This window comes from Silene latifolia, chromosome X, assembly GCF_048544455.1.
Source record: "Silene latifolia isolate original U9 population chromosome X, ASM4854445v1, whole genome shotgun sequence".
NCBI lineage: Eukaryota > Viridiplantae > Streptophyta > Magnoliopsida > Caryophyllales > Caryophyllaceae > Silene > Silene latifolia.
In genome coordinates this window covers 29147121-29219209 of record NC_133537.1, presented here as the reverse complement: position 1 = coordinate 29219209, position 72089 = coordinate 29147121, and the positions used below count along the sequence as shown (strand labels likewise).

At 43.2% G+C, this 72089-nt stretch overlaps 1 protein-coding gene and 2 non-coding genes across 3 annotated transcripts; all 3 read left to right on the top strand.

Moving 5' to 3' along the window:
- The first annotated feature begins 32159 nt into the window (after window positions 1-32159).
- Window positions 32160-32266, top strand: LOC141625861 (small nucleolar RNA R71). The gene has a single exon (XR_012535609.1). It is a non-coding gene; the product is annotated as a small nucleolar RNA R71 (small nucleolar RNA).
- Window positions 32267-50799: 18533 nt separating this feature from the next.
- LOC141617109 (uncharacterized) lies at window positions 50800-69267 on the top strand. Its single transcript, XM_074434283.1, has 2 exons — window positions 50800-51026; window positions 68412-69267. The coding sequence occupies exons 1-2, from the start codon at window positions 50800-50802 to the stop codon at window positions 69265-69267; spliced, it is 1083 nt and encodes a 360-aa protein (XP_074290384.1).
- Window positions 57782-57890, top strand: LOC141625631 (small nucleolar RNA R71). The gene has a single exon (XR_012535400.1). It is a non-coding gene; the product is annotated as a small nucleolar RNA R71 (small nucleolar RNA).
- Window positions 69268-72089: the final 2822 nt, after the last annotated feature.

The window sequence follows — 72089 nt, the reverse complement described above, 5'->3', positions numbered from 1 at the left end:
AGTGGTTGGAAACATTGTGAAAAAATGTATGTGAAAGAGTAAAATCCGTATGTGAAAGAGTAATTCCGTTTTTGAGCTAGCATCTTCAATGGTTACACAAAAGGACTTGCTTGCAAATAAAAAAAATTTCAAGCTACTTGCTTAACCATTGGAGCACTCCCATTGAACTAGCTGAAATTGAGCAACTAACTCCATGGAGCCAGTAGCTCAAATGGTCCTACAAAAAAAATCTGCCAACTAAACTAATACACGTGGAAATAGGCATGAAGTACAATTGCATTTTCAGAAATATTGTTGTGCATATGGGCCCATCTAAGCGACAACACTAGTAGCTTACCATTGTAGTAGTTTCTAGCTTAAAAATGTTGTAGCTTGAAAATCTTATGTGGCAATGGTAAGCTAGTAGCAACTAGCTTACCATTGTGGATGCTCTAACACTTTTAAGCTACAAACTCCCCCAATGGTTAAGATATAAAAGTTGTTGCTTAAATGGATTTATATGCATTTATTTACTTGACACATATCTTTTTGTGGGTCCATTTGAGCTACTAGCTCTATGGAGCTAGTAGCTCAAACTAAGCTAATCCATGTGAAGCTTGGCCTACAACTTCATTATTGAAATTTTAAATTAAAATTCATTATTAAAACTCTTACAACTTTCCATACGTTTACATCATTATTGCAAAATCCCTAACTGATTTTCGTTTATCAAACTTGGATTCTAGATTTCAAGCAATGTTTATGGTAAATATGATTTATTTAGCGGTAATCTACTTATTAGTTATTAGTCTTGGTGCCCGGGCTTGCTTGAGCTAACTAAAATTACCATTTAGATTTTATTTTATATGAAATGTAGTTGCTTATTAGTTATTAGTTTTGGTGCTTGGGCTTGCTCGGGCTAACTAAAATTACCATTTAGATTTTATTTTATATGAAATGTAGTTGTATTGACTTGTTTAATTTGTACATTTATCATTTATAGAAAACTTTTTCTAAGACTATGATTAATAGATAAATTTTCAACCAAATTATGAGACATGTTCACATATATACTCTTGTTGCTATTATTCTTACTTTGAGTACTGTTTGGGCCAAAATCCGCTTAATGGCCTAATGAGAAGCAAGCCCAAGTAAATCCGTCTAACGAGTTGGGCCGAGGAGCTTATGACTATAAGAAGTCCATGAATAGAAGGAACCCCCGCGCTAAGGAGTCTTCAGGGAGATTTCAGGGAGATTAGGGAGAATAGAGTACAAGACCGTGTTTATGGAAAGAAGAATATTAGGATTGATATTGCTTACCATAAACGGAGTAGGAGACATCTAGGGTTCTTACCCTATAAATAGCCGAGGAAGCAAGGGAGAAAGGGTATTCAAGATCTCTCATACATACGTAACACATGGTGCTAGCTAGGTTTACATCTCGTCTTCTTTGTACTCGTCCTCATATTAACAGCTAGTGCAATCCTTGGAAGGGTACCGTCCCTTCCCGCGGTCGTTTCCCACATTGGGTTTTCCGCGTCACCAAATCACTTGTGTTAATCTTTATTTACGTCTTTAATCTCTTTATTTAGCATCAACATAAACATACAATCAACATACAACGAGTAAGATCACATTGACCTCGCTTAACCTAATTCGGTAGAAAATTACCAAAACAGTTTGGCGCCCACCGTGGGGCATTGTCGTCAATCATTAATTACTCAGACATATAATGGACAAACAAACATCAACAGCTGTGTCAGGGAGTGGTCAGCCGTCGATACCACCAAATTCAGTTCAAAATCCAGCATCAGCGGCACAAACGCAGGCCCCCGGACACACATCAAGAACCACCGCCATGACAAAAGTCACTCAGCCTCCTAAAACTCCTGCTGTGGCGGCACAACCCAGATCAGATAAGGGAGCAGCAAGTTCAGGCCTCACTCCGCCGCCAAGTCCAACACAAACCTTGCTTAGTGGCATGGAGAATCTTCAGAAGGTCATGGAAGGTATGCGAGAAGACCAGAAGAAGGCAGAAGCTGAGGCGAGGAAGAGGAACATGGAACTCTGGGCCCAGATAGACATCTTGAAGCAATAGCCCAGCACGCCAGCAAGCGTGAAGGATGAAGGTCGGGACCCAGTAGTAGATCTCACCCGGGGGCATCAGGCAGCAGGATTCAACTTCGGTAGATACCAGCTGAATTTGTAACAAGATTAGACTTGACAACAGTACCAACAGGAGAAAGGATAACCCCGTAGGGACTTGGATACCTCACACCAGAAAGCTGGCAGCATGCCAGTCGCGTGGAAATACAACCAGGTAACATCCCAGTTGGTAACCTCATGATAACTAACCAAACACCCGGTGTAGGATCCACAGGTAGTCCGCAGGTATGCTGGCACCAGGGAACACTCGTGACCTCAACCCCATTAGGTGTCACGCCGCATCAGAATCTGCAAGAATTCGGGCCTGGAAGCAGCACTCCAAGTCAGCAGGCAGCAAACAGACGTATCCAGAACTCAGGAAGCCTGACCAACCAGCAGTATCTGGAGCTGAGGGAGATGTTGAGCAGGGTCCCAGGACTGCCACCTCCACTTGAGAAGGCAGCACCCGATAGTTACGCTGACTCGCCATTTTTGGATGCCATATCTATTGTTGCTATGCCAAAGGGATTCACAAATCCAAGCATGCCTCTCTTTGATGGCACGACAGATCCCTTTGACCACATGAGCCAGTACAAGCAGAAAATGATGACAGTGACGGCTGTATGACAAGTAAAAGAAGCCTGTATGTGAAGGGGTTTGGATCCACACTATCGGGACCAGCACTCCGATGGTTTGTAAGTTTGCCTAACAGATAAATGTCTACGTTTGCCGACCTGGTAAACGCATTCACTCAGCAATTCGCAAGCAGCCGGAAGCCACAAAAGCATGCAGACGACCTGTACAGAATTGTTCAAGGGGCAAGCGAGACCATTGGAGAATACAACACCAGATTTAACAATGAGAAGGTGGTAGTGCGAGAATGTGATGTGTCAACAGCAGTGGAAGCCTTCAGAAGGGGTCTGCACCACGAGTCTGACCTATATAAGCAGTTAACTATGCACCCTTGTCATAACTTTGAAGCGGTGCAAGAAAAGGCAGCAGCTGCGATCAGACTAGAAGAAGATATCCTAGCCAGAAATAGCATGCCAAGTACGCCAAGCGTATCCAGCACGTCAGCCATAGAGAAGTCAGGTAGAAAGCAACCCACTAGCAAGAAGGATGAAAGATACAAGCCATATGGTAGAGGAGTTAACAGAGAAGAGAACCAGCAACTCCCCACACTGGCAGAATATGGATTCACAACTGGCGTCGGATGAATCTTGAAAGCACTCAGGGAGATGGGGGACGGGGTAAGGTGGCCCAGGCCACCAGTAGAAGGACAGGCATGGCGAAAAGACAGTAAGAAAAAATGTGAGTTCCATCGTGACGTCGGGCATAACACGGAAGATTGTTACACGCTGCGCAGAGAGATTAGGCGCCTATATGAGCAAGGGGAACTGAGCCACCTATTACCACGTGGGGGCAAGCAGCAGGATAAGGTAGGCTCCACAAAGCCTACAACGCCACCTACATGCACCAAAAAATAAACGTGATAAAGGGCGACTCAGACTTAAGCGGATTGACGTATTTAGTAGCCAAAAGGCGTGCCACTGAGACTAAGGGAGACAAGCCAGAAACTTCCTGAAGAATCTCTCACAACAATCTGCCTACTATTGCTTTTGACGAAGAGGACGTACATGATAATCAGAAACATCATGATGCACTTATCATAACTCTGTCAATGGCCAACTACACAGTTAGAAAGGTCCTGGTGGATACTGGTAGCTCGGTCAATCTAATCATGCTGAAAACCATAGAAAACATGGGATTCAGCGAGAAGGATTTGCAGAAGAAGACCATCCCGCTGGTAGGGTTCAGTGGAGCAGCTAACTTATTGGGGGAAATAGTAATCCCAACCAATGTAGGAGGAGTCAACAAACAGGTAAGGTACCTGGTCATAGACGGACCATCTACCTACAATGTCATTCTTGGAAGACCATGGTTGCATCTAATGAAAGCAGTCCCCTCAACATATCATCAATGCGTAAAGTTCCCCACGCCGTGGGGAGTAGAGACAATACGAGGAGACCAGGAGGAAGCTCGAGGCTTCTATAAGAAAGCGTTAAAGTGCACATCCAGTCCCCCAGCATAGCAATTACAGAAGCAACATGTCCAAGATGAATACATTGAGCCTCCAGCCGAGGAGCTAGATCAGATCAACCTGGATAAGCTGCACCCAGAAAGGACCGTGCTAATTGGGGCCGGGTGTACATGAGACCTTAGGCAGCACTTACTCAAATTCTTACAAGCAAATATGGATTGTTTCGCATGGTCCCATGATGACATGATAGGAATAGATTCATCTATCATAACACACAAACTCAGCGTGGACCCAAGATCCAAGCCCATCCAGCAGAGACGGATAAAGTTCGCAGCTGAAAGGAATAAGTGATCAACCAGGAGGTAGACAGCCTGCTAGCAGCAAACAAGATCAGAGAGGTGAAATACCCAGAGTGGCTATCAAACTTAGTGGTGGTACCCAAGAAGAATGGAAAATGGAGAGTATGCGTGAACTTCACCGACCTCAACAAAGCATGTCCCAATGACCCCTTCCCACTACCACACATTGACGCAATGGTGGATGCGACAGCTGGACATGAAATGTTAATATTCCTAGATGCTTGGAGTGGTTACAATCAAATCAAGATGGATCCAGCAGATCAAGAGAAGACAACATTCATGTCTGAAAGAGGAATATACTGCTACAATGTCATGCCATTCGGCCTGAAAAATGCAGGGTCCTGTAGATACCCAGTATCTGCTGAGACTCCAACAAACACCCGATGATTATCGGACTACAACATGTTTTGGAATCACGGCGTTTGATCGACAGTTTGTGTACAACTTTACGTCGGAAAACTTAAAACGATTTGGAAAATAAAACATTTCAAAACTTTTCAAAATTACCTGGAGTGTTTAATGCACGACGACGGGGTCGCAATGACAATAACTAGAGTCAAAACCGACACCGGACCAAAAACCGACTCAAAAATTCAAATCCCGACTCCAACAACAAGTCAAACCGAGTCAACCACAAAAAACAAACAATTTCAAACCTTCTATACTAAGATTTCCCGGATTAATGAATGGTCAAGTACCAAACATGTGACTACAAATCCTAGGATAGAACAAATCATGATTGCACTTGTGTGAAAGCGACAAGACAACTCGAAGACGTGCGACGTGGCTCGCGCCTCTTTGAGCAGCCCAGGTGGCTACGTCGCTCAAAACTCACACAACCACTCATTTTCCTATAAATACCCCTCAAAAGCCCCCATTTGAGATCTTACGCGAGTGTCCGCCCCCTCATTTCTCCCTTAAAATTCTCGACTCGACTTCTTAAGTCACAATCCGACGCGTATTTACGACCTACCGATCGTAAATACAAGCCTTACACATTGTTTGGTACCGTCATCGTGCATTAACTCACTTGACCGACCATTTCGATCACTACACCGCCACTAATCTTAATAAAATACTCTTTTTACTTACCAAAACGGTTTTAAACCGAGTTTTTTCCGACCAAACGAGTTGTTACACTTACGTCGGTTTCTCGCCATAACCAAACATGTAAGTATGAGGCAGTAAAAATCCTTCTTTTATCATGTCTTTGCTTGTTTTACGACCATAACATGCTAAAACATGCCTAACACGATCTAAAACATAGGATAGGCGAGCCAAAACTGAGTTTTTGCCCGAGGCAGAAGCCCCTTGCTCTGCACAGAGGCCTGCGCCTCAATGGGGTGCCCAGGTCAGAACTCAACCGTGTTTGTTCTCGTCCTTCCTCATTAATCTATTTTCATATTTGTAATCGGTTTTTACCATTTCGAATGTTTTCAAACCCTTTTATTTATTTTTTACAAACTTTAACCATAAAGCATTTTTCACCCTTGGTTCTTAATACCATGACGGTTTAATCCGTGTTCCGGTGATAATATTTGGTTAATAACATTTAAAAGGTATTTTAAAGCCTTTTATTTAATTTCTTTACATTTTGAGAGGTATTTTAAAGTCTTTCATCATTTCTTTACATTTCCAAAATAAACATATTAGTCACCAACACAAAGTCATCCTTGGTTCCACATACCATGCCGGATTTTAACCCGGGTACGATGATGAGTATTGACTAATTATATTCAAATGAACTTAAAACAATTAGTTCATAATTATTTTCAAAACTATTCATGTCAAGCTTGCCAAGTCGAACCCGACACCGAATATCATCAAAATAATGATGATTATTCGAGTCTCGTTCCTCAAATCAACAAATACGGTCTAAACGACCCTTTCAAACCAAAACGGGTTCAAATACCCATTTTCAACGCGTTTTATAAATGTTTTTCAAATGGTCAGGGCACGGCATATAATCGTTGACTGACCCACACCTAAACAGGCCTTTTCTTTCTTATTTTCAAAACCAGGGGAGGCCTCCTTACATCGCCGGCATGCTCGCGCCTTATATGGTCAGGGCACGGCATATAATCGTTGACTGACCCACATCCGCATTAGTCTAGAACGATCCCGACTCCGGTTGACCCGGATATAGGACGGATCAGATGACTATTTGCTCATTCAAAATCACATTTGTAAAATGCCTTACTAAGACAAATGGATCACGTTATGCACCATAAACCTAATACGGTAAATGGATGTTTAATTTCCGTCTTGCATGCAAATCAACCATTAATCCAACCCGACATCTTATACTTGATACTTGGATTAAATCAACCGACTTAGAAAGCTCTCACATGTTAGGTTTAAATTATTGGATGCGCATTCATGCATTTAAACCGTTTTATCAACTTTTGCATTCAACCAACCAAGATCGATCAGTAGAGGCCGCTACCGCGGGCGGGATTGGGTGTCTTATTAAAGGGCTTCCCAATACGTACCTTCACCTCTTACTCAGAAACTTTGGATAGTGGACGACCTTATCCAGGGCGTACGAGAGTCATTCTAGAGATATGATGCTAAAGAGAGACGATTCCTTATCTTTAGTACCTATGTCAAACACTGCTTTGTGCTTCGTTTGACTGAGGTATAAAGTGGATTCGAACGAGATCCAAGCATCCCACAAATGCTTGGTGGCGACTTCGAACATCTCTAATCGTTTCGAGACCCTTACCGAGACGAAACCGACCGATCTAAAATGATCCGGTCGAAAACATTTTTACGCCGCCGAGCGTGGCTTTCAAAAGACCGCTGCACGTCCGCAGATCGACCGGACTTGCAGGTGGGCCGATGTCCACAGATTGGCGACTCCGCTGGGGATAACTAGGACACTTGTGTCTTTGTGATCCCTAGATGGTGAGACTCGAACGAGGTCTTGGTTGGAATGCATTAACTGATATTACGGTCACGACCGGGTTCCTTGTCCGGCCCCATAACCTAACCCTTTTCGACCAATTGGTCGTCTCGTCGGCGTGAGTTTTCTCATCACCGCATTTCGAATCCCGATTGAGTCAATCATACCGTTGATGATACACATTTTTGTTTCGTCAAAGGGCTTTCATCACCTTCGAGCACGAGGCTAGGGCACCCTCCTTACACATTTTGTTTGGATTGGTATCCCTCTCGCAAATCGGGGTTTGATTGCTTGGTGTGTAACCCACCCTTCTAAGCCAAAACCCGTGTCAGCATTATGCATAATATAATGAAACTTTGAGTGCTTATGTGCTACTTGATCATAAGTCCTTCCGTGTCATTTTCAAACTTCCAAAAAAACACCCTTTTGTGTCGTTATAATGGCCATTTCAAACCTCGGTCTTTCGCCGAACGTTGCAGGCCTTTCTAGGCCGTCGTAATGACGATTTTCAAACCCGGTTTTTATGACCATTTTAACACGCCTTTCTAGGCCGTCGTAATGACGATTTTAAACCCGGTTTTTATAACCGCTTCAACACACCTTTCTAGGCCGTCGTAATGACAATTTTCAAAACCCGGTTTTTATAACCATTTTAACACGCCTTTTTAGGCCGTCGTAATGACAATTTTTAAACTCGGTTTTCTACTACCATTTCAAATCACCTTTTTACGCCGTTATAATCGCCGCGTCTAGACACAGACTTTAACCCGTTTCGCGCCGACAATGGCCCTTTCAAAACCCGAGAAAAGTACACACCCTTTTCTCGAGACACTTTCGAGATCCCGAGGAGCATACACCGTCCCCGAGACCTCTTCAAACATTTCAAACTCGATTTTCAAAAACAAACAATTTTGAATATAAAAAAAAATCGTCTTGGGAAACAGTACATTGTTTTCCGAGCCAATTCAAATTCAAAACCGTCTTTTGCAAATAAACTCAAGACAACCCTTTCAACTGACCGACTTGCGGGGATCTCTATCTTCGGAAGCCGTCCATAAAGTGACAAATGAATCTTTTTGGAAATTTCTATTTTCGAAAACTTCAGTCCACCGTTCCAATTCCGCCTCGTGTCTATCTGGTCGAAGCAAACGTACTTATGGGTCTTTACTTATGAGTCGTCTCATCACGAGACTCGTCCAATGGCGCCACGCCACTACATTGGACGCATATCAAAAGTTCGGTCAACACCGTCACGTCGTAAAACGAGTCAGCACCGAGGTACCACACACGGTCATCCTCGTCTTGTTGAGTCTGATCCTTGTCTCGCTCATTGTGTTGTCTGCGTTCAGTCTTGGAACCGTGTCGGATTGAGTTATAATGTGAGCCGTTTTTCTGCCTCAGAGCCATGGCCCCGTCTTCAACTTCGTCTGTTAACAGCAACAACAATGATAACAAAAGAGATGTTACGACTGTTCAGCTAGCCATCCTGCTCACCGCTCTTAAGGTCACTCTGGACCGTGTCAAGACCCGTATCGACACCCTGGAAAACGAGGAAGCTGGAGAACACAACACTCCGCCTTTGACTAAAACTGAGAAAAGGCTCAAGCTTTTGGAAGAACAGCTCCTAGCCCAGGGTAAAAATATCCATCTTGAGAACAACCGAAGGTTCGAACCTGTTGGGGATCAATTACCTGACAACTTTACCTTGACTGATGTGCCCAAGTTCAAAGGAGTGGAGGACCCACTCAATCATATCCGTGCCTTCAAAGACTACATGGCCATAAAAGGGGTCAAGCAGGAACTTTTCACCCGGATCTTTCCGTCCTCTCTGGAACCGATCCCTCGCCAATGGTCCTACTCCCTTGATCCGAAGAACATTACTACTTGAGATGAGGTCGCAGTTGAATTTGCCAAGCAATATGCCGACAATGTTGAAATCCAAGCCAATACCCGTACTCTTGAGGTCCTAACCCAGAACGACAAGGAGGGATTCACCGAGTTCTTAACCCGTTGGAGGAGGGTAAGTACTCAGCTGGTCAGCAAGCCGAGCGAGTCGACCTTGATGGAAAAGTTTGTCAATAATCTACGTACAGTGTATGCCAATCTACTGAGGTACCAAAACATTAAGACCTTCCAGGATCTGCAAATCCTGGGGTCACGCATTGAAGATGACCTCCGGAAGGGCGTCTTAGCCAAAACCACTGGCAGAGGCTACCAGGGATCCACCTCAACCGGATCTCGCCCTTATGGCCAGACGAACAAGATTGATGAGGTCAACCTCGTTGAACCATCCGCTAAGAGAGCTGAGCGCTACCAGAGAGTGTTCACTAATATAGGGTCAACTTATGAAAGCGCCCTGAAGAGGCTCATGGACCAAGGGAAGTTAAAACCAATCGGACCCACCCCGGATCCGACCGATGCTAAGAAATCCCGCTTCTGGAACCCCAATGTCTACTCTCAGTACCATCAAGGGAAAGGGCATGATACGGAAACCTGCTTCAAACTCAAACACATCATCCAAGACATGATTGAAAAAGGGGATTTGCCTTTACCCCCGCCAACTAAGCCAAACAACAAAACAAACCCTCTGGGAGTCCACACTATCTCCAACGATGAGCCAACCCTGAACTGCTTACACCTCATCCTGCCAGTTGATGACGAGGTGAATGTCTTGGAGAAAGATCCCTCGGACGGGGTATTTGTGTTCAGTGCCGCGACAGTGCTCGCCATGTTCCAACAAGTTGAGGAAGCTATAGCCAGTCTCTCCGAAAGGATCACCCGATTTGACGATGCCTACCGTCGACTTATCTTCAATCCTCCACCACCACGCCCGAGGGAGAGTCCCTCGAGCGCCCAAAATTACCCTCACCATGATGGATTGCTCCCGCGACCATTCTGGCATGCACCTCACGATAATCACCCCCACAATAATCAGCCTCACAATAACTACCCTCACAAGAATCACTCCCACAAAAATGTCCCTCACAAAAACTGCCCACCAAGGAATACCCCTCCAAGGTACTCTCGGAATTCGGAAATTAATGGTATCTGGAGAGATGATGTTGAGGATGTCTATATCGTCCTAGGGAAGCAGGCGAAGGAGATCGGTCACCTTACCCGATCCGGACGCCCCTATCAGAATCCGAACAATTCAACGGTCGCTCCAACAACGAACGACCAAGTCGTCCCGGACATGGGCACTCAAACAAAGGCTCCCGAGCATTCGATCCTCAAGCAGCTCCAGAAGGCAAAAGCCGAAATCTCAATTTGGCAACTGATCGCGACGTCCTTTGAGCATCGATAGGCTTTGCTACACGCCTTGGTAAAATTAACTGTGCCCTCCACCTCCTCCCCTGAGGAAATAGTGGCACACATGACAAGGGACGCCCCTGACTTGAACAACCCGGTCGTCTTCTTTGACGAGGATATCCCTCCCTTCGGAGCCAATCATAATCTTGCCCCGTACATTACCGTACAATGTCTCAAGAAGAATATGCCCATGGTCCTTGTGGATGACGGGTCCGCAGTGAATGTCATTCCCCTCAAGACGACTCACAAACTGGGTATTAAGGAAGCTGACTTGGTCCCGCCAAATCAAGGAGTACGCGCCTACGACGGCACTCGTCGCAAGGTCGCAGGGCTTATCACTCTAACTGTCGTAACCGGACCACTGGAAAGGCAAACCAGTTTTCAGGTGGTCGACATCGACGCCTCCTTCAACATGCTCCTGGGACGTCCCTGGATTCACGCCGTCAAGCGCGCTTACCTCAACTCTCCACCCGAAAAATCGGGGTCCCCTTCAACGGGAAAACGATCACGATTCCGGCTTCCCCGATCAAAGCCGTCATGAGAAAGGGAATAGCCTCCCAAGCCATTGAGGAGGATGATAATGAAATATGGGGATTCCAAGCCGTGAACGCCATAACTGATGAATCAACACCCTTTGATTGTGACCCGTTTGCCAACCTCACGGTCAACTGCATCATGATGCTCCAGGGTTACTTCCCGGGTTTACCCCTCAATCCATTAAAGAGCACCTTACCTCCCTTGAAAGAGGCTAAGGTCCCCAACATTCCCTTCGGACTAGGCTATGAACCTACCAATGAAGATATCCAGGAGATGAACCTCCTAGTTCGAAAACGCAAGAAGCACGGGGTTATCCTCCGTCCCTATCATCTGACTCTCAATGGATACTTTATCCCCGAGGGAGAGTCCGAGCTCTACCATGGATTTCCGGAGCCAATCTATGACTCTGTGGCCAAGACCAGGTACCCGGGTGTGGAAGTCTTCTAGGCCTAATACTTCATCCCCGACAACACCAAAGCTGCATCAACCGAGTCTAAGCCGTCGTCATGCCTCGATGGACAAGCTGTCCCCCTTCTCTTTGGAGAGGATAATATCAAGCACCTCGACTATGAGGACATCATCAAAAACGCCCTGAAGGACAACCAGTTTGACCCAACCGCCTTGATCTCCGACACTGACCCGGAGAAAGCTACACAGGGCTGGAGGAAAACCGTCAAGTGGACCGATCGCCGAGGCCGTATTCTCAAGATCACAACTGGAGAAGGCCTAATGTTCAAGGAGGGAAGTGAGGAAGAATCTGAATCTGAGTCTGAGTTGGAGTCAGAGTCAGTCGGTGCTCCTAACACTCCTGATGTCCCAGTCAAGGTCCCCTTCCCACTGTTTTATCACAAAGTCGTGGCTGATTCAGAGGCCGAGTCTACTAGGGTCACTCCCACTCCCATGAAAGGTGACAACCTGGAGCCTGTTCCAAGGGCCCCCTCCTCTGCTGTGTCGCCTCTGACTGACCATGAGATGTCTATCCTCTCCGAGCTTTTTGCTCGTGTCAACTTAATGAACGCTAAGTTTGCTTATGACTCGTCTCAATTTAACTGCAATGCAATTTTGAATGACTATGAGGAACTTGACATGAGTGACTACCCACCTCACCTAGCCAAAGAACTTGACAAACGGGAGACCAGAAACCCCATCATTGAGGAGACTGAACCTATTAACGTAGGAACCGACAACACACCTCAAGAACTTAGGATAGGGACAACCCTTGACCCCTCGGAAAGACAACAGTTCATTGACCTCGTCCACGAATACAAGGACGTATTCGCCTGGTCCTACAGAGATATGCCTGGGATTGACAGAGAAATTGCAGAGCACCGGATACCCATTAAGCCCGGAGCTAAACCTGTGAAACAAAAGCTGCGTCGAATGCGTCCTGAATGGGCCCTGAAAATCAAGGAAGAAGTAGACAAACAGTTCAAGGCTGGTTTCATCAAAGTGTCTGAATATTCTGACTGGGTGGCCAACATTGTGCCTGTACCGAAGAAAGGCGGAAGAATTCGGGTTTGCGTCGACTTCAGGGATCTGAACAAGGCGAGTCCAAAGGACGACTTCCCTTTGCCACATGTTGACATTACGGTGGACAATCACGCCGAGCACGCCCTCCTATCATTCATGGACGGGTATGCTGGGTACAACCAGATTAAAATGGCTGAGGAAGACATGCACAAGACTGCATTCACTAAGCAGTGGGGTACATATTGCTACACAGTCATGCCTTTCGGCCTTATCAACGCCGGAGCAACCTATCAAAGAACCGCTACCACTCTCCTACATGATATGATGCACAAGGAGGTAAAGGTATATGTCGATGACATGATCGTTAAGTCAAGAGAACGGGACGGCCACATCGGTGCCCTTCAGAAATTCTTCGCTCGTCTGCGGAAATATAACATGAGACTAAATCCTTAGAAGTGTGCATTCGGGGTCACCTCCGGAAAACTCTTGGGACATGTCGTGAGCAAAAGAGGCATTGAGATTGATCCAACCAAAATCAAAGCCCTCCAACAAATGCCACGGCCTAAGAACGAGAAGGAGATTCGGGGATTTCTCGGTCAGGTCCAATACATCGGCCGCTTCATTGCCAAGCTCACCATGATTTTTGAACCAATATTCAAGAAGCTCCGCGCCTCCGATCACACCGATTGGGACGACGATTGTCAAAAAGCCTTCGACAGGATAAAGGAAATCCTATCCAAGCCTCCTGTCCTCATGCCACCTCAACCGAGGATTACTTTATCCCTATACCTGACTGTTACCGACACAGCCATGGGAGCAATGCTAGCACAAACGGTCGACAGCGAAGAACGAGCCATCTAATACATCAGCAAAAAGTTCATTGAGTACGAGACAAGGTACACCCAACTGGAAAAGACATGCCTTGCCCTAGTATGGTCAACAAAGAAGCTGCGGCATTACATGCTCAGCTACACGGTCCACATCTACTCCAAGATAGACCCAATCAAATACATCTTCGAGAAACCCGTACTAAACGGAAGGCTGTCTAGGTGGACACTCATGTTGTCCGAGTTTGATCTCAAGTTTGTACCCCTCAAGGTTATCAAGGGAAGGGCAGTCGCCGATTTCCTAGCAGAGAATCCCGTCAACGAGGATCCAACGACCGACACATGGGCACTTCCTGACGAAGACATCCTTTGTGCCGACTCCGATGCATGGGACCTATACTTCGACGGTGCATCTAATCTGAGAGGCTTCGGGGTAGGAATCCTTCTAATATTACCAGAGGGAGAACATGTTCCGATCTCAGTCAAACTAGACTTCGCCGTCACCAACAATGCCGCTGAATATGAAGCATGCCTCATCGGCCTACAAGCAGCCATCACACTTGGCATCAAGAGACTGAGGGTCCACGGCGATTCCTCGCTCATCATCAATCGTGTCCGGGATCATGGAAAATCCGAGTGACAGCTTAGCTCCCTACTGAGCAAAGATCAATCAGGAGGCCGAGTTCTTCGACCAAGTCGACTACTTCCATTTGCCGCGAGAGGAAAATCAATTTGCTGATGCCCTGGCAAAACATGCCACGCTCGTCAACATACCTAACGACATGACATCGATGCCCCTATGTGTCGAGAGAAGGAGCGAGCCAGCTCACATTTATGCCATCAACAACGACGAGGAAAGCCATGTCGAACCTTGGTACCAAGCCATCCTCAACTACAAAACCAAAAACGGATTCCCTCCTAACTCTGACCTAAGGGGACAAAGAGCCATCCGTTTACTTGCATCACAATTCGTGGAGAACCAAAATCAACTATACAAAAGAACACCTCAAGGGATTCTCCTCCTTTGCATTGACCATCACAAAGCCAAAAAAGTTATGGGAGAGGTCCACGACGGAGAATGTGGCCCTCACATGAGCGCAATGGTGCTTACTCGAAAAATCACGCGGCTAGGTTACTACTGGACCACCATGGAAGCCGATTGTCGTAACTACGACAAACATTGCCACAATTTCCAAATCTTCGCCAACATACAGCACATAGCGCCATCCCTTTTATACACCATGACATCACCCGACCTTTCTCGACCTGGAGCATCGACATCATCGGGAAAGTTAACCCGGTAGGCACCAAGGGGCATTGTTTCGTCCTCGTCGCCATCGAGTATTTCACCAAATGGGTAGAAGCGCAGTCATATGAAGTCTTGACCGCCAAACAAGTGGCCAAATTCATCCAAAACAACATCATCTGCAGATATGGGGTACCCCATGAAATCATCAGCGATCAAGGCTCTCACTTCCGGACGGAAACTCAGGCCTTGCTGGACAAATACAAGATCAAATGACATCGATCATCCCCCTACCGTCCCTAAACCAACGGAGCGACGGAGGCACCTAACAAAACTCTTGTCACCATTATCAAGAAAATGCAAGACAACTACCGCGATTGGCCGAGCAAACTCCCATTCGCGCTCTGGGGATACCGAACCTCTATTCGAACACCGACAGGCGCCACACCCTTCTACCTAGCATACGGTATAGAGGCGGTTCAACCGGTAGAGTTAGAGATCCCTTCTCTACGCATACTACTGGAAAGTCAAGTCCCTGAGGCGGAATGGACCCGTCGAAGGTACGAACAACTCACTCTTCTAGACGAGCGGCGACTCAACGCCTTGCCCAACGTCCAACTATACCAACGACGTATACAACGGGCATTCAAAAAGAAGGTTAAACTCAGGAACATCAAGAAAGGCGACTTGGTCCTCAAGTCGGTCCGAGCACCGCTACCCGTCGATCCGAGGGGAAAATTCAAACCCAATTGGGCCGGGCCATACCTGGTTAAGAAAATACTTTCGGGGGGTGCAGTGAGACTGAGTGACCTAGACGGGGAGGATTTTACAAACCCGACCAACTTAGACTAACTCAAGAAATACTACCCTTGAACCATAGCAACCAACGCCCTAACCCTAGTTTTACAACTAGTAACCACCTCAACCCTTTTCAAGTCAAGTTTCTCAACGCGTTCTGATTTGAAATTGCATGTTTTATCGAGTCTAAGTTGCGGCACTTTGCCCGTTACGAATGTCCTTTGATCTGTCAAAGGCAACGTCCATTTGCACTAAAACAAATTCACAAAAACCCCTAAACTACGAGCATGGTTTGATTTCACCTCTTCAGGTGGATAGGTAGGCAGTCCCTCTTATACATGAGGGATACAACCACAAAACCCAATCAAATTCACAAACTATTTCGAACTACGATCATGGTTTGATTTCGCCTCTTCAGGTGGATACGTTGGCAGTCCTTTCTTACGCAAGAAGGATACAACCATTTCCATAATAAAAAAAACATCCCCATCAAAAAAAAAGAAAGGGAAAACCATTCCCTTTCCCACAAAAATACAAAAGAAGCCTTTCTCCCTTCCCACAAAATCCCCACTTTCCCAAGTGCAAATGTTTACGACGATTCAAATCGAATTGCCTTTACAAAATGGATGGAAGAAACAAGCGTTCACAATTTTCGACACGAGTATTCCTCTTATTTAATTAATAATGGGAGGGATCATAATTCCAACAACAAATAAAGCTCGACGAGTCTGCAACTTGTCGAAGCTAAGGTGTTGACTAAAACACCTCACATAATAAAACTAGCATAAAACACACAAAACATAGCTAGTACAACATAATGAAAACTCACAACAATAATACAACATAATAATAAAGTGGGTAATGGAGGTCTTCACTCTTCCATTCTACCCTTGCCTTTTCCCTCGGGGTACATCTTCCCCTTGTTCTTCTTGTTGGCCCGCCTAACACAGATTTCCTCTTCAGAACAGATCCTCAACGGATCTACAACGACAACGGCCTCCGCCCTAGTGCAAGACCACATGTTCGGCCCGAAACGAGCCCATGCATGGCCCACTACATTTTTGGGACCCGCGCTTTTCCTCTTTGGTGGTCTCATCACATCGGGGCTAGCTCCATCAACATAATCATCAAAGAAGGCACGGTTGGCCTGGCCAACCTCTCAATACTTCAAATCGACAACCTCGTCCCTACGAAATTTGGACCTCTCTTCCAAGGACGGAGCTCTTGACCACTTGACATAAGCGGGAGTCACCCATATCGTGGCAACGGGGTCTGGTACCTCCCAAAGCGGCCGAGTGGCCCACCATCTTTCGAAGACCTCCACAAGCTCGGAGTTTCGGAAAACATTCTCTTGGACAAGGGTATCTTGAGCGGGCACCTTTTGTTGACGTCTCATGAGCCTTTCGGGATAGATGAAGGAAGCAACCTTCAAACCCACTACCATCAAAGAACGAGGACTAGCACCCGAAGCGGGCAACCCCGTGAAGGACCTCAAGTACCACCACAGCACCACCCAACGGATGTGAGGACCATCCTCTTCCGCCAATCTCGCGGCCCAATAAGACTCGGTGGAAGCAAAGCTATCCGAGTACAATTTCTTCCTCATGGTAAGGCAACAGAAGGAATAAGAAGAAGAATCAACCGGAGGCTCTACATACCTTAGCCTCTCCAATAACCACACTTGGAGGATCCTTGGGGACCCAAATGAAGGAGCTTCTCCGAAAGAGCCTTCCTTGTCCAAAGCTTGGATGATCTCGCCAAGCACCAACCATGATGGATCTCTACCATGCTCCATTTGCTCAACCACATGAACAAGGGTCATGCTACCATAGCATTTTGGCCCCTCCTTATTTAAAGCATCAACAAAGACGTACACATGGATAAGGCAAAAGGCAGGAGCCCTTCTCCTAGCCACCTCCGAAACATTGGCTTCTAATCGGTTTGAAAAGATGTTGATAAGAGCCAACATGTTCACACCATGTGGAGCAAGAAGGAAGTTGACTTGACTTGTCGACAAGCCCAACATTAAACGGAATTTCTCCTTGTAGCACAACCAAGTCGGAGGAAGCACCAGAATACAACATGGCCACCCACCAATGGCTGCAACTTCTTTGGCTAGTCGGCAAATTTCACCTTTCGGGAAAACGAAAACATGATGTTTCGAATCCCAAAACCGAGAACATGCTTCGAGGAATGAGGATTGCACCTTGACTTGACGGAGCACCAACAATTGACCAACTCCCATGCAAATGAGTTGATACTTTTCGGGAGGCGACAAATCCCGGGACCATTATCGTAACGCATTCTCAAAAGCATCCATGAAATATTTTTGTGGAAGAAGAAGAAGAGGTTTTATAGAGATGTTTTTGTGTTTCGGATGATGAAACAATGAAGCACAAACAACACTATTTATACAAAACAATCAGCGCGTTTTTCAGAAAAAAGGGAGAGCCGGCTTCTATTGCCCAATAGCTCACGTCTCTTTAGGCCCCTTCCCAGGATTCCCGCTTTTACTTGTCTCTTTCAAGTTGTGTTTTCTCCTGACACCTCAAACCCCCCGCCAGAACGCCCGCGTCTCTTCGGGATGATCCAGGACATTTTGTGTTTCCTCACACTCACATTTCCTTGTTTTCGCGTTTTACGAAATCCGACACGGTTTCCATGACACAGCTTTAAACATACGGATTTTTTTCTTCTTTTTTTAAGGGGGGAAGGGCTAGTCGCCCCGATCCGCACAGATCGTTTCCATGTCATTCAAAAATCCGAAATTTTTTCGCTTTTTCGCAATTTTGCAGCAAAAATAAAAATCGAAAATTGATAACACGACATCAATTTTCCTCATAATTCAAGCACTCACAAATTCGAGTCTTGACCTCACAAAAATCGATTCAAATATACTCGTAAATTTTTTTTCTAAAATTCTTCCCTGACGGTTTGAGTTTGAATTTTTCGAGTCGCAAATCAATTTCAATAATTTCGCTGCAATTTAATTCACGACACGAGTTAATTCCTCAAATTTTCAAATCATTTCCTTTCGGAGTCCAAACGTGACGACTTGTCGCGAAAATTTTCAAATTTCAAATTTCAAATTTTAACTTCGTGGCATCGTGGTTAATCTTTGTTTTCAATCAAATGCTTTTTACGTGTTTGCGTTTATGCTGATGTGCTACCTGTTGCCTGTTTTCTACACTAACGACGTAGGAACTGATGCAAAGCGAAAGGAGAATTAACAGCCGACAAGCGCTTCTCCGAAACACAACACAAAAGAGCCAAAAAATCACAAAATGAACCACAATCCAAAAACACATATATACAAACCGCCTCACGCAAAATGTAAATATGTACAAACAAGGGTCCAACACACGGACAAGCTACTACAACTACTCAGCGCCTCCCGTCGGAGCAGCTCCGGTCTCACGAGGACTCGCAGCCAGGGCAGACACTACCACCTGCTCAGACTCCCTCTCCGGAGAACTCTCCAGCGTCTCGCACTCCATCTCGACATGAAGCTTCTCCGCTGCAGCCAACTGAGCTCTGAGAGAAACATCCTCCGCGTCTCATCTCTGTACCTCGTCCTCACGAAGCCTCAGATCCTGGTCTCGACGGGTGATCCCCAACCCCTGGGCCTCGATCGTCGACCTGGCCGTATCCAACTCAGCACGGACCCGAGCAAGCTACGCCGGATCCGCGGTACCCTGCAAAACACAATACAGGTCATCAAGATCTAAAAACGCGAAATGCAACACAAAATGCACAAAAATAACACACAAAAGTGCCTGAGAAAGCCGAGCCTCCCTCGCAGCCAGGTCACCAGCAAGCGCCCTCCAGCGGTTAGCCATCCGCCACAAAGCCTGATGACTAACGGTCGTCACCTACAGCAAAAAAAGTCCTTCAATATAATGCAAGGCAAAACACGAATGAGGAAAAATGTTCAAGTCAGGAACTCACCCTCAGAACGACCAACCTCCACTCCATGCCAACATCGGTCACCTCAGCAACTGCAGGCTCCGGCAGGCGCAACTGTAGCTCCTCACCGCCCGGTCCCTGAAAGGTGGTCTCCGCGGGGAAAACTGGGGGCTGAGTCCTCATCAACGCATCGACCCCCTGCAATTTGGGTCTGCATCAAAGGTAACAAACCCTCCTATCAAAGGAGACAATGAAAACAAAAGAACAGAGGAAAACATACCTCGATCGGGTACCAGGCAAGCCTCGACAACCAGAAGGTGTCGTAGTCAACGTCTCGTAGCAACAACTCCTAACCACCCTGACCGTGAAGGTGCTCCTCAACCTCATCGGGGGTCGACTCCTGGAACAACACACTAGGCGGGTCGACCGGTACCACGAAATTCTCAGTAAAGCACTGACGAGCTAGACGCTCGCCCAGGTACCAAACCGGCTCGATCGCCGTCTCCAGGTACAAGCGCTGGGAGCTGCGAGGCCGCAGACGCTCCCTGTCAGCGGCCTGTACCTCCGTGTAGTGTTCCCAAGGCCGCCATACAAACTGCATTAAGAACAAAGCTACTGAACCGACTGGGGGCTTCCTAAGCTACCTAGTCATCCTATCTCTATCTATTTATATAAAGAAGGAGTAAGGAACAACAACTTACGTCAGAAAGTTGAAGGGCGTTCACACGACGCCTGCAATCCTCGTAAATCGACTTAGTCGACTTCTTCCGAGCCATCGTCCAACTCCTCATAGCGGGATAGGTCAAAGGGACACTGCCTGTAGTCCCTGGACGTAGAGGGACGAAGTAAGGATACAACCAAGCCTGTAGCCAAGCACAGCAAACACATATCAGCCAGTCTTTCCAAAGGATTGCCAAAATCAAAATCAAAATCAAACTCAAAACTACAAAAAACGCTCGTACCTCCAAAATGAGGCCGAGACCAACCAAAGCAGGGCCACTACCATCCCCCACTGCCTCCGGACGCACCACTGCGTGCATATACCGGGTAAAACTCGCCAAGGCCGGCGTAACCCAGTCAAACTGTCCGAAAGTGTCAAGGTCAGCGAGGAGAGGAAGTACCTTGGTCGACAAGTGCTCACCCTTGTCACCAAAGTACGTGGCACCCAAGAAGTACCACAACCACAACCGCACCTCCTGCGCGTCAGCTCTAGTCTCAGCCTCCGGACTCGCCAACGGCGCTGGAGCAGCACCCGCCACTCTCCCTCTGAAGTGGTCTCTCACATATGAGCTCGCGATCAGGTACGGAGTAACGTTAGAAGGCTCAAGCAAAACAGTACCGATCAGACGAGTAACCGCAATAGAAGACACCCTCTCCGTTGTCTCCGTGAAGTCAACAGGCGTCTCGCCGTAAGGGAGGCCGGATATCATGGCGAAATCCTCTAAGGTCACGCCGACCTCCCCAAACTCCATGTGAAACGATGACGTCGTATTCCAGTACCGATCTAACATGGCACAGATCAGACACATGTTCGATCTAATCGAAGACCTGTGAATATCCCGCCAAGCGGCCACCAACGGCCCAAAAGTCGACCTCTCTATCAACGCCCTCGTACTGGCTCGGAGAACGTCGTAGAAACCCAGATAGGAAGTGAAACATGAGAAAGTCCTCATGGTGCCAATCTCCTGAAATAAAAAACAAACAACGTCAGAACACCTATTCAGGTCTGACACTTCAAAAACAACTATGATTCGATGAAATGGTATAACTTACCAAGCCCTCGTGCGCGCGGTAGGAGATGTGCTTGTCCAGTCGAAGCAACAACTAGCTACCATCGAAACCCTCAGCCCAAGCAGGTGCCGCCCGCAAGTTCAACCCCCGCGGGGTTGTAACCCATCTAGCATCCCAACTCACGACGTCAGCGTCGTCCTCAACCATCTCCGCCCTCCGTCTCTTCTGACCACGAGACTCAACGTGGCGGATATGAGGCATCTCAACGACCCTAGCGACGTTCCGTAACGTCCGCCTGGTCGGCCGAGAAGTCCGCCTCCTCGTAGAAACCCTCCTCCCAGAGGTACCAGCCTCAGACCCAGTCTGAGCTCTCTCAACGCCAGTAGCCCCAACAACGGGATCTTCACGCTCCTCAATGGCCCTCTCGGCCCCAATAGTCTCCTCAAGAAGCCCCTCCTCCTCGGAAGCGTCCTCCACTACCGCGGCAGGTGCACTAACCGGAGTGCTAACCGGCCCCGTCCCAAACAACTCCTCAAAGGTAGCAGCAAGGGACCCAGCCTGTCCCGAACACTCTTCTGCAAACAAAGACCGTCAGCCGAAATTTCGGCATTACGACGACGTAAAATGAACAAATCCAAAAAAGAAACCTGCAAAGCAGAACAAGGGCAATCCCGCCCAAACCCAACCAAACAAAACAATTTACAAAAACGCACAAAAAACGACCCGCCCTTCTTTTCAAGCAAAAGACGAGTCAAAACAACCACAACAAAAAACGGAACCCCAAGACCCATACAAGGTCCGCCAACAAATAAAAATACGTTCCCGATACAATGGGGTATTTCTCTACAACTCAAAGAGGCAATTTCTACGCCAATTTGAGCGCAAACCGGTCAAAAATTCAAAATACGACCACGACGAGGCAACGTGATCTTATCACGCCTCAAAGCGACCTAAACTACCAATAAGGTCCATTTCAAGGCAAACTGACTCAATTCAAGCCCAAACAGGCTTATTCTGTCAGACATAAGTGATCGGTCCGTTTCGTGTTCACAATTTAAGGTGTGGTCGTTGGGTCACGTCCGAATCAAAACACAATTTATAGCTTCACAAACAACTCTACAATTAGTAAAGAGGCAAGTAAAGGTCAGATCCCAAGGGACGGGTATTGAAATGAGATTACTATTGCAGCTAGTGGTGTCTTAGGGGTGTCACAAATTGGGTTGATGTAGAAGGTCACTAAACTAAAATATCAATGGAAATAAACAAGCAAGATGAATTAAAGGGTTGTAAACAATTGATTAAAAAGCACTAGGGTGTCATGGGGTCATAGGGGAATCATGGGAATTGATCATACAAACATGTTCTCAAATTATAAGCAAGCAATTATTGTTGTGATGGATTGAGTTGGGTTATATCTTACAATCCTAGGAAAGTTTGGGTCCCGGAGCCGAATCGATTAGATTGTACAACACCTACAAGTCGACTTAGTCTTCCCTACTCAACAACATGCATGGTCTAATGAGACTCGAGTTGGGTTATGTCTTACAAGTCTCATTGAAAAGATAGGAGATGATAGTAAATGCAAGGATTCATAGGCTTAGCATTTCATCAAATATAACATGTGCATGAGTTGAGATCAAAACAAGCAAGCAAATAAAACATGAAAGCATATTAATTTAAGCATGAATTATTCCCCATGTTGGTTTCCCCTAATCACCCATTAACCCTAGCTAAGAGACTACTCACTCATTATCATGTTGATCATGCTAGCAAGGTTGTCAATCATACCAACAAAATGAAACATGATGAATAAATGAAAGTAATTAACAATAATTAAAAAGGGATTAAGAGAATTATACCTACTAATGATTCCAATAATAAAGCAAAGATAAAAGAAGTACTTGATGCTTGATTGAGAGGTTGTCAATCTCCCAATAGTAACCCAAATAATCTTCAATTACCCAAAATAAAGGATGAACAAAAGAGAGATTAAGGAAGTAAAACTTGTATTAGAACTTGATTAATTGTTGATTACAAAATTAAAGAGAGATTTGATTGATATTAACTACTCTAAGAATTGATAAGAAGAACATGCTCTTCTAATTAGACTAATGGGGTATTTATAGTGGAGATTAGGGGGATGTATTAGGGTTAACTAAGGGCTAAACTAGTAATTACACTTTTTAGATTGAGCAGGGAGGAGCCGGTATTTTCCGAAAGAAGGGCTTCTTTATTTGTAGCTTGGAGAAGACGAAATTGCGCTGTGCTGGAATCCGAGCGGATTAGAGTCGGGACGGGCGGATTCTGGCGGTGGAACACGAGCGGATTCAAGAGAATCCGGGCGGATTGTGGCAGGGCTAACCCGAGCGTCTTGTGATGAAACCGCACGGACTGTGCAGTTGGAGGACGGCCGGATTGTAGTCAATCCGCACGGATTGTTCTTCAGCAAGATTTCTTCTTCTTTTCTTCCCTTTTCTTCATAAATTCCTTGGGGATTTCCTTGGGGACTCAAGGATCCTTTCTCAACATTGCTCATCTACTATAATATGTACAAACGCCTCCTAATCTTGTCTCTCCTTGATGCTTGGTCATTGGATTCGATCAATTTAGTCTCGTTTTGCCATGAAAATGCAAGATTCTTACTCCTTTCCTACCAAGGGATCAAAATCTCAAAGAATATGCAAAACAAAGAACTAAAGATAAGAAATGACCCAAATATGCACTAAAAAGCATGGGAGCGAGGCTAATTCGGGGGCTAAATATGCGCTAATTATGGTCACATCAAATATCCCCAAACCGAACCTTTGCTCGTCTCGAGTAAAGAGGTGACAAAGACTAGGACCATTATTTAAACTAACCTAATAACATAGCCGATATGAGATAATTAGCGGGTCTCACTCCGCCCCTTCAACTCACAACAAGACAACCATGAGGTAGGATGCCTTCTTGCAAGGCAAGGTGGGTCTTGCCAAAATGGCGACACATCCAAACATTAAGCACACAAAATCACATAATGGATGCATCTACAAAAGAATAGCCACTTCCTCATCAAGCGGCGGAGGCACTAAAGAGGAACAAATTTAAGAGCATGTAATCCTTCACAAATACTAGTTCAACAAATTACTAAGGCTAAGAGGATGGCACTAAATCACCTCCAAATGGTGTTAAACTAGACTACTTTCGTCCTCAATTTCCAAATGCTTTCGTCAAGAGCGATCGGATGGTGGTGGAATGATGATCCCTATGATGCTAGTAGCATATGACATGACAAGTCTCGAATTCTCTACAAAAGTAAAGGTCATGGATCGTCCCAAGCTCGACAAAGTGGCTTGACAAAAAGGCTGACACGGCTATCGCAACCCTATCAAAGATAAAACCTAACGGTCTCAACTAAAATGTAGTAGAGGCAGTCGAGTATCGAATCCACAGGGAGGTAATATAATTATAGCTGTCTAATTCTAATCCTATGGTAACAATTGGGGGTTTGTTTGAAATTGGTTGTAAACTACGAAGTTTGAAAGGAAGAGAAGTAAAATAAAGAGCAGTAAAAGCAATAAAATACGATTAAACTATCAAGAAGAGAGGGACATGTCGGGAATTTGGTTCACTACGGTAGTCCAATGACGCAGCTGTAAATGATTCAGACGAACTAGATGTGAGACGGATGTTAAAAGGTCCTTTCGGTCCACTTTCTATCCTAAAATACCACTAACTTAACTTTCGTCCTCATTAGGGTAGTCCACTGTTTATAGCAGGCCTATTTAGTCCAATCTTTCGATCCAGGATTAATTTTAGCCAGATTAAAGGGTGACATAGAAGCGTGCACACAACTAGGTCGGAAATTACAGTTAAATTGCTATAGTGACAGAGTCTCGTAATTAATTCATCTAATTCATTCACTACATCGTCACAATTCTACCGCAGATCCCCTAATCCCAACATGAAGGGGGTTTAGCTACTCATATTCTTAATTAAACTAACAAAAGAATTAAATTCCCAAATGAAAAACATGATGAAATAACAATAAATTGCAATAAGGAAAATTAGGGCAAAAGGAATAGTAGCACAAACAAGAAATTAAAGCAACCAAATGATTATTATTAATAAAAAGGAGAAAGGAATTACAATCCAAGCGAATCCGGCGTAAAGAACAAGAAATCCGAGTAAAGCAATCCCGAAATAAAAGTAACAGTAGAGAAAAGCAAAGCAACGTACTTAAGTTTACAGTAGAGAGTTTGATAGTATGATAGATAGATCCTAATTAACCTAGTAATGCGTGCTTAAATAGCAAACAAAATAAGTTTAGCGAGAAAAAACATCACGCGGGCTAATTAAAGCCCAAACCCATAAAAACCACTCGATCGAGTGGATTAAAACCACTCGATCGAGCAACTCTTCAGCAATTTCTACTCGATCGACCAGAAAGTCACTCGATCGAATAGAGGGTCTTTGTGCAAGCTAAGGATCGAGTGGAAAACCACTCGATCGACCACCAGAAGGCATGAAAACCACTCGATCGACTTGTAAAAGAGCTCGATCGAGTATTTGACTTCATTTCAGCTCAAGTCCGCGCCTAATTGCCTCGTAATGCGTGCCACGATGCTTCCAAATGCAGTATCTCACTCTGGAATAATCCCGTCTCCTCTAAATGCATGCAAAATGGACGAAAAAGAGTACGGATCTACTACTTTTGCAATCATTCCTACAAAAAGGACAAAATGCAACAAAGTAGCCAATTCGGGGCAAAATAGCATAAAAACAGTATAAACTTGCATAGAAATACGTGCTGAAATAGGCTAAAAAGACTATACATTAGGCACGTATCAAAGGCTTTTTGGGAATGAAATGCTCAAATCATTATACACAACGAGTGGATATGACTAGTATTCAAAATTGTCCTCATTTCACTTTCACATTTCAAGAATTTTAGATGGGGTTTGTCCCTTCCGGGCTAGTGTCCTTTGCTTTCGCCAATCGCTTATTAGGCAACCGGTTAACCTCTAGACAATAGCTTTTCGGGGTGATAGTCACTCTGTCTCTGGGCGGCCGAATTCACAACCGTGTGGGGGCCCAATTCAATGGATCCCGCACCAAAGCACATCGAAGTGGTACGCCTCCATCAAAACAAATTAAATTTCTCAACATTCAACAATTCATAACATTTGAGGTTTCCTTGGCATTAAATTTCTTCCACATGACAAAATTTCTTTGAAATGAGCACTTCAAGCTTATTGATAGAAAATATTTTTGGGTTGCCTTACCACAAGGTCAATCAAGGTCACCTAGACAAGTTAACCAAGTCCACATCGCATCACGGGGTTGGATAGGTGACTCACATGCAAACCCTTGACTAGGCTTTGGGTCATGGGTCAAAAGACACTAGTATGACACTATCTAGGGTGTTCTACAACCATTCTAGTAGGCAAAGTCTTAAGTTGAACAAGTATTTGTAATGGCTTAGTTGCTCTTGTCAAAGTTCCTAATTAGGCATTTTTCAAAACTTTTATCTAAATGCAACTATATGCTATGATGCAACTAATATAAACATCCTAATGCAAGTGATTCTATCAACTAATATGACATATAAACTAAATGCAAGTCCTAAGTTCACATTGTTATACCGCATCAAACAAAATAAAGCCACATAGTCATTAACATAAAGAGGAAAAAGGAGATTGGAAAGATCATACCATGCGGTCTTCAATATCCTCATGTCTCGGATGTGGCGTAGTCAATCAATGTGAACAAGGATAGAACAAACACAATATATACAAAACAATATATACACAAGACTACAAAAGGAAATAAACATGTTTTTGGGTTTTCAATTTTCAAATTTTTATGATTTTCGAACTTTTTCAATTTTTTTTTTGGATTTTTTTGAATAAGAGTTCAATGTTAGAATTCCCATCCCCACACTAATATGGGCATTGTCCTCAATGGCCAAAATGATGGAAATTATGCAAAGATGATGCATGATTTCTACACTAAATGCAATCTACACTAAGCTACACTACATGATGCATGGTACCGAGGTGTGAGTCCTTTATGGTGCTAGGACTATTCCAACAATGATCAAGAAAATAATTAAAACAAAGAGAGAAATAGACAAACCATGAGAGGGTAGGAGCCTCCAAGGCATGCTAATCTTCCATCATATCATCACCATCATCACTTTCCTCATTAGAAGTGGTCACATTGCCACTTCCCTCTTCATTTGATTCTTCACTTTCTTCTTCTTCGCCTTGCTCATCATCTTGCTCACCATCCTTTTCTCCTTCTTCACTTGCTTCCTCATCAATGTTATCATCAACTTCTTCATTACCAACAACCTCATTGTCACCTGAAACGACCCTAAATGCACCCGGAAATAGGACTTCTCTATCCGCCCAACTAGGCAAAGGACATGATGGATCAAGTAGTCCTTGCCTAGCTAAGTGTAGGAGGGGTGGATATTGAGCCAAGTAAGCATTTTTCCGATCCTCAAAGGTTTGCTTGTGCATTGCTTGCATGAGAAGAGTCAAATAATCATTTCTTGCTTCAACACCTTCCGGCTTGAACTCTTGGTACTCAAAAGGGTAAGGTGGTGTGACAATGGAAGAGGAGGGCATTTCAAGTTCACCCTTTTGTTGTCGGATAATATACTCGGCCTCTTTTGAAAGGGGAAGTAGATAATTTGTCCGGTGGACGCTTAGACGACAAATCTTTGAAGGTAAAGTAAACGATCTAGCCTCACTAGTGAGCCATCCATACTCGGTGTCAAGAGGATTATGGGCAACCCACTTGTACTTGTGTATCATAGTATGCATATCAACAAGATGACCACCCTCCTTTGCTTTATACTTGTTATCCTTGTTGAAGTTAGGATAAAAGTATTTAGCTAGGATAGTGACTAGGCCGCCATTGACAATAACGGTAGTGCCTTTCTTCCCACAATCAATGTTGAGCCATCTATCTACCAAAAGCCTTAAAGAGTTGAAAGGCTTGGTGTGTACTCTTCCAATGTTCAAAGCCGATTCAAGAAGAATAAAATCAAGTTTGGTGAAATGGTTGGTATCTTTCCTTGTAATAATGGTGTTTCCTATGACCTTGTGCCATAATCTAATGCCCGGATGGTGGACTAAAAGAGCACGACTCACATGAAAGTCCTCAAATTTCCTCCCGGAAATTGCCTCCCAAAGAGGGTCGGGGTCATACTTTCCATAATTCTTAAAATAACTCGGTTCATCACTAAGACCCAAAATTTCACCCAATTCCCTAAAGGAAATGCGTCTACTAACATTAGCTAGACGAAACTCGAGGTTCTCCCTAGTCTCAACTTTGGTGACTTTCAAAGAACTCAAAAATTCCAAGGTAAGGGAGGGGTATGTCAATTCTTTTGATTCAAACAATTTCTCTAACCCCATGGCTTTGAAAAAGGCTCTAGTTTGCTTAAGAACACCCAATTTTTCTAAGGTATCTTCACAAATAAACTTGGTGGATTGAAATGATTTCCTAGCAAACTTGGCAAAAGTATCTCTATGGGTTTCGGAAATAAAAGTTACCTCCGGATAATGCAAAAGTTGATCAATTTCCGGAGTAGAAGATGTTGTTGCTCCCATAGAAGGTTGTTGTTGTTGTTGCACTTCCAAGTTTGGGGTTGCTACCACCATAGCCAATGCTTTCTGTGCTTGAAGAGCCTTTTGCCTTTGTGAAAGTGTCTTAGCCTTTGGTGCCTTTGTTGCTCCCTTAGTCCTTGCCATTGATGAATTAACCAAGAAAAGAATGAAAAATCTTCAATTTGTAGTGTACTCAAATCGATTTAAAGGTGAAAGGCTTTGCCTTTATGAATTTAAAAATCGACTCAAAGGTTGAAGATTTTGTGCTTGGTTTTGATTTTTATTGAAAAAGGAGTGATTGATTTGTTGTTAAAAGGATGATTTGATTTGATTTTGGTGAATGTTGTTGAGGAATTTTGTTTTTGTGATGGAGAGGGTGAGGGTTTTGATGTTTTGGAGTAGTGTTATGAATGAATGAATGAATGAATGAAGGTGGGAGGGGTTTTATAAAGCCCGAAAAAATTCGAACTGCAGGGGCAATCCGTGCGGTTTCTGCTCAAGACGGGCGGATTCTGCACTTTCTGGGTTGGAAAAAACTCGCCTAAAGACGGGCGTCTTTAAGAGAAGACGCTCGGATTCGCTGACACGGGACGGGCGGATTCTTTAGAAGACGGACGGATTTCAGTCCAGGAAATTTTCTTATTTTCCTCAGCTTAGAAGACGGGCGTCTTCTTTCCAAGACGTACGGATTTTCAGAGACGGGCGGATTGTTGTTCAAGACACCCGGATTCTCTTACAGTAAAAAATCTTTCAAAATTTCAGCTTATAGGGACGTGCGTCTTCTACCCAGTACGCTCGGATTGTCTGTAGACGGGCGGATTCTCCTGAATCCGCTCGGATTCTACCCCTTTGTACCCGGATTCAGTTCCATCCGTGTACAATGCATATCCCTTATCATTCTTCCATTCTTCTTTATATCTTGTGTTCTTCATTGTGGGGGCACTACTAAGGCATGGATAGCCTAGGCAATTGCCATCCCCACACTAAGCTAGAGCACTACACATCAATTGAAATTATTAGTCCCTCCCTCACTTCTCTCAAACATGACAATTATCTTGATCAAAGTAAATAAAAATCCAAAGATGACAAGAATGCAATACAAGAATTGAAATGCGAGTTAGGGAGTTAGAAATATTTACAAATGGTGGTTTAGGGAGGACTCCACCAAACTCTCATTCTTGATGAGATGTCGAGGGGGCATGCTCAAGGTGTTGTTGATGTTGCTCAACACCTTGAAAAAGTAATCAAAAGCTTGTTCATTATTGTTATAGAGCTCTTCAATAGACTTTGGCCCTTGTTGTCGGTCTTGATCGATGGCATTACCAATGTAGGGATTAAAAATCCCTTCAAATTCGTTGTCCCAAAGACCACAAACTTCATTAAGTTGATCATTGAAAATTTCTTGATTTGATGGAGACAACTCTCCCAAATTCCTCTCTTGGCCAATGAGGCCATCCTTTTCTTCTTTGATTGATTTTGATGAGCTTTGCAAGCTCTCCTTGTCACAATTCACTTGCTCTTTGAATGGAGCATCTTCAATTTTCTTATTCCATTGGAGTTCCGATTTCTTCCTCTCATCCTTTCGGCTATAATGATCAATCATGAAACACGGTTCATGCAAACGAGGAGCTCTCATAGTCTTGTCAAGATTAAAGGTTATGCTTTCATCTTCCACTTCTAGAGTGAGCTCACCATGTTTCACATCAATCACCGCACCCGCGGTGTGTAGGAAAGGTCTTCCTAGAATGATTGGAATGTTGGAATCTTCCTCCATATCAACAATGACAAAGTCCACCGGGATGAAAAACTTCCCAATTCGCACGGGGACATCTTCCCATATCCCTAATGGTGTCTTCGTCGATCTATCTGCCATTTGGAGTGTGATGTTGGTGCATTTAAGCTCTCCCATCCCCAACCTTTTACTCACCGAGTACGGCATGACACTCACACTAGCCCCTAGATCACATAAGGCTTTGTTGATCGTTGTGTCGCCAATGGTACACGGTATTGAGAAGCTTCCCGGATCCTTTAGTTTTGGAGGTGAACTCCCTTGAAGTATTGCACTACTCACCTTAGTGAAGGCGATAGTCTCAAGTTTCCGGATCGACTTCTTCTTTGTGAGGATATCTTTCATGTATTTCGCATAGGCCGGTACATGATTTATTAATTCCGTGAAAGGAATTGAGACTTCAAAATTCTTCACAATTTCCATGAACTTTCCAAGTTGGTCATCAAATTTGGGCTTGGCTTGACGACTTGGAAAAGGAAGTCTAATCACAATGGGCTCCTTCTACTTGACCTTGTCTTCATTTTTCTTTGAACTTTCTTCTTTCGATGATTCTCCATCTTTGGAGTTTTGCACAATTTCTTCCTTATCACTAGCTTCCACAACTTCATCCTCAACTTGCTTCTTCGGTGCTTCATACCTTGTACCACTTCTCAAGTGAATGGCACTAACCGTTTCATGTCTTGGGGGATTACTTTGAGGTGGTAATTGCCCCTTTTGTCTTTGTGAGCTTGAAGATGCTAGTTGAGTCAATTGTGTTTCCAACATATTGGTGTGAGCTAGAATGTTGTTGATGGTGGTTTCCTTTGCTTGACTATCTTTTTGCATTTGAGTGAAAAATTCTTGTTGATTCTTTTGCATTTGGAGGACCGCTTTTTGGACATCAAAACCTTGGTCATTTTGGTGGTTGTATGGATTTTGATTTTGGTAACCTTGGTTTTGATTGTAAAAGGGTCTTTGATTTTGGTTTCTCATGGGTGGTGGAGTGTATGTTGTTTGAGGGTTTTGAACATTTTGGCTTTTGTATGAGAGATTTGGGTGAAACTTGGTGTTTTCATTGTAATAGTTGGAATAAGGGGTACCACTCTTGTATGCTTGGAAAGCATTCACTTGTTCATTTGTTCCCCTACATTCACTTTGGTCATGTCCCAAAGTTCCACAATTCTCACATATCCCACTTGGGATTGATGAGGATGCCGTCATGGCATTAACATGATGCTTCGGTGATTTTGAGACTTCTTCAAGTCTAGTCATAGCTTTTTCAAACTTCAAATTGATTGTGTCAATATGAGCACTAAGTTGAGCACCCAATTGAGTAACGGAGTCCACTTCATGCTTTCCTCCTCTAGTAGCCTTGCGAGGTCTACTATATTGTGAGTTATGGACCGCCATTTCCTCAATTTTGTTCCATGTTTGATTGTCATCAACTTCGGTGAACATTCCATTTGATCCCATGTTGAGAATGTTCCTTGAATCCTCATATAAACCGTTCCAAAATTGTTGTACCAAAAACCATTCGCTAAGTCCATGGTGAGGACATGAGCGACAAATTCCCTTGAACCGCTCCCAAGCTTCATACAAAGATTCTTCATCCCTTTGCTTAAAACCCGTAATTTGAGCTCTTAGCATGTTAATCTTTTCCGGTGGGTAGAATTTTTTGTAGAAAGTTAGAGCCAACTTCTTCCAAGAATCTATTCCGAGAGTGGCCTTGTCAAGGCCCTTCAACCATTGTTTCGTGGTGCCGATTAGAGAAAAAGGAAATAAGACCCATCGAATTTGGTCTTGAGTCACACCGGTTTGAGAGATTGCATCATAATAGTCGCAAAAGGTTTCCATATGAGAATGAGGGTCTTCACTAGGCATCCCCCCAAATTGGCTCCTTTCGACTAATTGGATAAAGGCGGATTTGGCAATAAAATTTCCGGTTAGATGTTGTGGTGTAGGAGTACCATTGGGTAGGTTCTCCTCGGTGGGTACGGAATGTGACGAGAATTTAGGCATTGTAGGTTGATTTTGTGGGGTATTGTGTAATGGGTTCTCCTCTCCTTCTATTGCGAAAGGGTTGATGAACTCAATAGTGGGTTGAACAATCTCACTAATACCTCTCAAATTCCTCCTAGCAAATCTCCTATTGTTCGTCAAGGTTCTTTCAATTTCACGGTCAAAAGGTAACAAATCACCTTGTGACCTTCTAGACATGCAAAATATCAAACAACTCGAAAACAATTAGAACTAACCTTGAAGAGTTTTACTTCCCCAAGGCGAAGAAAGACACAACTAATAACAATAAAAGGAAATCTAAATCAAGTAAACACCGTCCCCGGCATTGGCGCCATTTTTGATCGGTCCGTTTCGTGTTCACAATTTAAGGTGTGGTCGTTGGGTCACGTCCGAATCAAAACACAATTTATAGCTTCACAAACAACTCTACAATTAGTAAAGAAGCAACTAAAGGTCGGATCCCAAGGGACGGGTATTGAAATGAGATTTCTATTATAACTAGTGGTGTCTTAGAGGTGTCACAAATTGGGTTGATGTAGAAGGTCACTAAACTAAAATATCAATGGAAATAAACAAGCAAGATGAATTAAAGGGTTGTAAACAATTGATTAAAAAGCACTAGGGTGTCATGGGGTCATAGGGGAATCATGGGAATTGATCATACAAACATGTTCTCAAATTATAAGCAAGCAATTATTGTTGTGATGGATTGAGTTGGGTTATGTCTTACAATCCTAGGAAAGTTTGGGTCCCGGAGCCGAATCGATTAGATTGTACAACACCTACAAGTCGACTTAGTCTTCCCTACTCAACAACATGCATGGTCTAATGAGACTCGAGTTGGGTTATGTCTTACAAGTTTCATTGAAAAGATAGGAGATGGTGGTAAATGCAAGGATTCATAGGCTTAGCATTTCATCAAATATAACATGTGCATGAGTTGAGATCAAAACAAGCAAGCAAATAAAACATGAAAGCATATTAATTTAAGCATGAATCATTCCCCATGTTGGTTTCCCCTAATCACCCATTAACCCTAGCTAAGAGACTACTCACTCATTATCATGTTGATCATGCTAGCAAGGTTGTCAATCATACCAACAAAATGAAACATGATGAATAAATGAAAGTAATTAACAATAATTAAAAAGGGATTAAGAGAATTATACCTACTAATGATTCCAATAATAAAGCAAAGATAAAAGAAGTACTTGATGCTTGATTGAGAGGTTGTCAATCTCCCAATAATAACCCAAATAATCTTCAATTACCCAAAATAAAGGATGAACAAAAGAGAGATTAAGGAAGTAAAACTTGTATTAGAACTTGATTAATTGTTGATTACAAAATTAAAGAGAGATTTGATTGATATTAACTACTCTAAGAATTGATAAGAAGAACATGCTCTTCTAATTAGACTAATGAGGTATTTATAGTGGAGATTAGGGAGATGCATTAGGGTTAACTAAGGGCTAAACTAGTAATTACACTTTTTAGATTGAGCAGGGAGGAGCCGGTATTTTCCGAAGGAAGGGCTTCTTTCTTTGTAGCTTGGAGAAGACGAAATTGCTTGTGTCTTTGGAATCCGAGCGGATTAGAGTCGGGACGGGCGGATTCTGGCGGTGGAACACGAGCGGATTCAGGAGAATCCGGGCGGATTGTGGCAGGGCTAACCCGAGCATCTTGTGATGAAACCGCACGGACTGTGCAGGTGGAGGACGGTCGGATTGTAGTCAATCCGCACGGATTGTTCTTCAGCAAGATTTCTTCTTCTTTTCTTCCCTTTTCTTCATAAATTCCTTGGGGATTTCCTTGGGGACTCAAGGATCCTTTCTCAACATTGCTCATCTACTATAATATGTACAAAGGCCTTCTAATCTTGTCTCTCCTTGATGCTTGGTCATTGGATTCGATCAATTTAGTCTCGTTTTGCCATGAAAATGCAAGATTCTTACTCCTTTCCTACCAAGGGATCAAAATCTCAAAGAATATGCAAAACAAAGAACTAAAGATAAGAAATGACCCAAATATGCACTAAAAAGCATGGGAACGAAAGCTAATTCGGGGGCTAAATATGCGCTAATTATGGTCACATCAATAAGACCGTCACAAAAGGCAAAAATTCCAATTTTGCCCACAATACCCAATAAAGGTCCACAATGGCAAATACGGTCTTTCCCGACTATAATGCAACCTAGTGGGACCCACTATCCAAGCAAATAAACTTGGCATTATGAAATGAGACGGTTTCTTCGCCTCACTCACGTTTTTCGAGCATAAGGAGCGGGAACGAGGACCAAAATGCAAACTAAAAGCACCTCTATACTCCCAAACAGGTTTCTAACCTAATGCAATCATCAATTTCACTTGAAATGGGCTCGATCAAAAACGCCCAAATCGATTTCCCAGTGCAAAATTCTCGCCCTAATTCAATTCAGCTAAAAGACAAATAAATTTAAATGGATACAAGAGGAAATACATACCTTGAGATGACATTGTTGATAATGGCACGAATGGATGCAAGCTAAAGACCAACAATGGCGTTTTGTTGGTTTGTTTGTGTCGAAGGTTGAAGATGTAGAATGAATGACGAGCAAGCCATTCTCGCGTCTTTTAAAGAAAAATAGGGAAGCTCCCTTGACTCACCTGGTTGCTCGCGCCTCAATGAGGTGGTCCCTGCTCTTTCAGCGAAGTCTTGGGCTTTGGCCCAATTTCCCATAACAAACTTCAAATTTTCAATGACGACATTAAGGACCGTCATTTTTTCAAATACAACAACAAATAGTGAAATCAAAATTCACTATTTTCCTTCAAAAATTCAAAACAAACGGCGATTAAAATCGCCATTTTTCAAATACAAAAGCAAATAGTGAAATCAAATTCACTATTTTCCTTCAAATTTCAAAGAAGGCAATTAAAACCGTCAATTTTCAAAATAATAGTGAAAATTCAAATTCACTATTTCCCTTCAAATTTCAACGACGGCAATTAAAACTGTCAATTTTCAAAATAATAGTGAAAATTCAAATTCACTATTTTCCTTCAAATTTCAACGACGGCAATTAAAACCATCCATTTTCAAAATAATAGTGAAAATTCAAATTCACTATTTTCCTTCAAATTTCAACGACGGCAATTAAAACCGTCAATTGTCAAAATAATAGTGAAAATTTAAATTCACTTTTTCGTCAAATTTCAACGACGGTAATTAAAACCATCATTTTCAAAATAATAGTTGAAAATTAAATTCCACTATTTTCACAAAACATGTCAACGGCGGCACATAAACCGTCACTTCAAACGTAATTGTGAAGATTCAAAATTCACTATTTCCTTCACATGTCAACGGCGGCACATAAACCGTGACTTCAGACGTAACAACGAAATTTAAAATTCGTTATTTCCTTCAAAAATTCAAACAAACGACGATTAAAACCGCCACTTCAAATTTAAAAAACGAGTAGTGAAGATACAAAATTCACTATTCCTTCAAAATGTCAACGGGGGGCTTCCGCGCGGGACCCGCTCATTTCAACAACATTGATAGTGAAATTCAAAATTCACTATTTCCACGGCGGCATCATGAGTCCGCTACCTTCAAAACAAGCCCATCCGATGCGGCTATTTTCATGGTCACTTAACCGACCGCACAATGGCTGGCGAGCCTTACTACGCATCGCGGCTGGCGAGCCCTCCTCATATACGCACCATGGCTGGCAAGTCTTACAACGCATCGCGGCTGGCGAGCCCTCCTCATGTACGCCCCATGGCTGGCGAGCCTTACAACACATCGCGGCTGGCGAGCCGTCCTCATATACGCACCATGGCTGGCGAGCCTTACTACGCATCATAGCTGGCAAGCCCTCCTCATGTACACTTCATGGCTGGCGAGCCTTACAACGCATCGCGGCTGGCGAGCCCTCCTCATATACGCCCCATGGTTGGCGAGCCTTACTACGCATCGCGGCTGGCGAGCCCTCCTCATGTACGCCCCATGGCTGGCGAGCCTTACTACGCATCGCGGCTAGCGAGCCCTTCTCATGTATGCACCACAGTTGGCGAGCCTTTGTCCGCAAACGTGCAAGGACATATCCGAAGATGCCTCAGGTATAACTCCTTCTTATGGCTGGTGAGCCGTTGTACGTAGTCTAACGGACTTTAAAAGACTCGCATGGACAGTCGACAAACTCTAAACTGTTCCCGACAATAGGTCCTTGGTTCGTACCCTCGAGTCGCCTTGGCGTCGCCCTTCCCGACGGCAGGTCCTTGGCCCGAATCCTTTCGAGCCGCCCCGACGTCGTTTGGGTCTCCAGGTTGTAATCTTCGATTGACCTGGGGGCTCTACTTTGACTTTCGCCCTGTCCAACTCTCAGTCAAAGTGGGGGCTCTGTAGATACCCAGTATATGCTGAGACTCCAACAAACACCCAATGATTATCGGACTACAACATGTTTTGGAATCGCGGCGTTTGATCGACAGTTTGTGTTTAACTTTACGTCGGAAAACTTAAAACGATTTCGAAAATAAAATATTTTAAAACTTTTCAAAAGTACCTGGAGTGTTTAATGCACGACAACGGGGTCGCAATGACACTAACTAGAGTCAAAACCGACACCGGACCAAAAACCGACTCAAAAATTCAAATCCCGACTCCAACAATGAGTCAAACCCAGTCAACCACAAAAAATAAACCATTTCAAACCTTCTATACTAAGATTTCCCGGATTCATGAATGGTCAAGTACCAAACATTTGACTACAAATCCTAGGATAGAACAAATCATGATTACACTTGTGTGAAAGCGACAAGACAACTGGAAGACGTACGATGTGGCTCGCGCCTCTTTGAGCAGCCCAAGTGGCCACGTCGCTCAAAACTCACACAACCACTCATTTTCCTATAAATACCCCTCAAATTCCCCCATTTGAGAACTTACGCGAGTGTCCGCCATGTGACACCCCTCGTTGAGGTAACTAAAAGTGACTAGTAAATCGTGGCGGAAACACGAGATTTTTAAAACTTTTAAGGCTTCCATTGAAGTCCAACGCGAGGTATCACTAACACGATAAATAAGTTTAGACAGTTAAGTTTAAGTTTACAAAACAAGTCTATTTATTGGGGAAAAGATATCCCACGAATTAACATAGATTCGAAAAGTAGGTGAGTCTATTATGTGATAACTAAATAAGGTCCGAGGTAAGAACTCGCTAGCTCACACGGTCTTCCCCACTTAAGCTTCATCACCAACCTGTCATTCATAATAGATATGAAAGCCACAGTCAGTGGGGAGTAACTCAGGGTTCTCCCAGCCACAATATGTCAAAATACAAGTAATTAAGAATTTAATCAAATAAACAAGCATGAGAGTAAGATACTTACGGTGACGAGAGGATCATGATTAGTATACAAAATGCAATAAGAGTAGTTACGCATAAATGAGAGAAGAATTATCGAGTCAAACGGTCAAATATTGACTCGACTCAAATGTAAGACAAATTACAAAGTATAGACTCAAACAAGACAACCCTCTAGACTCCAACCTCTTGGTAGGACGACGATCATAATACGGTCCTAGTCTAAACCTGCCACTCTCGGGATGGACGACACCCGATTCGACAAACGATACCAAATCGTATCCAAGACTCGAAAAATGGTACACCTAACCGTGCCCGAAAGTCGAGTAACCTCAAGCGGAACCTTGTCACCTAACCGTGACCCCCGGTCCGAAAAAGGCGGAAGGAAAAATAGCCCAACTCAGAAACAATGGCACCTAACCGTGACCCAATGTCCGAGGGCAAATAAATAGGGAATGTCGAGTAGTCTCACAATGTAAAACGTCACACTCGGGTCCGAACAAGAACCATAACCATTATGCATGATCATAACATTAATGAGTCTTAAAGTAACCAATTATCGATAGGAAAGAAGATGCATGCATAGCTCAATCATTATTAGAAGTCGCAAGTGAAATAGAACAAACAGGGGACTCCCGGTAGGGTGGTGTACCGGCCAAGACACCTGGGCTGGGATAACATGCCAAGGTCAAAATTTAAATAAAACTTACAGATGCACTCCCAGCCGGTCGGTGAACCGACCGCCGATCACCCGGTGGGACTACGACCAAATTTCAAAACTCATAAAACCTTGATGCACTCCCAGTAGGTCAAGTAGACCGGCCACGTCACCCCGGCTGGGAATACGCCCAAACTCAAAATCACCTAAAATCCTCAGTGTACTCCCAGCCGGTCAGTAGACCGGCCGCCGGTCACCCGGCTGGGACTACAGGCTTTCTAAAATGTGTCCAAAACTTACGGGGATCTCCCAGTAGGTCAGTATGGGCCGAGACCGCCACGTCATCACCCTACTGGGACTACAAACACGCAAATTCCATGCAAAACACTTCCAAATCATTTGAAACCAACAAAAATCGTTTCTCATCAATTGTTTACGTATCCTAGCATGATTCTAACTCGAAAAAACAACATATTTGAGCATGTGAATGGGTAATTTCGGATTCAAGAGATGTAGCATGAGATTTTCATCCAAACATGTGAGAATTGCAAACAAGCATGACATTCAACAACCAAATTAGCACCAATCATGAAAGATACAACTTTTAACATTCATATGAGATTATAACTACATAAAACCACACAATTTTAACATAAAAGTCGAGTAACCCATCACCGTTACCTTTTTGCACTTCAATCTTCTAAAGACTCGTCAATGATGTAGCTATCCTCCTCCGGGTTGTCCAAGTTCTCCCCTAAACACAAAAATAAAGGTATTAAGTCAAGAATCCAAATCCTTGTAAGATGAGAATTTCGAAATAGAGGAAGAGATGGCGACTTTCTTACTTAGAAAGAAGGGAAATGAGAAAAGGAAGAGAATGGCGCAAAAAGGAACGAGATTGGTGAAGAATTGAGTGAGATATGGTGGTTTTAGGGTTAGTAAGGGAAGGTTCAACAATGGTGGGGTGGTTGTTGGGAAATTTCAGAAATTACAAGTGAGGGAGATGAAGTTGTGAGGGTTTAGTTGAGGTTTTGTGTAGAGAAAAGAGGGGGAAAAAGGCCCATGAGTCAAGTTAAGCCCAATAACTCAAAATGAGTCGGTATCCACTAGAATTTTCGTCCCAAGTCTACTATAACTCGAGACGGAGAATAATATTATTAAAATCTACACTATTATTACTGTTACACGGCTATGACGATATTTTATGAAAATAAGCTTTAAATAATAATTATTTAATAAAAATTACTTAAAAATTTATTTAAAATATAAGGAAAGCGCGGGGTGTTACAATCATCCCACCTTTTAAAAAGTTTCGCCCTCGAAACTTGAAACGAAAAGGTATTACCTTAAGAAAACAAACTAGGGTACTTGACACGCATGGAAGCTTCCGGCTCCCAAGTCTCTTCTTCTACATCACCACACTTCCACAAAACCTTCACCAAGGGCACCACTTTGCTCCTTAGCTTCTTCTCCTTCTTATCCAAGATACGAATCGGTCTCTCCTCGAAAGAAAGACTAGGCTCAAGCTCGGGAATCTCATTTTGCAACACATGACTAGGGTCGCTAATGTATTTCCTAAGTTGAGAAACATGAAAGACATCATGAACTTTACCCAAACTCGGGGGCAAATCCAACTTATAAGCCACGACACCAATCCTCTTTACCACTTCATAAGGTCCAATGTACTTTGGACTCAACTTCCCTTTGACTCCAAATCTCTTTACTCCTTTCGTCGGGGACACTTTCAAGAACACTTTATCTCCAACTTCAAATTCCAAGGGTCGACGGCGAACATCGGCATAGGATTTACGCGATCTTGGGCGGCTTTCATTCTTTCACGGATGAGCTTCACTTGATCAATCGTCTCGGCTAACTTGTCGGGTCCTAGATCACGGACATCACTTGCTTGATCCCAACAAATCGGACTACGACATTTCCTTCCATAAAGGGCTTCATAAGGGGCCATCTTGATAGAAGCATGATAACTATTGTTGTAAGAAAATTCCACCAAAGGTAAGCTCTTCTCCCAACTAGAATGAAAATCAAGGGCACAAGCACGCAACAAGTCTTCTAAAGTTTGAATCGTCCTTTCGGATTGTCCATCGGTAGCGGCATGAAAAGCGGTACTCATCAACAACTTACTACCTATAGCATCTTGCAAAGCTTTCCAAAATCTTGAACAAAAACGCGGGTCGCGATCCGAAATGATCTCCTTAGGAACACCATGGTAACGAACGATCTCATCAACATAAGCACTAGCAAGACGGTCTAAACTCCAAGTTTCTTTGATAGGGATGAACCTAGCACACTTGGTCAACCTATCCACAACAACCCATACGGCATCTTTTCCACCAACGGTCTTGGGCAAAGCCATCACAAAATCCATGGAAATGGACTCCCACTTCCATAAAGGAACATCCAACGATTGTAGCAAACCACCGGGTCTCTTATGCTCGATCTTTACTTGTTGACAAGTAAGACATCTTCCCACATATGACACAATGTCATTCTTCATGTTAGGCCACCAAAACTGAAGCTTCAAATCCTTATACATCTTGTCTCCTCCGGGGTGAATCGAATAAGGTGATAGATGAGCTTCATCTAGAACTCTCTTCCTCAAGTCAACGGCATCGGGCACATACATGCGTCCTTGGTAACGGAGGTAACCTCTAGCATCAATCTCACAATCCTTTGCTTTCCCTTCAAGAAGCTTGGCTTGAAAACTTTTAAATGTAGCGTCGTCCACAAGGCTATCTAGAATCTCACGGTGAAGAACGGGCTCGGCAACCATAGCACCAAGATAATCAAAACCACTCTCTACAAGTTGCAAACCTAACTTACGAAACTCGGCACAAAGGTCATCGGGGAGCACACGAATGGCACTCAAGGAATGAGTAGACTTCCTACTAAGGGCATCGGCAACCACATTTGCCTTTCCTTCATGATACAACAACTCCATGTCGTAATCATTCACCAATTCCAACCATCGTCGTTGTCTCATATTCAAATCCTTTTGGGTGAAGATATACTTCAAACTCTTATGATCGGTGTAGATACGGCAATGGACTCCAATGAGGTAGTGTCTCCACATCTTCAAGGCATGAACAATGGCGGCTAACTCCAAATCATGAGTGGGATAGTTCACCTCATGAACTCTCAATTGTCGCGAAGCATAGGCAACAACTCTTCTATTTTGCATGAGAACACAACCCAAACCCATCTTAGAAGCATCACAAAACACATCAAAGTCAACTCCATCCTCGGGCAAGGTCAACACGGGGGCGGTAGTCAACCTCTTCTTCAACTCTTGGAATGCACTTTCACAAGCTTCGGTCCACACAAACTTGGTCTCTTTCTTCAAAAGTTGAGTCATCGGTCTAGCAAGCTTGGAAAAATCTTTCACAAAGCGACGGTAGTAACCCGCCAAACCCAAGAAACTACGGATCTCACCAACATCGGTTGGACTCTTCCACTCGATCACGGCTTCAATCTTCGAAGGATCTACCATGACACCATCTTTAGATATCACATGGCCTAGGAAAGACACCTTAGACAACCAAAATTCGCATTTGGAGAATTTGGCAAACCACTTTTGACGACGGAGGATCTCCAAAATGATACGAAGGTGATCGGCATGCTCTTCTTCGGACTTGGAATAGATGAGGATATCGTCGATGAAAACCACAACACACTTGTCTAAGAACTCACTAAAGGTCCGGTTCATTTGGTCCATGAAGATAGAAGGGGCATTGGTTAAACCAAAGGGCATCACCTTAAACTCGAAATGTCCATATCTCGTGCTAAAGGCGGTCTTAGGGATGTCGGACTCACGAACGGGAATTTGGTGATAACCGGATCTCAAATCAATCTTGGAGAAAGTAGAAGCACCTTTGAGTTGATCAAACAAATCTTCAATCCTTGGTAGAGGATACTTGTTCTTGATGGTAACACGGTTAAGCTCACGGTAGTCAATGCAAAGTCTCATAGATCCATCTTTCTTCTTCACAAAGAGAACGGGAGCACCTCAAGGCGAGGCACTAGGTCTAATGAATCCTTTCTCAATCATCTCATCAAGTTGCTTTCTCAACTCCTTCAACTCGGTTGGCGCCATACGGTACGGGGCTTTAGCAATCGGACCGGTTCCGGGTACAAGGTCGATAGAGAACTCAACATCACGCTCGGGAGGAATTCCGGGCAATTCTTCGGGAAAGACATCGGCGAACTCACAAACCACGGGCACTTCTTCGATCTTCGGTAAGGAAAGGGAGGTAGAAGTCACCACGCATAGAAAGATTTGGTAACCTTTCCTCCTCATACTCATCAACTTCAAAGCGGAAATCAATTTCACACCTTCTTGGGAACGGACTCCTCTATGGGACACACGAGTGCCTAGCGGACTCTTGAGGCGAATCTTTTGGTCTCTACACTCGAATCTTGCATCATACTTTGACAACCAATCCATACCCAAAATCACATCGAATTCCTCAAGGGGAAAACGAAGTAGGTTAGCGGGGAACAAGGTTCCCAAAATAGAGATAGGAATGTCGGAGAAAGAAAGGGAACAAGAGAACATTTCTCCGGAAGGTAAAGATATAGAAGTTTCCTCACTAGGAATTGGTTCAAGGGCTAATTTTTCCGAAAACTTGGAAGATATAAAGGATAAAGATGCGCCGGTATCGAATAGAATAAGGCAAGGTTGATCAAAAATTGAGAACATACCCGTAATGATATCGGGATGAGCGGCGGCTTCGGCTCGACTCATGACAAAGATAGTTCCTCTTGGCCTAGCATTTGGAGTAGGGGCATTCTTCTTCTCGGGGCAATCGGCAACACGATGTCCGGGCTTCTTACAATGAAAGCAAGTCAAGGGCTTGCCATAACATCCAACTCCGGGGTGTAGAGCTTGTCTACAATGGTAGCACTTACGGTCCTTCTCAAGTTCATTAGTTGGTGTGGGAACTTGTCCTCTAGGTTCTGGAACTCTCGGTCCTTGTCCTCCATGATCTTGCATCCTTGGCACAAACCTTCTCTTGTTGGCATAGTTGGAAGTAGAAGGCACAAATGGTCTCTTGCCATGAAAGTTAGAACGATAAGAATGAGAAGAGGAGTGGATTTTGGAATCTTCTTCAATGGCCTTCAAAGAGCTTTCGGCCCAAATAGCATCATCATAAACTTCCACAAAGGTAGTTGAGCTTCTTCTCACCATGCTTTCCACCTTAGGGTTCAACTTGTTCTTGTAGAAGTAGACACGATCTTCTTCATCTTTCACGAACTTGGAGGCATAATGAGCAAGTTCATTAAACTTGTCGGTGTAGGCTTGAATTGATAGCTTCCCTTGCTTGAAATCCATGAATTCCTTCAATCTTTGTTGCTTGAGCTCCTTAGGGTAGAAGCGAGTCTCCACGAGTGACTTGAAGCGGTTCCAATCAAAGTTGGGGTCTTGAGTAGCGGTAGGACCGGTCAAAGTCCACCACCTATCGGCTTCCTTCACAAGAAAGTGAGAGGCTAATCTCACCTTGTCCTCCTCTCGGGCATCAAAGAGAGAGAAGTTCTTCTCCATATCACGAAACCATTCCGAGAGAGCAACGGGATCCACTTCACCACCATAGGTCCTAGCCTTGTTCCTTGCTAGTTGACTTGCAATCCAAGCATAGCTTCCTTGACGATTGGCTTCATGTAGAGGGGAGCGGGTTGAACATTTTGTTGATTAGCAAGCACTTGAGTGAGGGCTTGCATGATAGCATTCTCCACATTGGTCGCTCGTACCATCTTCTTTGCACAAGGGTAAACAAGTTAGAACCTATCACAAAGCATACACAAAAAGGCTACCAACTTAGGTCCTTAATTTTACCCATCTCTCATTCATTATTCAAGGTCAAGTAAGAATTTTAAGTTGGGGTACACGTGTGTGCGTCGGGAGCAATACATGCTCGATACCAATCTGTGACACCCCTCGTTGAGGTAACTAAAAGTGACTAGTAAATCGTGGCGGAAACACGAGATTTTTAAAACTTTTAAGGCTTCCATTGAAGTCCAACGCGAGGTATCACTAACACGATAAATAAGTTTAGACAGTTAAGTTTAAGTTTACAAAACAAGTCTATTTATTTGGGAAAAGATATCCCACGAATTAACATAGATTCGAAAAGTAGGTGAGTCTATTATGTGATAACTAAATAAGGTCCGAGGTAAGAACTCGCTAGCTCACACGGTCTTCCCCACTTAAGCTTCATCACCAACCTGTCATTCATAATAGATATGAAAGCCACAGTCAGTGGGGAGTAACTCAGGGTTCTCCCAGCCACAATATGTCAAAATACAAGTAATTAAGAATTTAATCAAATAAACAAGCATGAGAGTAAGATACTTACGGTGACGAGAGGATCATGATTAGTATACAAAATGCAATAAGAGTAGTTACGCATAAATGAGAGAAGAATTATCAGGTCAAACGGTCAAATATTGACTCGACTCAAATGTAAGACAAATTACAAAGTATAGACTCAAACAAGACAACCCTCTAGACTCCAACCTCTTGGTAGGACGACGATCATAATACGGTCCTAGTCTAAACCTGGCCAGACTCTCGGGATGGACGACACCCGATTCGACAAACGATACCAAATCGTATCCAAGACTCGAAAAATGGTACACCTAACCGTGCCCGAAAGTCGAGTAACCTCAAGCGGAACCTTGTCACCTAACCGTGACCCCCGGTCCGAAAAAGGCGGAAGGAAAAATAGCCCAACTCAGAAACAATGGCACCTAACCGTGACCCAATGTCCGAGGGCAAATAAATAGGGAATGTCGAGTAGTCACACAATGTAAACCGTCACACTCCGGTCCGAACAAGAACCATAACCATTATGCATGATCATAACATTAATGAGTCTTAAAGTAACCAATTATCGATAGGAAAGAAGATGCATGCATAGCTCAATCATTATTAGAAGTCGCAAGTGAAATAGAACAAACAGGGGACTCCCACCGGGTGGTGTCACCCGTGGCCAAGACCACCGGGTCGATAACATGCCAAGGTCAAAATTTAAATAAAACTTACGAGTGCACTCCCGTGGTCAAGAGACCCGGCGTCGGCCACCACCGGTGGGACTACACCAAATTTCAAAAACTCATAAAACCTTCATGCACTCCCAGGTAGGTCAAGAGACCCACGGTCACCCTACCGGGAATACGCCCAAACTCAAAATCACCTAAAATCCTCGGTGTACTCCCAGTAGTCAAGAGACCCATGCCATCACCCTACTGGGACTACAGCTTTCTAAAATGTGTCCAAAACTTACAGGGATCTCCCGTAAATTGATCAAGAGACCGGCCGCCGGTCACCCGGCTGGGACTACAAACACGCAAATTCCATGCAAAACACTTCCAAATCATTTGAAACCAACAAAAATCGTTTCTCATCAATTGTTTACGTATCCTAGCATGATTCTAACTCGAAAAAACAACATATTTGAGCATGTGAATGGGTAATTTCGGATTCAAGAGATGTAGCATGAGATTTTCATCCAAACATGTGAGAATTGCAAACAAGCATGACATTCAACAACCAAATTAGCACCAATCATGAAAGATACAACTTTTAACATTCATATGAGATTATAACTACATAAAACCACACAATTTTAACATAAAAGTCGAGTAACCCATCACCGTTACCTTTTTGCACTTCAATCTTCTAAAGACTCGTCAATGATGTAGCTATCCTCCTCCGGGTTGTCCAAGTTCTCCCTAAACACAAAAATAAAGGTATTAAGTCAAGAATCCAAATCCTTGTAAGATGAGAATTTCAAAATAGAGGAAGAGATGGCGACTTTCTTACTTAGAAAGAAGGGAAATGAGAAAAGGAAGAGAATGGCGCGAAAAGGAACGAGATTGGTGAAGAATTGAGTGAGATATGGTGGTTTTAGGGTTAGTAAGGGAAGGTTCAACAATGGTGGGGTGGTTGTTGGGAAATTTCAGAAATTACAAGTGAGGGAGATGAAGTTGTGAGGGTTTAGTTGAGGTTTTGTGTAGAGAAAAGAGGGGGAAAAAGGCCCATGAGTCAAGTTAAGCCCAATAACTCAAAATGAGTCGGTATCCACTAGAATTTTCGTCCCAAGTCTACTATAACTCGAGACGGAGAATAATATTATTAAAATCTACACTATTATTACCGTTACACGGCTATGACGATATTTTATGAAAATAAGCTTTAAATAATAATTATTTAATAAAAATTACTTAAAAATTTATTTAAAATATAAGGAAAGCGCGGGGTGTTACACGCCAACTCTTTTCTCCCTTGAAATTCTCGACTCGATTTCTTAAGTCACAATCTGACGCGTATTTACGACCTATCGATCATAAATACAAGCCTTACACATTGTTTGGTACCGTCATCGTGCATTAAATCACTTGACCGACTATTTCGACCACTACAGCGTCACTAATCTTAATAAAACACTCTTTTTACTTACCAAAACGGTTTTAAACCGAGTCTTTTCCGACCAAACGAGTTGTTACACTTACGTCGGTTTCTCGCCATAACCAAACATGTAAGTATGAGCGTGTAAAAATCCTTCTTTTATCATGTCTTTGCTTGTTTTATGACCATAACATGCTAAAACATGCATAACACGATCCAAAACATAAGATAGAAAAGCCAAAACTGAGTTTTGGCATGAGACAGAAGCCCTTATTCTGCACACAGGCCCGCGCCTCAATCGGGTGCCCAGGTCAGAACTCAATCGTGTTTGTTCCCGTCCTTCCTCATTAATCTATTTTCATATTTGTAATCGGTTTTTACCATTTCAAATGTTTTCAAACCCTTTAATTTATTTTTTACAAACTTTAACCATAAAGCATTTTTCAGCCTTGGTTCTTAATACCATGACTGATACCCGTCGTGAGGTGTCAAAAATAATATTTATAAGTTCCAAACTAAAACTATAGCTAGTGATAGTAAGGGTCGAACCACAGAGAGACAAGGTTGATTTTGTTTGCTATTTTTCAGTCTATAAAGTAACAATTAATTGGGGGTTTTTAAATTGATTGATTAACTGGCTAATTGCTAAAATGAATATTCTTAACAAGATAAAAAGAGGATCGGGAACTTCGGTTCACCATGGCAAATAACAGGTCAGTCAAGCAACAGAGGTCTTATAATACGGTCTCAGGGAAGATAAGCTAGTCTTTCGATCAAAGCTCAAATAACCTCACGGTCTAATAATTCCCTAGAATTTATCAAAGCTTTCACTCAAGAGAAATTCTAAATCTAACGATAAATCAAATTACCAATCTTTCAATCTAGCAAAGAAATCTATCAAAAGATAGCGAGACCAACACGGAAGAACTCATGCTACACGACAATCCTAATTTAATACCATGGCTCACCTTATTCCCAATCAAAGGAATTACCTACGCATAATCATAACTACACTAATTGCGAAATTAATAATAAAGAACAAATTCAACATGATGGAATCTAACTAGAACAAAGGAGAAGAATTCAATTGCTGAATTTAATTGATGAAACAAAAATCAAAATAACAAGGAAAGATAAGAAAGAGGAAGAATTGCATAAAAAGCATACTAATTGAATCTCAAGAACAAATCATTCGAATCCAAGGTTTCCGTCTCAAGCTAGATCTCAAAACTCAGTTTTTTCCAGAATGAAAGCATAACCTAAAAGTTGCAGCCTCTACTGATAAAAAGATACCCAAAGTTAATTACAAGTTGGGCTTTTAAAAGTCTAACACGGAAAAATAATTATCAGCTCGAAATCAGGTCGATCGACTGGTCAGCACGGTCGATCAACTGAATGTGCGGAATAGTAGCATCTGATTAGCTTCAGTGGTCGATCGACTGAACATCATTGTCGATCGACTGAATGTGCTGTGCAGTGGCTCCCTTCTTCCTTCCAATCAACTCTTCACTCCTTTGCACGCATCCCAATGTGAGTGAATACGACTCTCCTTCTTCTTGGCTTCCTTAAACTTGCTTCCGGAGGACGAACTTGGCTTGATTTAGCTTACTTCCACGCATTCCTACAATAAATCATAGAAAATGCAAAGTAAACCGTTTCGGGGGAAATAGCGGCCTTAAGCTAACAATTATGCATAGAAATACGTGCCAAAACCACAGATAAAGTGTATAGAAAATGCACGTATCAAATCTCCCCAAACCAAACCTTGCTTGTCCCCAAGCAAGCACTATGACCCGTATAAAAACTAAATGGAAAGGAGTACATTTCAGAGCTAACTACAAGTCAATGCCAAACCATTTAATGCCCAAAGTCAACCACTGCAAAGCTTAAATCAAGTGAACAAATTTATGCATATCATAGAATTAAGTCGGGCGTTCGACCTTGCAAGACTCATACAATCGGACTCTCCCGGGATCACTCTTCTCTCAAAGAAAGCAAATGGTAAGATAATATGTAAAAGAGAGGAAGAAAAGTATAGTCTCTCACCTAGATCAAGCGACCGACAAAACATGTATGCTTGACTAGCATGAATAATGATTCTATTTACCGTACATACGCATAACCACCGTCAAGGACTATCACATGCCGAACTATTGCAAAATTTGGATATGTGAGGCTAAGTGGGGAAGAAGGGGCAAAAAAATTATGGGAAAGTGAAGGTAAGAGCCAAGCTAGTACCTAACGAACCATCAGAAACCGAATCCCGTTCTTCCAACTCAACTAAAAGACCATGCCTTTATTGACTAGGCAACACAAAACCAAAACAAACGCCTCCAAATCATGAGGTAAGCACATGAGGCGTGTTCTTATTTCAACCGAGATCTTATTATTTTCAAGACTTTTTTTTCTTTTCTTTTTTTTTCTGTTTCTTTCTTTTTCTTTCATTTTCATTTTTTTTTCAAAATCTGAACTGGTGGTCGATCGACCAATGATGGCAGTCGATCGACCACCCTGCACACACCAAAGCATTCTGCCCAGGTAAACAACTCATCTTTTTTTTTTTTTCATTTTTCTGAATTTTTCCTTTCTTCCTGTTTTCAGGCTGAATTAATTCCTTCACTCCTCAAAAAATACCCGCTCCAACATTACAAGAGCGAACCAAAACAGCTTAAAACAATAATTTCCTCTACTACTTCCTAGCTTGGCACAATGGTAGGCTAAGTATGGGATGTAGTTGAGGGCAACTGGAAATTTTGGCTTATAGTGGAGTTAATGGGGCAAAATGAGAAAGGGGAGGATGCAATAGTTCTCTAAACATGCAATACCGACCACAACCCAATGCGTATAGGCAATAAGCAATCAAAACTCATACACGTGCAAAACATGAAATGAAGGGAGTAACTACTCTCAATCCTAAATTAACCGGTCATAAATGTCACCAGTTATAGGCTCTATATCTCAGAAGGTATAAGTAGTTTGCCAAAAGTAATGAGTCAAGTCTAATTGCCCGAAATGGATTCCATAACAAAATTTGAGAGATCACTTTTAATTCTTGCTAAGCAGCTATGAAAAGGCAAGGAATGGCATATTTGAATAATAGAGCAAAATCATCATTAAAAACTCCAATCCGACTCAACTATGTGCAAAAGTAAACGTGATATTTTTGGTTTTTATGAATTTTTTCAATTTTTTCTTTGTTTTTTTTTTATTTTTGAATGGTGAAAATAAAAACAAATGCAAACAGAAATGCACTAAACATGTGACTGGAATGCAATAAAAAACAAATGCAGATGCAAAACAAAAGGCATATGCAAATACCCTCCCCAAACCAAAACGCACAATGTCCCCATTGTGCTCAACAGCAAATCACCAGCAGAAAAATGGGAGAATAAAAGCATAAAAAGTGAAAGGAAGCGAAAAGGGAAAGGAAAATAACTCACAAAATACGACCTCCCAAACCAAATAAAACGGGAGGTCACCAAAGATCTAATCTCCACCCTCGTAGTCGAGTCACTTTGTCCTCTCCGGACCCCGAGTCGCTCTCCTCCTCCTCCTCAGCAGCCAGCCGGGAGTGGACCTCCGGAACCGGAGGCACCAGCGATAGTAGTGGGAGGGGTCTCCTAGCAGTGAGGGTAACCGCCTTTGGGGACAAAGTAAGAAGGGTGAGCCCAGTCCACCTGGGAAGCATCCCCCCGAGCCAACTCATCGTAGACCGGCACAGGCGATGGCCGTGTCCAACCTGTGCTCGTTGAAACTCCTCCACAAGTCACCCAAAACACGTGACATTGCCCTCTGGTCCATGACCGGAGGGACAACCAAAGGAGTAGGTGGTCGAAAAGTGGAGGTGCCAGCAGTGGGAGTGGTAGTGGAGGTAGAGGGTGCCTGTGAAGAGGAGGCACGAGCTCTCCTCGAAGTGCTAGCAGCAGGTGTGGCCGCCACCAGAGGAAGCCTGTAACTAGGCGGGGCGGCGAGCCGCCCCCTCAACGATGGTAAAGGGGAGGGGCAGGACAGAGGGTAGCCAAAGGATGTGGATGCGGTCACAGATGAAAGAGTCAATCTTCCACCGCATCTGTCTATCGACCCAATAGACACCCCTCGCATAACGGAGGTCCATGAAACGCAGGTCGGGTCGATGGGGTCCTCCCCGAGGGAAAAGTAAAACAAGGCGGGTGGCGATACGTGTCACCAATCCGCCACAGGCAATGGTGGTCAAGGTGCCCTCACTTACAGTCTGAAAGTGAGCGGCGGTCAAGTAGGCAATGTTATAGATGCGGGCTCTCCGACGCTCAACGTTCAGATAGCCCGCCAAAATCGACAGCTCAATATTATTCACATTATTAGACTCTTTACGGCCAAAAATGGTATTACCCATTAGCCGTAGAAAATAACGAAGAGGGGGCAAGTGGACGGAAGTGCCCGTCCTCCTCGACCCGTAAGTGTCACCGATACAAGACCACATGGCCCGGTGAGTGTCGGGAGGGGTCCGAGGTGCTGCCCTCGAAGTAAAGACCCGAAAACCCGCAAAATCGCAAGTGTCGAGAGAATAATTGACATTAAAAAGTCGAAAGGAAATGCGGGGTTTGGTCGCATCAGCCTCAAAGGCTTTGGAGTCAAAAGCGTAAGAGGAAAAGAATTCAAGGGTCATAACATAGTACGTGAACTCGCCATGTCCACTAAACTGTCATACCCGTCCCATTTAGCAGGGGACACGACCGACTCATAATGACCTAGTTTCTCCAAAGTGTCTTTGTGGAGAAACCGGGTAGTTGTGATCTTTACACTCGAAACAAAGAAGGAAAATTTAGCGCGAATAGGTTTATCAAAGATAACCCGCGGATAGTCGTAGACTATCCGTAGTGGATTCTATCATCGTGGGCGGTCCTCGTTGCCGCTTAGCCGGCCTTTGCTCGATCGTCCCTCTTGCATTGGTCGTTTTCCCTTTGTCATTGTTGTTACTTGCAAAACAGCCCATAAGCAACGAAAAACCCCTTAGCAATGTTAATATCCGGAAACCCGAATCAAGATCAAACCCGAAGCGAATTAGGGTTTCGAATAAATTGGGGGAAACGGCTTAAAACACGTCCTAACTGCTTATTTGCGTTGAAAAACAAGGGGGAAAGAGTAGACTAAGCAATTAAAGTACAAGGATGACAAGAAATCAAAACCTAGAATCGATTTCCCCAAATCGATTTTTCGTCTCAAGGGCACATTACTCGAAAATTTCGCATGGAACTTCAAAGAAAACTCGAATAAAAGGCATAAAGATAAGATTAGAAACATACCTTGATGATTTTCTTGAAGATTAAAGCAAGAAAGGAAGAGAGTGAGACGGATTTGCGATTGAAAACGCGAAAAGGGAGAGGAAATAGGGTTTGGCCTTTTCTGATTTTGGGAAAATGAAAGAATAAAAGAGTAAGGGATGAAGACTTCCCTTATTGGCTTCATTCTCAACTCACGAAGTGGTCGATCGACCACTTTACTCGGTCGATCGACCGATTACCCGCAAAGAGCTTCGACTCTCCTTGGTGGTCGATCGACTATTTTACCCGATCGATCGACCACTTCCCTATACACAGTAGCCTCTGTTCTCCTCGCTTCAGTCGATCGACTGAACCTCCTAGTCGATCGACTATTTGAACTGGCAAATGGACGTAAATTCGTCAAAATTCATTTTGCCATCATAACTTCCCTGTCTTTCTCTCGCAAAAAATCCAAGAGACCACTTACGCACTTTGCATAAGATAAATTCTGCAAAATTATCAAAGGCGTACAATTTTCCCCAAACCAAGAAATTGCCAATTAAAGGGGATTAAAGAAAACAACAAACAAGTAAAACAAAAACTCAAAGTGCAAATTAATTGAAATGACAAAATAAAGTTCCTAAGTTACAAAAAATTACAACCTGGGTTGCCTCCCGATTAAGCGGTTTAAGAGGTCCCGCACGACCTTGTTACCTCACTTTTCATCATCTGATAGCGGATCGAAGTACAAAACCTCGACCTTCCCAACATATGCATCTGATCCATAATAGTGCTTCACATATTGGCCATTTACCTTGAACCTTTCTCCAGCAGAGGTCTCCAATTCAACTGATCCGAACTTTGTGACACTGTGAGCGTATAGGGGCTTGGTCCACCTGGATTTCACTTACCAGAAATAAACGGATACGAGCGTTAAAAAGAAGTACCTTATCGCCAATATGGAACTCGCGCTTGATGATTCTCTTGTTGTGCCAGCGCTTTGATTTCTCCTTGTAGATCCTTGCATTGTCATAGGCCGCCCTAAATTCCTCTAGCTCATTCAATTTGTGTCATGCGTTTCTCACGAGAGAGGTTAGGATCCAAATTCAAATCACAAATAGCCCACCAATACTTACGCTCTAACTCGACAGTAAATGACATGTCTTACCATAAATCAATCGGTATGGTGACATCCCGATTGGCGTTTTAAACGCAGTTCTATAAGCCCATAAGACATCATCTAACTTAAGACTCCAATCTTTCCATGATTTAGAAACAACTTTAGCTAAGACTTCTTTCAATTCTCTCATTAGAAACCTCAACTCGACCACTAGTTTGGGGATGGTACCCCAAACCTCTACGATGTTGGACACCGAATTTAGTCAATAAAGCACTAAGTTGTTTCTCTTTAAAATGCATTCCCCATCGCTAATGACAACCCGAGGGACACCAAAACGAGGGAAAATAATCTTTTTAAACAATTTAATCACGGCCTTTGCATCGCAATGGGGAGTAGCAATAGCTTCCACCCATTTGGATACATAATCTACAGCTACGAGGATATATTTATTACCTTGATCGCTTCGGAAAGGGTCCTTGATAATCAATGCCCCAGACATCGAAAATCTCAACCTCAAGGATGCCTACCTGTGGCATCTCATGTCTCTTGAAATATTCCCGATCTTTGACAAGCATCGCATTCAAAGAACAAAATCGACATAATCTGCATGCAAAGTTGGCCAATAGAAACCAGATTGGAGTACCTTAGCTACGGTCCTGGACGGACCGTGATGACCACCATAAGCAGAAGAGTGGCAAGCCTCTAGGATATCCTTCACCTCCCACTGAGGTACGCATCTCCGGATGAGACCGTCTGCGCATTCCTTGAAAACATAAGGATCGTCCCAAAAATATTGTCTAGCATCATAGGCAAACCGCTTCTTCTGCTGCCATGAAAGCTCGGGTGGTATCCTACCTGTCACAGCAAAATTAGCAAAATCAGCAAACCACGGAGGTGGATAAGATCCTGAAGTAGTAATAGCTAACAAACTCTCACCAGGAAAAGAATCATTAATAGGCAACAAATCCTCCTTTTCTGTCAGCTGCAGACGAGATAGGTGGTCAGCTACCACATTCTCTGCTCCTTTCTTATCTCTGATCTCCAAATCAAACTCCTGTAAAAGGAGTATCCACCTCAAAAGCCTCGGCTTCGCATCTTTCTTAATAAAGAGAGTCTTCAACGCTGCATGATCAGTATAAACAATAACCTTAGAACCTAACAAATAAGATCGAAATTTGTCTAAGGCAAAAACAACAGCTAGAAACTCTTTCTCAGTGGTAAAATAGTTGACTTGAGCCTCATCCAGAGTTCGGCTCGCATAGTATATGGCATTCAAAGCTTTATTCTTTCGCTGTCCCAGAATCGCACCGATCGCATAATCGCGGCATCACACATGATCTCAAATGGGAGGTCCCAATCAGTAATTTGAATGATTGGCGCAGAAACTAGGGCCTCCTTTAACCTGTTAAAAGCGACATGGCACTCATTAGTAAATTCAAAGACAGCATCCTTAAGGAGAAATTGTGTAAGTGGTTTAGCAATTTTTGAAAAATCCTTAATGAAACGCCGATAGAAACCAGCGTGACCAAGGAAACTCCTCACTCCTTTAACATTCACGGAGGAGGTAATTGCTCAATCACCGCACCTTTGCTTTGTCAACATGTATACCTTTATCGAAATCGATGCCCTAACACAACTCCCTCATTGACCATAAACTGACACTTTTCCCAGTTTAAAACAAGATTAACATCTATACAACGCTGCATGACTTTATCAAGGTTAGCTAAACAACGATCAAAGTCACTACCATAAACTGAGAAATCATCCATGAATACCTCCATAATATTTTCTATATGATCAGAAAAAATCCTCATCATACACCTCTGAAAGGTAGCAGGGGCGTTACACAATCCGAAAGGCATTCTACGATATGCAAAAACACCCTGTGGACAGGTAAAAGTAGTCTTACTCTGATCGTCCGGATGAATAGGGATCTGAAAGAACCCTGAATACCCGTCTAGAAAACAGAAAAATTTGTTAGAAGCAAGTCTTTCAGTCATTTGGTCAACAAAAGGGAGGGGGAAATGGTCTTTCTTGGTGGCGGCATTCAACTGTCTATAATCAATGCACATCCGCCACCCTGTCACTACTCGAGTTGGTATTAATTCATTTTTATCATTTTTAACCACGGTAGTCCCTCCTTTCTTCGGGACCACCTGAATCAGGCTAACCCACTTGGAGTTGCCAACTGTATAAATAATACCTGCATCAAGTAGTTTCATCACCTCGGCCATAACAACTTCCTCGCATCTTCGGGTTCAACTTGCGTTGACCCCATGCCTGTAAGGCTTGTGGCCCTCTTCCAGCTCTATCCTATGCATACAAACATCGGGGTTGATGCCCTTAATGTCATCCAGAGAGTAACCCAAAGCCTTCTGTTTTTCTTAAGTACACACATCGAAGGCATGGTCATCATTGAGCTTAGAGCTAACAATAGTGGGTACGCTCCGTATCATCTAGAAAAACATACTTAAGATTAGGAGGAAGTGGCTTACGCTCCGTACCTTTACCTCTACAAAGATAGACAGAATCGGCTTCAATGGTGTAGCAAGTGTTCACCAAGTTATCGTTGGCCAGGCTTAAAAGCATCTCATCTTCTTCTTCATTGAGCTCGTAGCTCTCCATTGAGGCAACCAAAGCATCCGGCTCCTCGATTCTCCATCATTACCCGCACACTCATCTAAATGGGTTAGATCAGCTAAGGGATCCTTGGCTAAAGATTCCCTCCAATTACAAGTAACAACCACACAACAATATCAATGGAATAACACGTATCCTCATCGCAGTTTTGCCTTGTGAGCAAGATTGAACTCAATGGTGTCATCCCCTACCTCTAAGGTGATGGTTCCGCGTTTGACATCTATCACAGCCCCAAATTGTATGTAAGAACGGTCTGCCTAAAATAATAGGTATCCGACTATCCTCTCGCAATGTCCAAAACAACGAAATCGACAAGAATAAAAAACTTACCCACTCGAACGGGTACATCCTCTAAAACACCTATAGGTCTCTGAGTCGATCTATTTGCCATTTGAACAGTAATATCGGTCACCTTAAGTCTACCAATGTTTAACCTTTCGCAAAACAGAATCGAAGATGACACTAACACTGGCCCCTAAGTCACAAAGGGCCTTTCCAATTACGTGGTTACCTATAGTGCAAGGAATTGAAAAACTACCCAGGTCCTTTAATTTAGGTGGCACATTAACTTGTGAAAGAGCATTACATTCCTCCACAAACGCAACATTACCATTATCACGAAAATTTCTCTTACGATTCAAAATATCTTTCATAAATTTAGCGTAAGAGGGTACCTGGGTAATTAAATCAGTGAAAGGAACCGTTACCTCGAGATTCTGGACCATCTCCGAAACTTACCAAACTTACGCTCCACTTGGTAGCCTTCAAACGCTCCGGATACGGGATCGCAACACCGGCCGTAAGATCGGTAACCTTCGCTTCCGCAGTTTAAAACCCCACAAATCATCAATGAGTGACGAATCATGCAAACTAGTTGACGGATTTGCATCCTCGCTCAAGATCCAATCGATCGATCGTATGGGTGGTCGATCGACCAAGTAAGTCAAGGCGTGAACAGTTCTGTCCCGAATTAACGCATCGGTATCTTAGTCGATCGATCGAGGATGTTGGTCGATCGATCGGATGTGCTAGGTGTGAATAGTTTCTGACCAGAAACTATTTTGTCTGACAATTCAGTCGATCGACTGGGAATGTTGGTCGATCGACCAACAGTACTGGCATTCAGACTCGTTTTTGCATCAGAATTCAAACGAGCTTCTTCATCATTTCCCGAGTCTTCCTTTGGCTTGTCGGGACTTTCATAAGAAAGGCCACTTCGAGATTGATGGCATTGATCGTCTCTCAACCGCCCTTCACATTTGTTTGAAGAATTAGCGGCTTGCTTAGCCTCCATATTCTCCAATTGTTTCACAAAATTCCGTGAGGACTCAATCCCGGCGGCTTCCATATTCGCCACTTGAACCAAAAGGAGTTGGACCATCTCTCTTAACTTCTCGATCTCATCTGAGTTTTGAACAGGAGTTTCGACTTTCTCTTTGGAAGCTTCAGAAGTCTCGAGCTTCTCGAGACGGGTTGAAATGGAAGTCATAAGTGTCATAACGGCAGTCATTTCTTCACTTTGCTTTCGTGACTTTCCACGTGAACTTCCAAACTCGCTTTATGGACTCGCCATCTCTCAATGGTGTTCCAACCTTTACTTTGACCGGTATTATTTTGGAACCTACCATTAGTAGCTGCATCCAAAATGACCTTGTAATCATCATATAAAGCATTGTAAAATAGGTTGCAAAGATACCATTGCTTTGAAACCATGATGAGGGACAGCTCGGACCAAACGTTTGAAACGTCCCCATGCTTCACAAAAATCTTCGTCGGCTCCTTGCTGAAAACTCGTGATTTTACCCTTCAAGGCATCAGTCTTTGAAAGCGGGAAGTACTTCTTGTAGAAGGCTAGTGCTAAAGATGTCCAATCAGTGACTCCAGCTGCTACTCTATCGAGGTAGCGGTACCAATCTCGCGCCGAATCCTTCAAGGAGTATAAGAACATAAACCCCTTTACTTCATCTTGAGTTACCCCCTCCGGTATAGGTATTGAACATCAATAGTCCGTGAAAATTTCCATATGCTTCAAGGGGTCCTCATCTGGCAGACCCGCGAACTGATTCCGTTCTACTAAATCAATATAAGAGGAACGAAACTCGAATTTACCGGTAGTAGGGGTAGGTAACTGGCGCCCCTTTGGAAGGTGGTGCTCCTTTGGCTGAAAATTATCGTATATCGTAGCCATAACTTCCAAAGTGAGAGTACTCAAGTCTTCCTCTCAAAAACCTGTCTTCTAACTGTGCAAAAGCAAAACTAGAAGCAAAGGTAAGCAACGGCCTCAAGGAACAAAAGTTCCTTGAGACAAAAAAAATAAACTAAAATAAAGCAAATAGAATTACACCGTCTCCCCGGCAATGGCGCCAAAATTTGATACCCGTCGTGAGGTGTCAAAAATAATATTTATAAGTTCCAAACTAAAACTATAGCTAGTGATAGTAAGGGTCGAACCACAGAGAGACAAGGTTGATTTTGTTTGCTATTTTTCAGTCTATAAAGTAACAATTAATTGGGGGTTTTTAAATTGATTGATTAACTGGCTAATTGCTAAAATGAATATTCTTAACAAGATAAAAAGAGGATCGGGAACTTCGGTTCACCATGGCAAATAACAGGTCAGTCAAGCAACAGAGGTCTTATAATACGGTCTCAGGGAAGATAAGCTAGTCTTTCGATCAAAGCTCAAATAACCTCACGGTCTAATAATTCCCTAGAATTTATCAAAGCTTTCACTCAAGAGAAATTCTAAATCTAACGATAAATCAAATTACCAATCTTTCAATCTAGCAAAGAAATCTATCAAAAGATAGCGAGACCAACACGGAAGAACTCATGCTACACGACAATCCTAATTTAATACCATGGCTCACCTTATTCCCAATCAAAGGAATTACCTACGCATAATCATAACTACACTAATTGCGAAATTAATAATAAAGAACAAATTCAACATGATGGAATCTAACTAGAACAAAGGAGAAGAATTCAATTGCTGAATTTAATTGATGAAACAAAAATCAAAATAACAAGGAAAGATAAGAAAGAGGAAGAATTGCATAAAAAGCTTACTAATTGAATCTCAAGAACAAAGCATTCGAATCCAAGGTTTCCGTCTCAAGCTAGATCTCAAAACTCAGTTTTTTCCAGAATGAAAGCATAACCTAAAAGTTGCTGCCTCTACTGATAAAAAGATACCCAAAGTTAATTACAAGTTGGGCTTTTAAAAGTCTAACACGGAAAAATAATTATCACTCAAATCGTGTCGATCGATCGTCAAGACGGCGATCGATCGAATGAATCTTGAAGAGCATCCGATTAGCTTCGTGGTCGATCGATCAACATCATTGTCGATCGATCAATGTCTTGTGTGATGGCTCCTTCTTCCTTCCAATCAACTCTTCACTCCTTTGCACGCATCCCAAGGTGAGTGAATACGACTCTCCTTCTTCTTGGCTTCCTTAAACTTGCTTCCGGAGGACGAACTTGGCTTGATTTAGCTTACTTCCACGCATTCCTACAATAAATCATAGAAAATGCAAAGTAAACCATTTCGGGGGAAATAACGGCTTTAAGCTAACAATTATGCATAGAAATACGTGCCAAAACCACAGAGAAAGTGTATAGAAAATGCACGTATCAATGACGGTTTAATCCGTGTTCCGGTGATAATATTTGGTTAATAACATTTAAAAGGTATTTTAAAACCTTTTATTTCATTTCTTTACATTTTGAGAGGTATTTTAAAGCCTTTCATCATTTCTTTAGATTTCCAAAATAAACATATTAGTCACCAACACAAAGTCATCCTTGGTTCCACATACCATGCCGGATTTTAACCCGGGTACGATGATGAGTATTGACTAATTATATTCAAATGAACTTAAAACAATTAGTTCATAATTATTTTCAAAACTATTCATGTCAAGCTTGCCAAGTCGAACCCGACACCAAATATCCTCAAAATAATGATGATTATTCGAGTCTCGTTTCTCAAATCAATAAATACGGTCCTTTCAAACCAAAACGGGTTCAAATACCCATTTTTCAACACGTTGTATAAACGTTTTTCAAATGGTCAGAGCACGACATATAACCGTTGACTGACCCGCGCCTAAACAGACCTTTTCTTTCTTATTTTCAAAACCAGGGGAGGCCCCCTTACATCGCCGGCATGCTCGCGCCTCATATGGCCGTCTGGCACAGGGCCTGTTCCCCTTCCAGCATTAGTATAGGACGATCCCGACTCCGGTTAACCCGGATATAGGACGGATCAGATGACTATTTGCTCATTCAAAATCACATTTGTAAAATGTCGTACTAAGACAAATGGATCACGTTATGCACCATAAACCTAATACGGTAAATGGATGTTTAATTTCCGTCTTGCATGCAAATCAACCATTAATCCAACCCAACATCTTATACTTGATACTTGGATTAAATCAACCGACTTAGAAAGCTCTCACATGTTAGGTTTAAATTATTGGATGCGCATTCATGCATTTAAACCGTTTTATCAACTTTTGCATTCAACCAACCAAGATCGATCAATAGAGGCCGCTACTACGGGCGGGATTGGGTGTCTGATTAAAGGGCTTCCCAATACGTACCTTCACCTCTTACTCAGAAACTTTGGATAGTGGACGAGCTTATCTAGGGCGTACGAGAGTCATTCTAGAGATAGGATGCTAAAGAGGGACGATTCCTTATCTTTAGTACCTATGTCAAACACTGCTTTGTGCTTCGTTTAACCGAGGTATAAAGTGGATTCGAACGGGTTCCAAGCATCCCACAAATGCTTGGTAGCGACTCCGAACATCTCTAATCGTTTTGAGACCCTTACCGAGATGAAACCGACCGATCTAAAACGATCCGATCGAAAGCATTTTAACGCCGGCGAGAGTGGCTTTCAAAAGACCGCTGCACGTCCGTAGATTAACCGGGCTTGCAGGTGGGCCGATGTCCATAGGTCCACATATCAAAGGCTACTCAACCGGATGTTTAAAGAGCAGATAGGAAGAACCATGGAGGTATATATTGACGATATAGTGGTAAAGTCAGAGAAAGCTAAGGACCACATGCAGCATCTGGCAGAAACATTCAGCACCCTCAGAGAATACAAAATGAAGCTGAATCTATCCAAATGCAACTTTGGAGTTTCATCCGGCAAAATCCTGGGCTACATCGTGACTCAAAGGGGAATAGAAGCCAACACCGAGCAGATTAAGGTAGTATTACTGTAATACTCCGTATTTATAAGTCTTGGGGTACTCTATCGAGTAGCCCTTACTCTGTCGAGTAAGGGCAAGTTGCGAAATAAAATAGTTTCTGACCTGTTGGGTACTCGATCGGTATCAGAGCGACGATCCTGAAACCTGTAACCAATGAACTTAATGAACATAGGGAGTCAATTAAAATGAACCCGGGGTAAAAGTTGTAGGAGCTAGTGCAAAGGCTTGGGAGACGTCCTAAAGTCGCGGGGGTCGCCCTATAACTTTGAACCGGTCACATGGGGGAAGTGTTTGTCGTATGTGTGTTTGGTTAACTTGTTTACAAATGTGATGGATGTGTTGATTGATCGATGTTCGAATTGGAAGTTGAGAGGTGAAAGAAAAGTGATGATATATATATATAGAAACTGTTGATGAAATGATAGCATGTTGAATGTTTTACAACGTGGCAATTAATAGCATGATTGTTATGATATAATGTGATATATAAAGTTAGCATGTTAGCATATGACGTAACATGCGGGTAGCTCTTATGTATTAGTGTTACTCGATCGAGTGAGACTGACTCGATCGGGTGGGTTTTTGGCGATTTTGAGTCCAGAATCGAGTTTTGGGGCACTCGATCGAGTAACTAGGGGTACTCGATCGAGTAGGGGGTCACTCGATCGAGTAGCCTAGATACTCGATCGAGTAGGAAAGAGATCGATCGAAGTCTGTTTGGTTCTGGAGTTTGGGTACTCGATCGAGTACGTGGGGCACTCGATCGAGTAGCCCGTTACTCGATCGAGTGTGTTTGGGAACTCGATCGAGTGGGTTCTGGGCATCGTGTGTTCGTGTTTTGAGGTTTAGTACGTGTGTTTATGTTTACCCCTTTCTTATATAGCTTCAAGATGCCGCCCAAGAGAACTGCTTTGTACGCGAGAGCTGAGCTTATGACCGTGGATGACATCGTTAAGATGTTAGAGCACCAGGACGCTCTTACTGAGACCCTGAAGAGAGTGAATGAGGACAAGGATAAGAGTAAGGAGAAGGAGGTTGATCATTCTAAAATCAGCCTCTATATTGCGAGGTTTAACCCGAAAGAATACAAGGGAGTTGGGGAACCTAATCTGCTTGATAGTTGGCTGAGAGAGATGGAGAACATCTTAGACTTGGTTCATTGTCCCGATGAGATGAGGGTGGAACAGTGCGCTTCTATCCGAGGGAGGCAAAGAGGCAAGTGGTGGGATTCAGTGAAGGTGAGTGCTAAGGAGATATACACCAACCAAGGCTTACCCGCTATACCTTGGGAGCGATTTCGTAGAGGGGTCATGAGGAAGGAGTTCGTGTCGGAGCATGTGAGGAGTAAGTTGAGGGAAGAGTTTGATAAGTTTAAGATGATCACGAGATGTCCGTAGCCGAGTACTACGACAGTTCAATTAGAAGTCCAGGTATGCTGAGGATATGGGTTTGAGTGAGGAGAACCTGGCATTGAGGTTTGAGAGAGGGTTGACTACCACGATTATGGATAAGTTACCCGTGGGAATCCTTACCGATGTTAAGGAAGCTTATGAGAGGGCTGGAAGAGCGGAGAGGCCGGTGGAGATGGCTCGGGAGAGGTCCGTGGTGAGAAGAGGAAGTCCGAGAGCGAGGGTGGTGGCCAATCTAATTACAAGAAAGGCAACCACAATCGATCTAAGGGGTTTTCTTCGGTCGTGGTTGATCTTTGGGGCTTCCTTTGGGCGTGGCCGTGGGAGTGTGAGTAATAGTTGGGGAGTGACTGCTTTGGTTGTGGTGGCGTAGGCCACAAGAGACATGAGTGCACGAGTGCACCGGATCTTTTCGCAGACTGCGCGAGCTTCATTAGAGCAGCAACCCGGGCCGGATCGTGGCCAAACCGGGGAAGTCAGAGTTACCAGAGTGGAGGCAACCGCAACGGCGGTAATTCTTATCAGAAGACACCGACGAACAACAACAACAATCAAGGGTCGGGTGCTAAGCCGACCGCATCAGGCCAAGATCTTGTCCAGGAGGTGGGCGGGAAGACCGATGGGCAAGTTGTTCATGATGGAGAAGAAGGCAAAAGAGGAAGATGCGCACGTTATCACCGGTACATTCCTTGTTAATGGTATTCCTACGTTTGTTTTGTTTGATTCGGGGCTTCTCGATCGTTTTGTGTCTTCGAGTCATGTAAAACAGTTGGGTTTGAGAGTATATGAATCTGTTAGTGAGCAAGTTTTCATACCTTCGGGTGAGTCTGTATCGTGTGGGAGGTTGTTTAGAGATGTATCTTTGATAGTTGGGCAAGTCGATTTACCGGTAGACTTGCTAGAGTTTCCTTTTAATGGTTTTGAGATGATAGTTGGGATGGATTGGTTAGGAAAGTATAAAGCTAAGATAGACTGTCATCAAAATAAAGTGTCCTTAAGAGGTCCAAAGGGTGTTAGTGTGTCTTACCGTGGGTTTCTAGTCAAACCCAAAGTTAAGTTGATTGCAGCTGTCACCTTGAAGTCTTATCTAAGGAAGGGATGTCCGTTGATCTTGTGTCATGTGAGAGATGACCGGATAGAGAGTCCGACAGTTGATGAGATACCAGTAGTGGGAGAGTTTGCAGATGTTTTTCCAGAAGAGATTCCGGGGTTGCCACCGAAGAGGGAGATAGATTTTACCGTAGAGTTGAAGCCAGGGACGGGGCCAATCTCTAAGGCACCGTACCGTATGGGTCCTAAGGAGATGGAGGAACTTAGGAAGCAGTTGGATGATTTGATAGAGAAGGGATACATTAGACCAAGTGTATCGCCTTGGGGAGCACCAGTTCTGTTCGTGAAGAAGAAAGATGGGAGCTTGAGGCTGTGCATAGATTACAGGGAGCTGAACCGTGTGACGATAAAGAACAAGTATCCTTTGCCAAGGATAGATGACCTGTTGATCGCCTGAGCGGTGCAACAGTCTTTTCTAAGATTGATTTGAGGTCGGGGTACCATCATGTGAAGATTAGAGAGGTGGACATACCGAAGACAACTTTCACGTCAAGGTATGGCCATTATGAGTATGTGGTGATGCCGTTTGGGTTGTCTAATGCGCCAGTGTTTATGGATTTGATGAATAGAATCTTGAGACAGTTCTTGGACCATTTGTAGTAGTGTTTATCGATGATATCTTAGTCTACTCTAAGACTAAGGAGGAGCATGAGGAGCATCCGAGGATCGTGTTGCGAGACTTTGAGGATCATGAGTTGTATGCTAAAATTTGTCCAAGTGTCGATTCCGTTAGAGAAAGTTGCTTTTAAAGGGCATGTAATCTCTAAAGATGGGGTAGCCGTGGATCCGGCGAAGATTAAGGCGATGACAAAGTGGGAAGCACCGAAGAATGTTGCTGAGGTTAGAAGTTTCTTGGGTTTAGCCGGATACTACAGACGGTTTGTGAAAGATTTCTCCAAGATAGCTAGACCGATGACAGCGTTGATGAGGAAAGAGAACAAGTTTCGTTGGGATGAGAGTTGTGAGACGGCGTTCCAAACATTAAAGGAGCGTTTGACCACACTCCCGTCCTCGCATTGCTGAAGGGAGCGAGAATTTCGTGGTTTATACGAGATGCCTCGAAGAATGGGTGGGATGTGTGTTGATGCAGAATGGTAAAGTGATTGCCTATGCTTCTAGGCAGCTGAAGCCTTATGAGGAGAACTACCCTACTCATGATCTGGAGTTGGGTGCAGTGGTGTTTGCTCTCAAGATTTGGAGACATTACCTTTATGGAGCAATCTTTAAGGTATTTTCTGATCACAAGAGTCTTAAGTACATCTTCACGCAGAAGGAGTTGAACATGAGACAGAGGAGGTGGATGGAGCTGATTGGTGATTACGACATGGAGATTATCTACCATGAAGGGAAGGCCAATGTTGTTGCTGATGCTTTGAGTAGAAAGAGTGTACATTCCTTGTGTACAGCTCTATCTTTGATGAGGCTGAGGGATGAGGTAGCGAGCTTTGGGATACATATGATGCGAAAGGAGATGTCATGGGTGATATGACAAAGGTGCATCCGGAGTTTTATGATGACATTCGGGATAAGCGTGGCTTTGGATCCTAAGATAGTTGAGTGGAGAGTCGGAGTAGAAAAGGACAGTGTCCCGGTTTTCTATTCATACAGATGGTAGTTTGAGGTTTGATGGTAGGTGGTGTGTTCCTAACGATGAGGAGTTGAAAAAGACGATCATGACAAGCGCATTGCACACCATATTCATTCATCCAGGTGGAGACAAGTCAGTACAAGGATTTGAAGAAAACGTTTTGGTGGCCTGGATGAAGAAAGAGACAATGAGTTTGTGTCCCGTTGTCTGACATGCCAAAGAGTTAAAGGGGAACAGAGAAGACCACAAGGTAAGATTCAATCTTTAGAGGTGCCTGAGTGGAAGTGGGAATCCATTTCCATGGATTTCATTGTGGGTTTGCCTAAGAGTCAACAAGGTAACAACATGATTTGGGTGATAGTGGATCGTCGACCAAGTCGCTCACTTTGTTCCAATGAAAGATACATGGACTAAGGCACAATTGGCTATGGCCTATCGAAAGAACGTGCTTAAGTTACATGGAGTCCCTAAGGACATAGTGTCAGAGATGCGAGGTTTATATCAAGGTTTTGGAAGGAGTTGCAGAATCGTTGGGAACAACTTTGAAGATGAGTACAAATTTCATCCCGCGACGACGGGCAGAGAGAGAACAATAAAGACTCTTGAGGATATGTTGCGAGCTTGTATGATGGATTTTGGTGGTAGGTGGGAGCAGAGGTTGGACTTGATAGAGTTTTCTTACAACAACAGCTATCACACCAGGATTGGTATGGCACCGTTTGAGGCTTTGTATGGGAGGAGATGTAGGAGTCCAATCTGGGGACGATAGTCTTTGAGGCAAAGGGTTTTAGGACCAGAGATGGTACATGAGATGGTGGAACAGATTAAGATGATCAGGGAACGGATGAAAGCAGCCCAGGATCGACAAAAGAGTTATGCAGATCTACATCGTCGGGACATAGAGTTTCAAGTTGGGGACAAGGTTCTTCTGAAAGTGTCTCCGATGCGTGGAGTTATGAGATTTGGGAAGAAAGGCAAGCTAAGTCAGAAGTTTATAGGGTCTTATGAGATCTTAGAGCGAGTTGGGGAAGTTTCTTATCGTCTGGCTTTACCGGCTGCGTTAGAGAGAGTGCATAATGTGTTTCATGTATCGCAGCTGCGGAAGTATGTGAGTGACCCGTCACATGTGTTGGAGGCAGAGAGCTTAGAGCTAGATGAGTCTTTATCATACCTTGAGGTGCCTAAGCAGATTCTAGACCGAAAGGTTAGAAAGACCAGGAGTGGTGAGACAGTTTTGCTTAAGATCCTTTGGTCTAACCACGAGACCGAGGAAGCTACATGGGAGCCCGAGGAAGCTATGAAAGAGCGTTACCCTTTCCTCTTTGATCGGTATGTATGGTTACAGGGACGTAACCTTGTTTCTTTTAGGGGGATAGGAGATGATCGCGAGAGTTTTTAAGAGTTTTATACACCTTTTATATGTTGTGTCGGTATGTTTGTCGGGATAAGTTGGGTTAGTATCATGTTTTATGTCCGGTTGCTTTGAGTCGGGAAGCTTATGGGAGTACCTTTGTTTAGTAGTGGTTTGAACTTCGGGGACGAAGTTCCTTTTAAGGAGGGAAGACTGTAATACTCCGTATTTATAAGTCTTGGGGTACTCTATCGAGTAGCCCTTACTCTGTCGAGTAAGGGCAAGTTGCGAAATAAAATAGTTTCGACTGTTGGGTACTCGATCGAGTAGTCAGGGGTACTCGATCGAGTAACTAGGGTACTCGATCGAGTACCTTGGGTACTCGATCGAGTGTCCTATTTTTACTGGGAGTTTTCTCGGGTTTTGTTAATTATGCGATTAAGGTATTTAAACATAATCGTCATTGTTTTAAATCACTTTTACAAAACCTAAAACCCTATTTAAGAGAGGAAGCAGCCAGTTCATCTTCCTAATCGCATTCTTAGCAATTCCCGGAGTTCAGACGGTCAGTTCTTGTCGTAATTCGTGTCGTTGAGTTCCTTGCGTCGAGGGTAAGCTTTTAATATAATTTTTATAATGTTTTGTTAAGATTGGTTAACCCTAATTTAGGGATTGGGGGTTTTGTGTGTAGTATGTGATGTATAGCCTATATGTGTTATATGATAGGAGGAGGATTCGTAGAAGAGGCGTTTTGATACAGCTGTTGATACCGTCTGCTTGTTGTGCTTTCCAGGTAGGATTTCCTACTCAGTATTAGTCCCATAATGGGATATTGGTGATGTGCTGTAGTTAGTTGTTTGATATGATGATTGTATTGTGTTTGTGGTTGTGATTGCTGTTGATGGTTCTCGAGATGCGTTCTCGGCTGAGTGGGGTCACTTGCGGGAGTGACTTCACGCCCTAGTTTCGCCCTTCGTGGAACCCGCCACGGAAGGGGATGTGCACATTAATGGGACAGGGTTATCGCTCGTATGATGAGCGGGGCTTAGGTGGGAACGGTTGCGGTCCCCCACGGGCGAATGGTAGTCCAAAGGACGATCGATATTGAGATGATGGGAGTTGGTGGTGTGTGTGTGTGTGTGACAGTTTCAAATTGTCTGTTTATCTTATTATTGTTATCTATATTGATTGTGTGATTAGTACCGACCGGTGTTGTTTTGTAAACCTGCGGTGATCCATTCGGGGATGGTGAGCAGATATCGAGCAGGTATTGAGATGAGTACTGGGATAGCTGGGATGCCACGACATGATGATAGGAGTCTTCCGCTGTAGCCTTAGTTTACTTACATTTCAGTTAGACATCATTTGAGAATAATGTATCGTACTTTTAGTTGGTTTCATGGATTGTAACTATTCGTTAAACTATTTATAATAAACGTTGTTTCACTATTGTTGTTTGATTATCATTGCCTCGGGTAACCGAGATGGTAATGTCTTCATACCTGAGTGGTCCTGGTAAGGCACTTGGAGTATGGGGGTGTTATAATTACAGCTGGAGTCACTAGAAAAACCGAAGGACGTGCAAAGGCTAGCAGGAAAAGTGGCAACTTTGAGCAGGTTCATCTTAAGATCCTCTGACAAGTGCAGGCTATTTTATGATATATTGAGAAAGAGCCAGAAGTTCGAATGGACGGCAGACCATGAGCAGGCATTAAGGGAGCTGAAGCACTACCTCTGCACCCCACCACTACTATCGAAACAAGAACAGGGAGAACCACTGTTTCTCTACCTGGCCGTCACAGAGGTAGCAGTAAGTGCGGTTCTAGTCAGAGAGCAGGACAAGGAGCAAAAAACAGTCCACTATGTAAGCAAGTCTCTGCTACCAGCAGAGACCAAGTACACATCTCTTGAAAAATTGGTACTAGCACTTGTTATTGCATCGTACAAACTACGCCCCTACTTTGAGTCCCACACCATATATGTCGTGACCAATTATCCATTGAAATCTGTAATGAGGAAGCCTGAGCTGTCAGGCAGAATGTCGAAATGGTCCGTACACCTTAGTGGGTACGACATCAGGTATGACCCAAGAAAAGCGATAAAATCACAGGCGTTGGCAGATTTTGTGTCAGATTTCAGCCCAGCTATCCAAAATCTGGCAGATGAGGAGATACTAACCCTCAAAGGGAACAAGGAGGCAAAGGTCTGGAAGATGCACATTGATGGAGCCTCCAATCAAAGAGGGGCGCGTGTAGGACTAATCCTGCGATCACCGCAGGGAGATCTGATAACACAAGCTATAAGATGCGAATTTAAGGCAACTAACAATGAAATAGAGTACGAAGCTCTGATACTAGGAATGCAGCTAGCCCTGGAGTTAGGAGTCAGAAACCTACAGATATTCAGTGACTCTTTACTAATAGTTAACCATGTGAATGATGAACTCATAGCCAGGGACTCAAAGATGGTCGCCTACTTAAAAGTGGCAAAGGAGCTGAAATAGAAATTCAAAGATTGCAAGGTCAAGCAGATTCTCATAGACCAGAATGTGGAGGCAGATACACTAGCAATTCTAGGGGCAAACTTCAAACCAACCGATCTGTCCAACATTCCCATCACGCACATGCTGGAACCTTCTATCCAAAAATTAGAAGAGGCGGACAGAGGAGAACTGGAAGATCAGCAAGATGGGCCAGTAGTTTTACCAACTACAGATGGTGGTGTTGAGGTGTTTTTTATACTCGTCGTCAAAAGTCACCTCACCAAAAAAATATTTATAACTTCACAAACTACTCTTAGTAAAGGTCGGATCCCAAGGGACGGATATTGATGTAGGATTTTCGATTGCAAGTAGCGGTGTCTAGGGGTGTCACGATTTGGGTTGAGATAGCAGATCAACTAAACTAATCAACAATATAAAAGTAAAGCAATAAAAACAAGCAAGATGATTAAAATGAGATGTAAATAATTGCTTAAAAGCACTAGGGTGTCATGGGTTCATAGGGGATTCATGGGATTTGATCATACAAACATATTCTCTACTAGATGCAAGCACTTATTGTTGTGATGGGATCGAGTTAGTGTATATCTTACAATCCCTAAGAAGGTTTGGGTCCCTGAGCCGAATCGATTAGATTGTACAACGCCTACAAGCCGACTTAATCCTTCCTATCCAACTATATGCATGGTCTAATGAGACTCGAGTTGGTTTATGTCTTACACGTCTCATTGAAAAGATAAGTGATGGGTAAAAAATGCAAGGATTCATAGGCTCGCATTTCATCAAACATAACATGTGCATAAGTTGGAATCACAACAAGCAAGCAAATTAATTATGAAAACATATTAGATTAAGCATGATTCAATCCCCATGTTGGTTTCCCCTAATTTTCATTAACCCTAGTTAAGGAAACTACTCACTCATTATCATGTTTAACATGCTAATAAGGTTGTCAATCATACTAGCAAGGCAAAACATGATGAACAAATGAAAATGATTAACAATAATTAAAAAGGATTAAGAGAGAATTATACCTATGAAGATGATTCCAAATAATAAAGAAAAGACTAATATAAGTACTTGATGATTGATGGATAGTTGTCAATCCTCCAAATAAACCCAAACAATCTTCTAATTACCCCAAAATAAATGATGAACAATAGAGAAAATAAGGAAAGATTAAGAAATGAGATTTGTATTAAGACTAAATTAAGAGTTGATTACAAGATTAAGAGAGTATTAAGATAACATTAAGATAACATTAAGATTGGATTAAGACTTCTTTATAATCTAGGTAGTACAAAGGGGTATTTATACTAAAGATTAGGTACAAAGATTAGGGTTATTAAGGGCTTAAATGACTATTAACACCCTTAAGAAAAGTTGAGGAAGTCCTCCTCTCCAAGGAGATGCGCATCTTTGTTTTGCTAGTCCGGGATTGATATGCTCGTCCCGAGCATCAAGGATGTTGGCACGGTGGTTCATGTAAGAAGATCCGAGCGGATCACTGAGGGAGACGCTCGGATTGAGAGGCTTCAAGACGAGCGTCTTGCTGTCGGGACGCTCGGATTGCTGGGCAGGGAGACGCTCGGATTGGCAGTAATCCGCTCTAATTGTGAGTCAGGCACTTCTATTTTCTTCTTTCCTCAACAATTCGCGGGGATCTTTTTGAGGATGCAAGGATCCTTTCATCATTGCCCAATCTACTATATTATATACATATGCCTTCTAGTATCGTCTTCCCTTTGATGCTTCGTCATTAAATGCGATCAATTTAGCTCCATTTTGCCATGAAAATGCAAGGTTTGCACTCCTCTCCTACCAAGGAAATAAAACCTCAAAGAATATGCAAAATGGGGAAACTAAAGATAGTAAATGACCCAATTATGCACTATAAAGCATAGGAACGAGGCTAATTCGGGGAATAAATGTGCTCAAATATGAGTCACATCAAACATCCCCAAACCGAACCTTTGCTCGTCCCGAGTAAATAGGTGACAAAAACTAGGACCCTTATTCAAACTAACCTACTAATATATCCGATGTGAGACAATTAGCGGGTCTCACTCCGCCCCTTCAACTCACAACAAGACAACCATGAGGTAGGATGCCTTCTTGCAAGGCAAGGTGGGGCTTGCCAAAATGGCGACACATCCAAGCATTAAAGCACACAAAACAAGAAATGGATGCATATACAAAAATGAATAGCCACTTTCCTCATCTAAGTGGCGGAAATTATCTAAAAAGGAAGCAATCTAAGGGTACACATTCCATTATAGATATGGTTTCTTCAAACTACTAAGCCTAGTAGGATACCAATAAATCACCTCCAAGTTGTGTCAAGCTAGGGTACCTTTGTCCTCAATTGTTAAATGCTTTCGTCAAGAGTAGACTCCCTATGGTGTTAGAAACACTGGAGGATCGTGGAATTCCCCTTCTTGCGTAGACAAGAAGAAGGGTCATCCCCTCTCTACCATGCACAAAAGAGGATACGATGGAAAAGGGATTAATAGAAGTTGAGTTTCATATGGGAGTTTGCTTTTTGTTGTTGTTATTCCCCCCAATTTGTGGCATTTGACATTTTGAGAACATTTCTTTTTGCCATTTCTTTTGATGTTTGGCTTTTCAACACTTGACAATTTCAACTTTTTCTTGCATTTCTTTTTGAACATTTTCAAAGCTACCCCATTTGTAGTGAGGGTGCTTATATTTGAAGCATAGGAGTTTTCATTTTTGTTAATCCTCTTTTCTTTTGATGCAATTGCAAACTTTTTGACTTTTCATTTCAAGTTTTGAACTCAAATTTGAACAATTTTTGTGCCCAT

Coding starts and splice junctions, on each gene's coding strand:
- LOC141617109 (XM_074434283.1), top strand. CDS start 50,800: ATGGCCGTGTCCAACCTGTGCTCGTTGAAACTCCTCCACAAGTCACCC. Junction 51,027..68,411: donor GCCGCCACCAGAGGAAGCCT/GTAACTAGGCGG, acceptor TGACAAGTGCAG/GCTATTTTATGATATATTGA.